A 56,174-nucleotide genomic window follows, 5' to 3' on the forward strand; every position below is an offset into this window, starting at 1 on the left:
GCTCCCATGCCAACAAGTAAATCAGCTGCGCTCGTCCCTGCTCCTGACTCATCTGATGCGCCAACAACGAAAGACCCTTCTCCTACAGCCCAGCCCGTGGAAGAAGTAATTGAAAGTGACTTGGCTGAAGGAGAGCCAGTAAAAAAGAAGAAGAAAGATAAAGAATCGGAGAAGAGAAAAGACAAGCAGCTTTTTGCTTAGTCGTTTTATTTTTGTTGTTTTGTTTTTTTTATATATGTATGGGTGTAAGGGGCGATATAACTGCCACATTTTTGTACTGAATATTTTACAAGAGACTAATATCGGCTTTTCTGTTATGCATTTATTATCATCATGTGTTGCCGTTCAACTATTTCCTTTTACGCATCTAGACAAAGGCTTATATCAACCAAAAATCGTGATATAAATTAAAGGTTGTTCATTATTATACTTGTGATTTAAGAAACATAGAAGGATTAACTCGGGAACCATAACTTAACTACTTAACTTTTTACAACGTTTGGGAGACGAGGCATGAAGCACAATTAACTTGGCGCATCTAAAGATTGCTTACTCTAATACTTAATGGTTTGAGATACGCTAGCACTTATTATTTTTTTTTATTTTTTTTTGAAAAGTTACTATGTTAGACTTATGATTCCATGTTGTATCTGACTCGTTTTTTTAGTTGCTAGGTTTTCCTTAACTTATGATCCGAGGGACCGGATAAGAACTAGGATCAGTTTAACACTTGTGTTTTTACAAGTGATTAATTTCTCTTAGACTTGTGGCCCAAGGATCCAAACAAGAGCTAAGGTCAGTTTAACACTTATGTTTTTACAAGTGGTTAATTTCTCTTAGACTTGTGGCTCGAGAAGCCGAACAAGAGTTAAGGTCAGTTTAACACTTGCGTTTTTACAAGTGGTTAATTTCTCTTAGACTTGTGACCCAAGGAGCCGAACAAGAGCTAAGGTCAGTTTAACACTTGTGTTTTTACAAGTGGTTAATTTCTCTTAGACTTGTGGCCCGAGGAGCTGAACAAGAACTAAGGTCAGTTTAACACTTGTGTTTTGATAACTGCGGGATTGATACAAATGAAAACAAAGCAAAAAAAAAAAAGACAACATTTTTAGTACAAAAGGAAATTCTTTTCTTAATAATAATAACGTCGTAAGCTATTTACATTCCAAGGACGAGGAATCACCCTTCCATCCAGATCTTCCAAACGATAAGCCCCTACACCTGCTAATGAGGTAATTTTATACGGCCCCTCCCAATTAGGTCCCAATTTTCCCCAAGCTAGATTTCTTGCTGTCCCTACTACTTTTCTCAGCACCAAATCACCTGGTACTAAGGGCCTGGACCTGACTCCCTCATCGTATGTCTGTTTGAGTTTCTGCTGATAGCTACCCATCTTCACACTGGCTACTTCTCTTCTTTCCTCAATAGTATTCAAACAATCATGCATCCTGTCACAATTACTCATATCGTCATACTGGTCGGATTTCAGGGTGGGAAAACCCGATTCTAAGGGTATTATAGCTTCCATACCATACGTCATTGAAAAGGGTGTCTCGCCTGTCGATCTTCGGGGCGTAGTGCGATAGGCCCATAATACGTGAGGCAATTCTTCTACCCAGCATCCTTTAGCGTCATCCAAACGCTTCTTCAACCCAGCCAAGATGACCTTATTTGTTGCTTCGGCCTGACCATTTCCTTGAGGATAGGCCGGTGTTGAATATCCATTTCTTATTCCCATCCCTGCACAGTACCGTCGGAAAGCTTTGCTATCAAATTGAAGCCCGTTGTCAGAAATCAAGGTGTGGGGGACTCCAAAGCGAGTTATGATATTCTTCCAAATGAATTTCTTTGCATCCACATCCCTGATGTTAGCTAACGGTTCGGCTTCTACCCACTTCGTGAAATAATCCGTGCCGACAATGAGCCACCTCTTATTACCAATTGCTCGAGGAAAGGGTCCAACGATATCTAAATCCCACTTAGCAAAGGGCCATGGGCTGGACAATGGATTTAAAGTACCTCCTAGTTGATAAATGTTTGGCGCATATCTCTGACACTGATCACATTTCTTGGCATACTCTTGAGAGGTTTTCTGCATGTTCGGCCACCAATACCCTTGAGTCATGGCTCTGTGAGCTAACGATCTTCCTCCGGTATGGCTCCCACATAACCCTTCATGCAATTCTTCCAACAAGGGTTCCACAGCCTCAGGATGTACGCAGAGCAGATACAGCCCTGCGTAGGAGCGCCTATAGAGCTTCTGCTCCTCTGACAGCCAGTAACGGGGAGCACTTCTTTGTACCTTCTCGGCCACTGTTCCATCTTCAGGTAGTACTCCTTGCTGCAAGAAATCTATGATTGGGTCCATCCATCTTGGGCCCACACGAATATTATGAACCCTTACCGTCGAGATGCTTGTCAGGCTAGGGGTCAGTAAATCCTCAACTATGACCATCCGTGGTAATTTTGAGTCCAGTGATGTGGCTAACATTGCTAATGAATCAGCGTGAGCGTTCTGTCCTCTTGGGACTTGTTGTACTTGGAAACTTTCAAACAAACTTAACACCCCTTTGATTCGTTCAAGATAACTCTTCATTCTTCCATCTCTTGCCTCAAACTCTCCATCAACTTGCCCTACCACTAGTCTGGAATCACAATACAACTTCACTATCTTCCCTCCCAAGTGTTTAACCATTTGGGCGCCCACCAAGAGAGCTTTATATTCAGCCTCATTATTAGTGGCTGAGAATCCCAGCCTTAATGATTTTTTGATAACTAACTTTTCGGGTGTAATTAACACAACTCCAACCCCGGCTCCCTTTCAATTTGACGCCCCCTCCGTATAGACTTCCCAAGGAGTGACGTTTCCCATCCTGATGCTCATCACTGTCACCATGGTATCTTCTTGGCTGATCTGACCTTTTGTGAACTCGGCCACGAAATCGGCAAGAATTTGCCCTTTGATAGCTGTCCGAGGCATATATTTGACATCATAGGCTCCAAGCTTGGTTCCCCACTTGGCCACACGACCCGTGTAATCCGATTTCCTCATAATAGCCTGTAGGGGCAACTGGATGAGTACCACTACGGTGTGAGCTTGAAAGTAATGGGGCAATTTCCTCGTTGCATGTACCACGGCAAGAAGAGCTTTCTCTAAAGGTAGGTATCGTTGTTCTGCTTCCTGTAAGGACTTGCTGACATAATATATTGGTTTTTGAACCCCATCATCATTTCGTATCAAGACGAGACTTACAGCGTGATTTGTAACGGCTAGATAAGCATACAACACTTCTTCCTTTTCTGGTCTTGCTAATATCGGGGGTTTAGTCAAGTATTGTTTTAAATCCTCAAAAGCCAAGTTACACTCATTAGTCCACCGGAAATCTTTCCACTTGTGCAAAAGACGATAAAAGGGACAGCACCTGTCTGCGGACCGGGATATGAACCTATTCAATGCTGCAACCATACCAGCTAGTTTCTGCACTTCTTTAGGATTCCGAGGAGGATGCAAGCCTAAGATGGCCTTGATTTGGTCAGGATTAACTTCAATTACCCGATGAGTTATCATATACCCTAGAAACTTTCCCATGCCCACTCCAAAAGAGCACTTTGATGCATTCAAGCGTAACTTGTACTTTCTTAAAACTGAGAAGGTCTCATGTAAATCCTTCAAATGGTCTCCCGTCTTTTTACTTTTAATTACCATATCATCGATATAGGCTTCCATATTATGCCCCAATTGCGAATCAAACATTCTGGTCACCATCCGTTGGAAAGTGGATCCTGCATTCTTAAGACCAAAAGGCATCACTCGGTAATGGTAATTGTCATTAGGGGCACGAAAAGCCGTCTTCTCCTGATCATTTAGTGACAAAGGGATCTGATGATAACCTTGGAATGCATCCAAGAAACTCATTCGGGGATGCCCAACAGTTGCATCCACCAATTGATCGATTTACGGGTATAGGAAGGGTCCTTAGGACATGCCTTATTTAGATCTGTAAAGTCAATACAAACTCTCCATTTGGCATTCTTCTTTTTTACCACTACAGTGTTGGCCAGCCACTCAGGATAAAAAATCTCCTTGATTGCCCCAGCTTGCTTTAGCTTGCTAACCTCCTCCTTAACTGCCTCCGCATGCTCTTATGACGCACGCTGAGAAGGTTGCTTTCGTGGCGTAGCATGGGGATTAACATTCAAATGGTGGCAAATGACTTCTGGATCAATCCCCGAGACGTCATAGGTCGTCCATGCAAAAACATCAATGTTATCCTGCAAGAATTGAACCAGCTCCTCCCTTTCCAGTATTGGTAACTTTGATCCCACTTGAAAATATTTCTCTTTATCTTCCCCTATGAATACTTTGTCTATCTCTTCGGCAGAACCTCCATCCTCAACTTCACCGATTTCCCAAGCAATTACCTTTAATTGCTATGATGTCTCCAAAACCTCCCCAGCCAATGAACCTTGACCTGTTCGAATAGTGGCAGACGTTAGACATTGCCTGGCTACCATCTGGCTACCATGCAGTACTCCCACATTTCCTCGCATAGGATATTTCACCATTACGTGCAAAGTAGATGAAACTGCCTCCATTGCATGGAGCCAAGGCCTGGCCAAAATGGCCGTGTACGGTGAGTATGCCATAACAACTATGAAGTTAACCTGTACTTCGGAACCTTCCACCTGCACAGGTAACTTAATCATTCCTCGTGGAATTACTTGTTTTCCATCAAAGCCTACCAACGGGGAGTCATATTTTTCCAAATCTTCTTCTCTCAACTTTAACCCATTGAATAGATCAGGATACATGAGTTCTACACCACTTTCATCATCCACCAAGACTCGTCTCACATCATACCCCCCGATACGAACCGTTACCACCAATGCGTCATCGTGAGGTTGATACGTGCCCTTTTTATCTTCATCGGAAAATCCCAATGCCGGCGTCGCCGAGAACCTCATTCTTTTAACTATTTGATTGCTTTCCTCCATGACTTCACTTCCAAAACCTTTTCGAACGGTCATGACCCGAGAAGGTTTCCCGAATTCTCCTCTCGGCTGTGCCAGAATGACGTTAATAATGCCTAGAGATGGTTGAGGAGCATGACCCCTATATTTCCGAGTGCCTTGTTGTCCCCCTTTCCCGTCTGGTTTAGCCAATAAGTGATTGATCTTCCCCGTTTTAACCAATTGATTCAGATGATCGCGCAATGTCCGGCAATCCTCCGTGGTGTGTCCCTTGTCCTGATGATAATGGCAATGGAGGTTTTAATTCCTCATGGATGCATCTCCACTCATTTTATTGGGTGGCCTAAAATATGGTTCATGCCGAATTTTCTCCAATATGTGATGCATGGGTTCCTTGAATAATGAATTAATCAGAGGAGTTTCGACGGTCATCGGGTGGCTTGAAAAGTCTCGTTTAGGCTGGCTACCTTGGAACCCCCCCTCCTCGAAGGTCTTTCCTCTCCGGATACACTTTCATTTTTCCTTTGCTTTGCATCTGGTCTTCCTCTACCCGTTTATACTTATCTATTCGGTCCATGAGCTGGCGCATATCTACCGCGGCCTTCATTGTCAAGGATTTCCTTAACCCGTGCTCCATGGGAAGCCCCACCTTGAAGGTCCTCACGGCCACATTCTCCACATCTCCATCAATTTCATTATACATTTCCCAATATCGATCAGAGTAGGTTTTGAGTGTTTCGCCTTCCCTCATAGACATAGACAGTAGAGCATCCAAGGGTTTTGGAATCCTACTACAAGTTATGAACCTTGCTCCAAATGCCCTAGTCAATTCCTCAAAAGACTTCAGGGAACCTTCTGCCAGAGCATCAAACCACCTCATGGCTACGGGCCCCAAACTGGAGGGAAAAACTCTGCACATCAGTGCCTCATTATTCGAGTAAATGGCCATCTTTTGGTTAAAATGACTGACGTGTTCTACAGGGTCAGTCCTCCCATTATACATAGTAAAAATGGGTTGAGAAAACCTACGAGGTAGCTTTGCCCTATTTATCCTAGTCACAAAAGGGGATTTGGCAATTTGCCTCAGGGCCTTACCCATTGCATCACCTCCATCATCATGATATATCCCATCATTACCTGGCATCTCCATCTCCTTCTGCTTCTTTGTCCTAACACCCGAAGACGCGCTGACACGGGTCACACTGCGCAAAGGCTTAAATACTGGGGGCTCATTTCCTCTAAGGTTTGCTTCCAAACTGTCACTGGAAGAACAAGCATAACTCTTCCTTCCCCGTTTTCTACTATCCAAGCACTTGCGTAAGTAAGCTATCTCAGATTGCATTTGTTGCAATACATCATCGCGAGACATCTGCCTTTCAGTTGGTGATCGTTGCTCAGCCCCCTGACCACTATAATGTGCTTCCACCACCCTTGAGGTATGTCCCTTTCCTATTCCTTGCTGGAGACTTACGGTTACTTCCCTGCTTCGTGAACTCACTGATTCCTCTCTTTCTGGATATGCCTCAGCCATCTACTTCTAAACAGAATGTCGCACGTTGTTGTCCCCACAGACGGCGCCAATTGTAAGGACCAAAAAATCATAAACCAACCTTGAATATCTCTGCTAGCTCCTGGACTAAAGATCCGAATACAATATATTTGGTAGAGAGGGTTCAACAACAAAAGTCCCCCCTCCGTATATTCCGGTTCCTATTTATATTCTTGGCTCCTATCATCTCAGCCCTACACCTTGCAATCTATTAAACTTCTTCCCCCGACACCTGTCCGTCGGTAATGGAGCTAAGTCCTAACTTTGCGTTCCGTACTGTTCATGTCACGTCTACATTAATGCAACGGACAAAGTCGATACTTTCTAATTAATGCGGCCAGAAAGGTTGGTGCTGGACATTTAATGCAACCTTCTAAGTTATCCTGCTACATTCAGCTATTCGCAATGCGTCCCCTATGTCATCAAAGCCCATGCTTCTTCATCTTCGGGTATCCTCGGGTAAGTTTCCTTATTCCTATATTCTCCCTTGCTTACTACGTCTCGAGCTTCCCTTCCTCGGGTCCTCAGGTTCTTGGGTCTTCGGCACCTCACAACAGGTTTATCTATATCCCCATAAATAGTTGATATCTATTTAACTCCCTTTTTTTTTTTTAATTCTAGATTTATAGAAACTCGATGGCTAGGAATCACATTAGAAGAATTATTATAACAGTATTGATGGAGTTAATTATCCCCAAACTATTTGAAGTGGAAGTACTGGTATGTCTTCCTCTTTCTATCCTTCTTCACTTCCCATCAGCATTCTTAATCCTTATCAATTTGATAAATTTCATGGCCCATTATACATATGCCTTGAATTTAAATCCGGTGTTTGTAAAAAGAAATATAAGCCTGAGAGCAAAGATTTTGGGAAGTGTATCATCAAAAGTTTGGTCAGGTGCATGTCTAAGCATCGTAAACATCTTAAACATGCTGATATAGAAATTTATTTACTAGCTGAATGGTGCCTAGAATCAAGCTTCCAAATTGCCAAAGTTGTGGATCACCATATGGCAAATTACTTACTTCACTGTTACGAAGAGCACATCAGGGATTATTAAGATGTTGTCTATTTGTGGATCCCATGACATGAGCTACCAGGTTTGTAAAAATTTTAAAAATAAAAATAAAAAATAAAAAAAATTCTAACTTCTCATCACTCTCTTCATGGGCATGAATGCAAACACTCAGTAACAAAAGATCCTTTGTGTCGTAGCTCATTTTTATCATATTTGGTATAATATTTTTTGTAAAAGACTACTTTCCCATAGCAATAGAAGGTCCATTATCATCTTCTCTTGAATAAAATTCTCAATTTTATAGCTTGTCTTATTTCTCTGTTAAGTTATAAAGTATGTATATCAAGAAAAACTATTATTTGAAATTATATATGGCTTAGAGTTGGGTTTTTTTTTTGGGGGGGTGGGGGGGGGGGGGGGGGGGGGGGGGGGGGGTTGGGGATTCGATTAGAGTTGAGTTGTTTGGTTGTTTATGTAATTATTCGACTATGCATGGAGTTATTGAAAGCATTTAGATCTTGGAGATTATGTAATAATTCGATTACATAATTTTTTTGAGAGATTATGTAATAATCTTGATAGTAAGAACCAAGTCTCAATAATTTCATGATACAAATAGAATGTCATGCCATATTTTTGTTAAATTTGTGAAAAAGAGAGACCATGGCTTGTGGGCAAGGGAGTCAATTTCGTACCGTACCGGCCGGTACGGCCGAAATTTCTCTTTCCAGCGAGTAAACCGGTACATGTGACCCCCCTGTTTCGTACCACTTTTTATACCGGGTTGTTTCGGGTTATTTCGGCTATTTCGGGAAGTTCCGGTCATTCCGGCCGAAATATTGATTTTGGTCTGAAATTAGTTCAGAAGAAAATTACCTCTTTGAAATTGATTTTTGCCAGTAGAAACCCATAGCTCCGTGACACTGATAAGTTCTGGCGAAGCCCACCACTGCATCTTGTCCTCCTTTGGTTAATCTGCATCTCTTATTCTTACTGGTTTATCTTCTCTTCTCCGCCCAACACAGACTTCTCGTACCAATCGTTTACAGCTTCTCAATGCATTTTTAAATCGTGTGGCTGTGAAGTTGTGTTTATTATTTTTTTGAAGTAACGTGTGGCTTTGGTAAAAGTTATGTCAGGCATTGAATTCAATTTAGACTTCACGTGGGTTAGGTGGAGTCTATGCCTTCTACACTTTTTTTTTTTTTTTGAGATATATGCCTTTTACACTTGTTCTAATAAGCTTTATTATTATTTTTTTAAGTATAATGATTAGACAATTTAGATTTATATATAAAGTACTGGGCTATTATAGAAAGACAAAATTGATGATAATTTGATTTTTTTTTTTAACTTTAAACTTATAAATTTTCTTTGTTAATATATATATATATATATATATATATATATATATATATATATATATATAAAATAGCGGTAAACTCGAAACGGTAAACTGGTATTGATCGGTATCCGAAATATATCGTACCGCTAGCCAAACCGGTACATCTTTAGGTACGGTATTGACTTCCTTGCTTGTGGGTCACACAATTCCCGATCCTAAATCATATTGGTTGGCCGCTTTAAGGATAAGATTAATGTCAAAATTTCAGTAAAAAAAAAATCATCAAAAAAAGATTAATGTTAAAATTTGTGCATATATAAATATATAATCGGGAGCCTAAAATGGAAGTAGGACAAGTATGATTAAGCCTTTTCTCACCTTAAATACAAATGGGAGTACATTAGGCAATCCAGGTAAGGCTAGCTAGAGGAGGGGGTGTCATTAGACATTGGTATGGTCATTAAGTAATAGGGTTTTTGTTGAATATTTGATATTGCAACAAATAATATTGCTGAATTACGTAATGTTAGACATGGATTAAGCTTCGCATGGAGATTAAGCTATAAACATTAAAACATGTCATATTAGAAGTAGATTCAAAGCTTGTAATTAATTGGCTAACAACCAATGGTGTTTTGGCACCAAATATTTTTGTTTTGGTTTGTGATTGTAGGACTCTGCTAGCACATGACTAGACCGTTCGTCCACGTTGTGTATACCATGATACTAATGGATGTGCAGATAGACTAACAAAAAGGGGAGAATGCAATTGAGCAGCATGAAAGAATTTAATAGTTGTCCATCTTTTGCTTACCACTATTATGTATGGGATTTGATGCAATTGCGGACTCCTAGGGAGTGCCCAATGCACCACTAATTTTGTATGGGCTTTTGTATATATAGAACAAAATGTAGTTACAAAATTAGTTGTAACTTAAAGTTACAACCTTAATAAATTAAACATGAAAAATGTTAACGAATACTCTTAAGGCATTGGTTAATAATTCATTTTAAAAAAAATTATGAGAAAAAAAAAATCAATTAATGTTTTGACAGTTTTTTTCATTTTCCATAAAAATAATGTTAAAACTTTCCTAAAATAGATTATTAACCAATGCCCTAAAGGCACTCATTAGTATAACTCATTAAACATTATTACTTATTTTAAAATTCTAACCATTAAATTAGAAATTTTGTAAGCATAGAGGATATAAGAAGAATATACAATCCAACCGTGGATTTTTAAAATTCATATCTAGTAAAAAGGTATTGAGTAAAGTTGTAGTATTACAACTAATTTTGTAGCTAAACTTTGTCACGTAAATAATACCATTTTTCTAAATAATAATAAATAAATAACTAAAAAGAGGCATGATTATTCAAACAGGACGCTAAATCCACATCACCACACATCAAGGACAACACAATCCTCCCCCCCCCCCCCCCCCCCCCCCCCCAAAAAAAAAAAAATCGGTCCTTGTTCTCTAGCGAATAATTTGGAAATAGTCATTGCATATACACCCAATCTTCCCATTTCCCAAGTCACTTCCTCACATATTGGATCACTTTTGGACCACTTCCTGGAGTAAAAAGAATAAAAATTATGATCGTCTGACCGTGCAGGTGGTTAGCATTTGGACCCTGCAAAAATGTCTTCAACCCGCCCAAAGAATTGAATAGTGTCACGGTTTTGTGTATCTGAAAAGATCCTATGCAGTGGATTGCCCATGGCCTAGTATTGTAATAGCACATCATTTTTTTTTCTCCATGTCCTAACCCCCACATTGTTATATTTGGAGGAAAACTGTCCCAACTCCCAACTATTTGGTATTGAAATTCAAAGCAACTCCAATGCTGACACAGTTGACATCTGCATTTTGCAGATGTACCATATTTTGTATCGATTTGCTACACAAAACCAGATAGCTTACCTTGTATGTCGGCTGTAATAGATACTTTCTAGCAAATGTAATGCCCAACAGAACAATAATGTAAAATCATGATCCAAACAGAGGGTTTATTATTTCTGAGAGACTGCTGCTGTAGATGGATGAGAAAAATGTGGAGGAAACTTGAGCATATTTTCATAGTTGAGCCAATATAACAGAATATGCATTAGAAAATCCCAAAGTTTAAATGCGAACGGTTTTACAGGGAAAATTCTATTACATTGAAATAACATATTACAGTGAAACAAACATTGCCTAAAAAACTTTTATTGGAAGTACTTCCAATGTTCCAGAAGCTCTGGTCAATCAGGGCCTCGGCCTCACACGGCCCAAATGATGATCATAGGAGGGAAATACAAAAAATAAAAAGTGAATCTGCATTTTTATTAGAAAAGCACCATACATTTACTGCTCACTTCTTCAACAGCGTTGCACTGCATTGAGCCATAATCTTTGATGCCCTTGTAATGGAATCAGTCATATAGAAATTATCAATGGCAGGCCGGAAATCAGTCAAACTCATCTTCTGACTGCAGTCAGGCTTCAATGAAGCTGAAAAGGTTGCCGGCTCTCTCTCATCCATGTTTAAGAGGTTTGGTGCCACGGTCCTGATCCGGGCTCGAATGGCACCAACTGAATCATAGGGCACCCTTACTCCTGCCACCTCAGACAGTGCTCGAATAATCTTCCAGTCGTCCCTGGCATCACCAACTGTTGGAACTGCAGGCAATGTTTGTTGTGAGCACCCTTCTGTATTTTCATAGATCCCTTCCTTCTCACTGAATGCTGCTGCCGGAAGAATGATATTGGCCCGATATACACTCTGGTCCCCATGGTGCCCTTGATAAACCACAAAGGCATCAGATGGAACCTTTTCCATGTTCACATCATCTGCACCCATCAGATACACGAACTTGGCAGATTCAATGCTATTTGCAGATTCGGGCACAAGTCCAAGGTCAAGTGCTGCAGCTTGGGCAGCCTTAAGAAGCAATACATTGAAACCATTCCAATCGGGTCTGACAACTTTTGCATTCTTTGCAATTGTTTCAACAACAGAGAAAATTGCATCCTTGTCCTCCCTCTCAAAAAGCCCTGCGCCAACAATTATTGCTGGGTTCTTGGCATTCGCTAGGGCTGAGCAAAAGGGATGGCGACCCTCAGCAAGTTCAATTAGTGTTTTAGGGCCTGTACCAAGATGCTGGTGATCATAATTCAAATCCGTTGCAGGGCCAATGTAACCAACCTTAGCTTGGTTTGCACGAACTGTCTTTCTGATCCTGGCATTTACCATGGCAGCTTCAACCCTTGGCTGGCAAATTTGTTACAGAACATTAGACACCATCATCCAGAATACTCAAAACATGAAACTTACCAAGTTACCCCCACCCATCCACAACCCCAACACATCAAACAACTAGAGAGGACATATTTTACTGAACAATTAAAGAAATAAAAAATAAGGGTTTGACATTTTTTAGAAACATGGACTAAAATGGAAAAAGGGAAAAGAGGGTGAGGGTGCACAGATAGATACTGTAATAGTAGTACATATATGAACGGAACTTCAGTAAATTGAGAATTACTTTGGACCATGTGCACCCTATTCATTGAATTAAAGATGTAAGATATTTACCTGGGTACCGACCAAAAGGAAAACATCTGCTTTTTCAAGACCAGCAATACCACTATTCATTATATATCCTGATCGGAGATCAGCATCAGGGTTCGGGCCATTTCCCTCGCACCATACATTATTTGACCCCATTCTGTTTAAGAAATCTTTCAGTGCCATCATGGATTCTGCATCAGACAGCTGACCAGCAATACCAACAATTTCCTCTGGTTTAACTTGAAGCGCTACCTCAGCAACCACAGCAAGAGCATCACGCCAGCTAACAGTCTTAAACCGCCCATCAGCACCACGAATCATAGGGTCATTTAGCCTCTGTCTCTTCAAACCATCATAACAAAAACGAGTCTTGTCGGAGATCCATTCTTCATTTATGTCCTGCAACAAGTCAGAGCAGCTATCAGGTAGACTGGCACATTAAAAGAAGGTAAAAGACAAGTCTGATACCAGACTACACATACAATAGGGCATTCAGTTAATAATTAAGCCTGGTAAGTTCCTAGAATAAAAAATGTCCAATAAAAATGAAAAATTGAGCATGAAGCTGCATTGCTTATTGAATGGAGAAACTAGTTTGGGAAAGGAACAGTCAGACTTTTAAAGATGATTGTTGTTTCAATGGTCTTAGAATGTTTGGAGATACCAATATGAGTTCTATTGTGGATTTCGTAGACTTACTCATTTTATATTTTATCTTTTGATATGTGACTCTTTTTAATTGTAATTCTTTAGGGGTGGTGTCACATCCTGTCTACATGACATATCTCCTCATTTCAATAAAAGGTTATTACTTATACCCAAAAATAACAAAAAAACACACACCTCAATTTTCAGATAAACTCAACGCAAGAAACATATTATAGTTGAAAGATAAAACGAAATTTAAGTCCTGATTTAAAAAAATGTCAAATATTAATCTTTTTGTTACCCCTAGGGTAAAAGGACAAAAGTACAACTCATAATATTTACTTTAGATACTTAGCCAAAAAATAGATACCTTACATGATAACATAACGGCCAAAATAATTACATATTTAGGAACCCATGTTATCAAAGGACTTCCTAAGATATGTCAATCATCTTCTACTTTTGTATCTTATTGAACACATTTAACTGTTATGCCTTAGAGAACTAGGAAATTGGGGTAACAACCAGAGTAAAATGGCATCCATAACTAGTTAGATTGAGACTTATCAAAATAAAATATTACTTAGATTGATTTGTTAACAAAATCTATGGCAATCAATGCATATGAGACAGTTCATTTTACCAAAGTCCTATCAGGGACTCAAATTTATTGACAATAATATTATATGTGATGAATGAAAAGCTAATTGGCACATGGAAAAACTACTTGCCAGGCCCTCTTATTTCAAAAATCAGAAATGGCATCATATATGTGATGAATGAAAAGCTCAAGTCTTCAGCTGCACAAGACAGTTTTGCAAAATAAAAGAGGGACTATGACGCTTTTGAAATACAATCAAGTAACACTCAAATAAATAACAAACATAACCTACAATGTAGATTAGAGTACCTCATTTAACCGCGGAAGGATGCGCAAGACCTCTGGACCTCTGCTATCAATTCGAATGTTGGATCCAACTGCATCGGTAACATCAATGCTCTCTGTTCCCTTTAACTCCCAATTTCGAGCTTTAAATGCAAAAGGCTTTGAGGTAAGGGCTCCCACAGGACAGATATCTATCACATTTCCAGAAAGCTCACTAGTCATAAGTTTTTCAACATACGTCCCAATTTCCTCTCCACTGCCACGGCCTAACATGCCAAGATCCTGAACCCCAGCAACCTCCGTTGCAAACCTAACACACCTGTTCAACCAAAAAATGTTTACATCAGAAGCTTGTTAAGGCTCATGGAGCTACAACTAAACCGCATACACATTGTTTCTGTAACAAAAGTTCAAGAATTTCTTATTTATTGGATGCTGACTTCAAATCTATATGTGGATAATGTTCAATTACCAAGTCTCATAAGCCAAAAAAATATCAATAGCAACCAAGAAGTTCTACTAAGACTCACAGAACCCATGGCTGAAGCAGTAATCACACTTCAGCAAAGCTGTACAAGCAATCTAATTAATCTATGACTTAGCGGACTCACAAAATAGATAGATTAAAACAAAGCTTCTATGATGTACAAATAGATATGCATTAAATCAAGAGAATTAGAGGTAATTCTCTAACAGAAAACTAACTTTAAAAATTAAAATAATAATAAATAAATAAACTCTGCAATGAAGCCCAAAAGTATTGCTACCAGGAAACCCTAGAAAAATGGTCTAAGCAGGTCAAAATACTAAATACAAGAAATGTCAAAGACTAAAACAAGGCATAAACTATCTTTTAATTGTTAAAGAATGGAACAACGTGATCTTTTGACAAAGAGTTTTCAAGCTGAACTAGCAAAGAAATTAGTAAAACTTCCATAACTTAGTACTGCAATACATTATACAATCTAAATCCAAATTGATGCCTAGTTGCCAATTCAAAGCTGAACTAATTACTTATAGGTTTAACTATAAAATAAAAATAATAAAAAGTCATTGCTTTAGCTTTTAAAATAATATACATAGTTCTACCATAAAAGACCAATACTGACACCTTAAATATAATTTTCCTTGAAGTTGCAATACCTAACGCAAAACTAGCGTCTTCTCTTCAAATCCCCATCAGCAAGGCATTCTATAGCTACAAACATTCCTTGCCTAAGCAGCAAACAAAATGCCGCTGAAATATTATTGTGGAAGTAAGCTAAAAAGCATGAACTTTTATTCATTTAACTCTAGAGGTACCAGGACAACCCAACTCATGTTGCTCCAAGAAAAACAAGTATCTAGATATAATTTCCATCTCCACATCCCTCAGCCCCATTTTCTTCCCTTCCTATTTTTTTGGAGAGGGGGGGGGGGGGGTTGTAAGAAATTGATGCAGCCATGGAAAATTTTTTTTTTTGATAAGTAAGAATGAAATATATACGAAGGTTACTCTATGCCTGAAAAACACATAGCAACCCAGAAATACAAGAAAAAGAAAACAAAGAGAAACAAGAGAGAAAACCAAACAACAGAGAAATTACAAAAAGAGAAGGGAACAAAGAAAAGAAGGGAGGGAATCACTAGACGTGAGTCCCCACGCCCTAGACCAATCAAAAAGAGTTCCACAAAAAGAAGCAAGCAACTGATCCCTAGAGCTATCCAAATCCTCAAAAGTCCTCCGGTTCCGCTCCTTCCAAATACACCAAAGGATGCACAACGGGACTAAATTCCAGATCTGAGACGAATGCTTCCCCAACCAATTCCACCATCCAAAAAGGAAGTCTGGAACCGAACTAGGCATAACCCAAGCCAAGCCAAAAGTTATAAAAACAAAGCTCCATAACCGATAGGCCACCTCACAATGAAGAAGAAGGTGATCAACCGTCTCTCCACCATGACGGCACATAATGCACCAATCCACAAAAACCAATCTCCTCAATCTCAGATTGTCTCCCGTTAGGATCTTATTCCAAGCTACACACCAAACAAAAAAAGAAACTCGCCTAAGGGCCTTAACTCTCCAAATAGCTTTCCAAGGAAAGATAGTTGAAGGAGAATTTCTTAATTTGTAATAGTACGACCGGATGTCAAAAGCCCCATTACGCTTCAATTTCCAGCTCATCCGGTCACCAACATCCATAGGAGGGATTATAGCACCCAACATACGAAGAAACCGCAACCCTTCATCCATCTCCCAATCATTAAAAAATCTACTAAACCGAACATTCCAAGATCTTCTAACCTCCTCCCCCTGCCTATGCAAAGAAGCTTCAACAGAAGCCTCCTTATCAATGGCAATGCCATACAGCCTAGGAAAAGCCAACTGAAAAGGTTGATCCCCATACCACCCATCCTGCCAAAACCTCACCCTATTCCCCAACCCAACCACAAACTGACAATTTTTACTGAAATCCTCCCAACCCATACGGATGCTTCTCCACAAACCACACCCATGAGCTCCCCTACCCAGCTTTGAGGTCCATCCCCCCCCCAATCTTCCCCATATTTTGAAGCTACTACCCGCCTCCATAAACGACCCTCTTCCTTACCAAACCGCCACAACCATTTCCCCAATAAAGCCTTATTAAAGGTAGTGAGTTTCCTTATCCCTAAGCCACCATTGGCTATAGGTGCACAAACTTTGTCCCATCCTACCAAATGAATCTTGCTATCTCCCCACAGGAAATCCCTTTGCATCCTTTCAATTTTATTAGCCACATGAGTAGGAATTGAGGACATAGTGCAATGGAATCGTCGAGAGTTTGGTAATGTAGCGCGTCAAAAGAAGCAATTACTGGAGGAGTTGATAACCCTAGACGCCAAGGAGGGGGATGTAGGTCTCTCTGATGGGGAGAGTGTTCATATGGCTGGTTTGAGATCCCAGGTGGAGCATCTTCTTTCATTAGAAGAAATTTCTTGGAGACAAAAATCTAGGATGTTATGTATCAAGGAGGGGGATAATAACACCAAGTATTTTCACAAAATGGCTAACTCCCATAGACGTTCTAATCATCTAAGGACCTTGGAGGTGGATGGGGTGGTCTTTGAAGAGGCCTCCGAGGTAACTTTTCAAGCTGTACAATTTTATAAAAATTTGTACAAGGAGACTGAGGAGTGGAGGCCTTTTGTGGAGGGTTTGGAGTTTGATCGCATTGAGAACAGGGAAAGGGTTTGGCTTGAAAGGAAGTTTGAGAGAGAGGAGGTTCTTCAAGTTGTTAGGGATCTGGAAGGGGACAAAGCTCCAGGTCCGGTTGGGTTCACTATGGCGTTCTATCATCATTATTGATTTGCTATTACTTTGCAAATTCACCTATTTAAGAATTATATTAGGGGGTCCAGGTGGTCTAATTGAAGTAAACATCGTGTGGTTTTCTAAAGGTTTAGGTATGAGCCTTTTTTTAGGTTTCAAACAAAATTATTTGGGTTAGTTTTGCAGTCAGAAGGTCCTAAGTATCTTATATTTTATTTTCTTTAGATCCAAGTTAGTCTTTTATTAGGTTTTACTTTACTATTGAAAGTAGGAGTCCTAATGCTACTAATACAAGAAAGAGTCCCTATCTTTATTTGCGTTCAATGTGCTTGAAGGAGGATGGAGTTGATAAAAAAAATTAGTAAGTGATTTGAGCATTGAGGCAAGTTAGCTTTTGTGTGTTTTTCACCTTTTATCTTTCTTATAGTGTACAGGGATAATATTTATATGGCCCCTAAAAGCCATAAAATTCTCTCTTTTCCTTCTTCCTTACAACCCCAAATAAGCCATTTATTTTACCTATCAAAACCTAAAACCCCATATACTCTCTCTACGACATAGCCATATAACTCATTAAACCACCTATTAATTCCTAACACAACCACAAAAGTTATTCTGCCACAATTCTAAATCTTAGACCCACAACTTCTCCTAACCCTAAAAACACAACAAGCACGTGTAGACAAGTTCTCCTATTTGCCCTAAGTCAGCAATTCACGCACCCAATGGAAGTTGACCATATGCTAACACATTCTAAAGGGGAATGGAAATGCCATTTGGGCCAAAGGCCATTTGCATTTAGAATAAAAATTTACATATATAGGAGATAGGAGATGAAATGCTGGCTTCTGACCTTGTACATTGAATGCACCGAGTCATCACGGTCTTCACTAGAGGACCAAGATTCTTGTCTACCACTGCTCTCTTCACTTCAGTAAACCGACCACGATCAGATCCAAAAGCCATAGACTGATCCTGGAGATCACATTCTCCACCTTGATCACAGATAGGACAATCCAAGGGATGATTCATCAGCAAAAATTCCATCACTCCTTCTCGAGCCTTCTTTGCCAACGGTGTATCCGTCTTAATTTTCATCCCTATAAACCAAGCACTCTCATGAGTCCAAAAAAAAAAAAAAACATCCAAGTAAAATTAACTATTCACAATTAATCCCTTATCACCCAAAACCATTCAAAATCAAATAGCAGTATTACAGATTACAATATATGAACGGTACAATTGAAGTCTAGATGATAACGAAAAGCAAATGCTTCATACCATGATGTGAACAAAAAGTAACGAAACATAAAACTTCATATATCCATCCTACTCAACTCAAGCGAAGTCAACTCAACTCAACTAAGCCCAAAACCAAAAGTGAATACATTCCAGATTATAGAAATATAAGAGCAAAAAAATCAAAATATAATGAAGACCCAATTGAAATGTAAGAGTCACAAATTCTAGCAACATACCCAATCACCATATAAAGCGAATTTACTGTTATTTGAGCTACAGAGTTCATGAGAGAGAGAGAGAGAGAAACAAACCGGGAAGAGCGGGCATGGCGCAAGAGGCGACGGGTTTGGGCGTTTTCTCGACCTCGACGAGGCACATGCGGCAGTTTCCGGCGATGGAGAGGCGACTGTGGTAGCAGAATCGAGGGATATCGACGCCGGCGATTTCGCAGGCTTGAAGGACCGTCATGCCCTTTGGGACTTTCACGGAGTACCCATCGACGAACACTTCGATCGCGTCTTCCGGGTTGGGGAAATGGACTCGGGCTCCGCCCACAGGGGGGCGGGGCGACGGAGGAGGGGGATCCGGAGTCGGGTCGGGTTGTGGCTGGGATTGGGCGGACGAGGTCTCCGGAGTAGAGACAATGGGTCGGATGAAATGAAGGGACGACGATCGAGAGAGCTTGGCAGCAGTGGGTCTGATGACCCTTGAGGCGAGCATACCCAACCCCATGAATAATGTTGTTGTTGTTGTTTTTTTGAGTCACACTATCTCTGTGTCTCTTTGTGAGAGAGATCTCTCTATCTATGTGACTGAGCTTCAGCTGCTGCTTCTCATATATGAGTTTGGTTTTTGAGGAAATGGGATGGGATGCGTGGATTTCCCAACGCCTTTTCCCAAACACATGTGATTTTTTGATGGGTTGTTTGATTATTTTGTTGGGTTTAACTTTAACCGAATCGACCCGTTTCTGACTTGTGTGCCTACTGCCTAGTCCCTTTTTTTTCTTTTTTTCTTTTTTACAAATAAGGGCCTTATCTTTTAGCCCACATTAAATTCTTTCCTCTACTAAAGCGCCACTTTGCCACGTCTGTAGACATATTCATTAGAATTATTCACAAAAAAATTAGGCTATGTTTGATTTAGCTCATATCACTCGGTTTCTATCGCTCATTTTTAGTTTTATGTGTATTCCACTAATTCTTTTCTGATTTAGTTTGATTTTTGTTCTTCTCAACTTTCATAACTTATTTTTCAAAAAAGTGAGAACGAATTATAAATTATTAGAACAAGATTTTAGAGTTTTTAGATTATAGGAAAATGAGTTCATTTGCAAACTTGTAATAAAACACACCTAATGGGGGTCACACAGAAAACTTCTCTCACTCAAGTCAAAAAAGCAATAATAAGATCCAACAGCTCTTTAGTACTTCACTAGGAACTCATTTGCTAACACACTATAGGCAATAACACAAAACACTTTCCTCATTCTTCATCTCTCTTTGTCTGTCATTCCTCCTAGCCTTAAGGTCTATCATCTTTCTCAATCCAACAAATCCGCGTTAATCTCCACTCAAGTTTGTCTATCTTACCTTCATTTCTTGGTTTTCAGATGGTGTGTGCGCATCAGCTAAGTAAGCATAGAACTACCAAATACAAGAAAAAGAAATCTACAAACACGTAAACTCCAGCCAAAGCGACAACCATTTTATCCTCCCAAAATCCACAAATCTTTTCTCCAAATACAAGACCACAACAATGTAATCTTCTACCCGTTGATGCCCATTTTTTGACAAAGATCCCAAGAGTAGAAGAAACCCAATAATAGAGAAGATGAGAAAGAAATAAGGGGCAAAACAACAAAGAAATAAGGAAGCAAGCCCAGCAGCTGAAGCAGCAAGATTGATGGCAAGCAAGCCCATGAAAATAAAAAGATGTAAAGAGGGAGCAAATGGGCCAAGGAATGCCAAGGAATAAGTCCATAGAAATAATAAGAGCTAAAAAAGAAGTAAATGGGCCGAGAAAGCCTAGTGAATGAATTGGTAAGCTCAATGGGTTGATTTAGTGGCCAATTAGCCCAAAAGGATACTAAAAGGTAAAGATATAGTAAAAAAGGTCAAGGAAGCTCAAGGAATTTAGCAACAAGCCAATGGGAGTAAAAAAAGGTAAAGAATAAGTAAATGGGTCGAGGAAGCCTAAAGAATAAAGCGGTAAAATGAGCTAGCACGGCAAGAATGTTGACCAATAAGCACAAAAAAGGTAAAAGACGTGGTAAGTGGGCTAAGGAAGCCCTAAGCAAAGGATTAACAAAGAAATAGGTTGATACAGCAGGACCATCAGCCCACGAGAAATAAAGAGAAAGGCAAAGTTGTAGCAAACACAACGAAGTAATATAGCAAAATTAGTGACCAAAAAGGCCCACGGCAATAAAGAAGAAAGCGTGGGCTCAGTAGGAAGACAAATGATTTTGCCCAAGTGATACCCAGTCTAAGAAGAGATTAAAGGAAGAAAATATGAGCTCAAAAGCCCATGTGCCCTTCATGCCACAAAAGATAAACATCAACTAGTACTTACAGCAGAATCAAAGGCAACAGCAACGACATAAAGGCCAAAAATAAACAAATTCAAACAGAGTAGAGCATGCACAAAAGGACCAGGGCACCACCTACTTGTACCCAGCCAATACATGAGAGGTGGGCCACAGATCAAAGTATTCAAAGGGTGTGATTTGGTGGTAGAGAGAAAAAATGGTCTATTTTGGGATTACCGCTCAAGCTCCTTTGGGGGAAATATCCTACTAGAATGGCATGTCACCAAAAAGAAGTATAGGTTGGGACCACTTGATGCATGCCATAGAGGTATGTGATGAGGTAGCTTAATCCTTATCCACATGGGTAAGACAAGAGTAGAAAGAGATAAGAAACAAAACAAGAAATTTGTTTAAGAATGAAGAGTGGTGAAACCAATACACTCTGAGCAGAGGTGGTAGGTAGCCGACAAGATAGTGGGCAATCTTAGAGGGATACCCATAAGGAACCAAAAACGGTTAAAGGACAAAAATGGTAAATCCCACAATGACAAATGGTATAAAAAGGGGTAGCCATGAACAGTGAAAATGGATGGAACACAAGAGGTAGAAAAGAAAGAATAGAAAACAAAGGAATACATGAAAAAACCAGAGAAAAAAGAAAGAAAGATTGGAAAGAAAACTAGGGAGGGAGAAAGTAAAAAGTAGGAATATAGGCATGCATCAATAGACCATATTTTCTCTCTCCCTTGACAGACCCACTCTCTAAAGATTGAGAATCAAAGCTCAAACCATTTAGGCTCTTCCTCCAAAGTGTTTAACTTCAATGGCAAAAGCCTCTCTTGAGGTTACGTGCGTTGGATATTGGTTCCCTTCTTGGGTTTGCTTCTACTAAAAAGTTCAATTTATCATCTGACAAACAAGCTTTTCTTTTACTAGTCATGTTTATTGGGTGACTTGCCCACTGTTTGGTTAGAAGTTACTAAGTTATTTACTCTTTTCTGCTGTAGTATTTTTACTTACTGTGTTATTCTGCTATAACTCTGTTAATCTTTTTCATGGTGTTAACTTTATTTAATATGTTTTATTATGATAATTATCCTGCTTTACTGTTTCCTGCTAAAACACTCATAACAGTTATTCTTACTGTGACCATCCCATACGTTTAGCCTACGGCATTCATGCCAAATCGCATCTGCACTGAGTTAGCCTGACTTGCATACAAATTGGCCAGAAGTGTAGCCCCAATAAGGCCAGTTCTAACTCTCTTACCTCAAACTAACGGGCCATAGTGCAACAAAAGGAGTTGAGGCCCAACATTGCGGAAAAGCCCCCACACTCCCAACACACAAAACCCAAAAGCAAGAAACCCACCAAACCCTTAAAAGAGAGAGAGAGAGAGAGAGTACTGATTTGAAGAAATCCACGTCGTAGGAAGAGAGGAATGGTTGTTGTCTGGGAAGAAAGAAACGGTAATTGATATGTGGGTTTGGTATAGAAGACTCACGTGAGCATCATATAGGTTTTACTAGGTCTTAACTTCTTCAGTTCTTGTGGGGTTTGGTTTCTGAGGGGAGAGAGACAACAATTTGTTTTACTAGGTCTCACCTTCTTTGGCTCTTGTGGGGTTTGGTTTTTATGGGGAGAAAGACACACAACAATTGTTTTACATGGGTTTTTAAGAGAATGCATAGTTGCTGCTCTAACTAGTAGGTCCACCAAGTGAGTTAAAGTCGCTTTTTTCAAACTAAAAACCAAGGGGATTTGGGGTGCCACAAAAGGTGTGGAATGTGAGTTTAGTTACAATTTAACTAAAAAAAATGTCATAATTTTGCTTAGTTTGAATTTTCTTTTAACCTACTGTATTTAATCTTTTATTTATGATAATATGGCTTTCTAATATAGGTGTCTTTGGGTTTCTTAGTGAGAGAATAATCTCATGGGCAATTTGAAATTTCTCAATTTGCCTTTATGGTAAAATTGAAGTGTGTCACAATGGACTAGTGTAGACCCCATGAGCACCACGCATTCATGAGTTCAATCATCTGGTGTTGTGTCGTGGAGAGCAAGCATAAAATAATATATTCACTTTTTTTTTAATAATCAAAACCCTTTGCAAAGAACCTTGCCCTCCCTAGTGCCAAGGGCGCCTAAGTACTATATATTTTTTCTAATCCAAGTAATATGGGTACAAATCCCAAATAGACATACAGACTAACTGGCATGAGGGAAATAAGAACCAGTCTAGATAATTTGCTACGTTTAAAGCTGTGTTAAGTTTATCACCTGTTCCGAGTGGATAAAATGTGCTCCGTTTCCAATTAGGCAACCCCATTTACATTTCTAACAATACAAGGTTTGATCTAATTCCAGTGAAGTTCATATGGCACAAGGATGAAGCTCAAATAATGCAACATCCCCTCAACTATCTAAACACTATAACGAGTTAATCAATGGATCAATTCCTGTATTTTACCATCACATTTCCACACATGTATGCTTCAAAATTTATGTTGATTTAAACCTTGTCAGTCCCGCTTCAAGGATTTTGTGATGAATGCTCGCGTAATTACTATTGCAAGGTATGCCAAGACTGTGATGGCAATACCACCAAGCAAAACAAGATTGTCATAGGCACCATTCTGGACTGTGTAGACCCGGAGCCCAATTGCATTCCAGTTGCTCTCCGTCCAAACAGGGTCCACCATTCCCATTGGGTCAGAGGAATTTGGGGGCAAGACAATCCAAGCTTCAGAATCAAACTTTAACCTTGTTGAATACGCTGGAACATACCTGCAATGATAGACCATATGCCTTAAAACTTGAAGAAAATAATTCTTCCGCAGTCTTTAGCAACACATAATTGTGTTAAACATGGATCTATAATGTACACCATCTATCAAATCATCAAGTTGAGTCATTGACAAAACAGAAAGCTAGGCATGCTGCCCACTACACTGGCTATGAGGACAATAAAGCACAGAGCATTTTAGGCGAGCAGAATGTGTTTATGATGTCATCAAGAGATGAAAAATTTTCAGTTTGACCTAGGAGACCCAATTAGCTAAATCTACAGATGATTTGCATCTTAAGGTAATTAAAGTAACAATTATCATTGATAGTCCAAATTCACTAGATAATATTGAAAATATAATCGGAGGCTTAGAGACAGCTATGAATTGACATATTGCACTAAAGTTGTCCAGCACAGTCTTGATTTAAGGTACGATCAGGTTTTCTGTTTCACCATAAACAGATCAGCTAAAGAGAAGAATGTAAGGGCACTCACATCAGTCAATGTGAAATAGCATAAGGGGTAAATTTTGCAAATCCAAGGCCAAAAATCACCCACATCGGTTAAGCTAAAGTTCTGTAAATTTAGATTATTGTTACAATAGCTGTGTAAGTATACACGGTTACTACTTATCAAAAAAAAAAGTATCACATAAAATCTATTTTTGATACTTTCTTTACTCATATATATATATATATATATATATATATATATAGAGAGAGAGAGAGAGAGAGAGAATAAAATAATATTTTAATAAAATGTAATGTAAAATAGATGAACTAATATAGACGTTATTGAAAAGTGGTTATGTAAAAAAGAAATAGTAGGCTTTTATGCTAAAATAGACAAATATTTGCACAAACTGGTGTGAATGCTCTAATAAGGCTACTAGCAATGAGCTGGGCCAATCCAAGATTTGTCATGTTCAAGCTTGGCTTGTTAAAAATTAGATGAGCTCATTTCAAATTCATTTCAAGATTTAAAACTGGAACATGGTTCAACATAGGGTTTGATGAGCTAATGAGCTACTGGACGAACCCAAATTTTTTTAAAATTGGGTATGATATCCACTTAAACATTAAAAAGCATCACCAGAATAACTCAAAAGGTCAAAGACCACTATCATAGCATGCCTAAATGTCAACTTTGAAAAATTGGAAGGCCTTTTTAAAGCCAAAGTTTGACCAAACAAACCAAAAAAGGAAGGTAGGTTACTACTACTAAGAATGAGAACTTAAGAAAGTTAAAAAGAACATTTATTTAATTTTTTTTTTAAAGAAACAAACTCACACACACATAAGGGAGAGGGGATAGGGGTCTAACTTGTAACACAAAGGCACACCACAAACTCCTCTCAAAAGTCATGGTAAATTATTATTATTATTATTATTATTATTATTATTATTATTATTATTATTATTATTATTATTTTGTAAATAAAAAAACTATATAAGGTTATTTGGTAACAACAGGATTTCAATAGATAAAGGATTATTATACAAAAGATACAAAGTGAAAAATATGAATTGAGCACCTTTTTATCTATAAGAAAGACAGATGCTCAATTTTTACCTTTTTTCTGACAAGTAAATCAATTGTTACCCGTATCAACCATTCAAAATTCAAGTAAAGAAATAAATATTAGCCACCAATTTGAACAAAATTTAGAAGATGTCTTCTTTTATTGTATATAGATAAACCACTATCCACCAAAACTAAGTGAGGAATTTATAAGCAATGCCCATAATAGTTTATTCCATTAACGATGATCTTGTGTGTGTCCGTGTGTCTTAATATCCACCTTGTTAATGAGCTAAATGAACTAGTTCACATCTCTAATTAATATTAAGCTTGTTAATTAACATTATTTTCTACCAAGCATTACCGAATGCTAGTGGCACCATTTTGCTGAAGAATGGTAAACTTACCCAGCTACCCATATAAGGGTCATTTCCTTGTCTTGACTTTGGATCACTTTGTTTGAGTATTTACACTAACCACTCAATGCTCCCATTATTTATGCATGAATCTCATCCCTATAGGGTCATAAGCCTTGGTAGGTTGGTAGAATGGACCTAAATTTTAATTAATCATACTTATGCAGGCTCTGCAACATCCATTATAAATTAATAATTACATGCAAGTGAAATACCTGGTTGTGGAGATAACACACACTCCCTTTCCATCTGTTTCAGCTCTCACACAAACCTCACCGTTGTTGCAACCTTTTGAACAAGTAGAGCTAGAATTCTCCCTGGGAATAGATGTTCTGTCAGCCAAAAAATTCCACAAGAATCTGGAGACATCAACTACAGATCCAAGATAAGGTGTGGAGGAAGGCTCATCAGGGATAACACCAACATAATGGCTTGGACAGGTAATAGTGGGTAATATATAGCTCTTCACCAGATTGCAAGAAAGACCCGGATCACAGTCCAATAGGCAACCCATAAGTTCTTCAACGAGTGAGACATTCACACTGATAGCAGTTAAAGCTGAACTGCTTAAAGTTTTATTGTCACTTGCTAGTATGTAAAGGGTACGGGCAACAAGGGAAGCTGCAGCCACTACAGCTGAAGAGTTTATATTTGCTGCACCAAAAACACAAACGAGAAATAAATAGAGATCTGGTATAGCAGTGTAACACAGATTAATTAATCATCGAAGAACATCAAGAAGAAAAAAAAAAAAAAAACCAACTTACATGTATCATCAAGGTGGCTATGGTAATACTTGTTGCTGAAGACACTATTAAAATCTTCCAAAACAACCCCGGAAGTATTAGAATTCTGTTAATGAAAAGGGCAAGGGGGTGGAGGAAGCAGCCAAACCATTAGAGTTACATGAAACTAACTATTTGTTACAACTTTTTTCATAAGTAATAAAATTCTATTAAAAAAATAAAAGAGAATGCAGCCCTAGTACAAGGGACGTGCACAAGAGACATGTAGAAAGATTTCTTTTTTATAAATAAATAAATAAAAAACCCTCAGATACACTGAACTTTCTCTTTGTCATCATTAGTTCATTACTATATATAAATTCTTCACTCTTCCTAATTTCTATTTAGATTTTTTTTTTTTTTTTTTCCATTTACAAAAAGAAAGAAAAATTTTGGAGAGACCTCTGAACAGAACCATTAGAAGAAAGATAAATTGTAAAGAAAATTTGATTTAGGTGAAACTGCCAATCCAATTCCGTCATTTTTGAAGTCTCCAAAGTTAAAAAAGTTTGTTGTATCCAAGAAATTAAAAATACCCTTAGAGATGTGTGACATTCCACATCTCCATTTATAAAACAAGTTTCTCTGCAGATGAAGATAATTTCAAAACCTGATCCACATATTAAAATCCAAGGGGTGTTGTGCATAAACTGAATGATGCATTGTATTTGGAGCATTAATTAATATGCATTATTTTGGAAGAACAGTCCAACCAAAATATTGTACAAAACTCACATGCCTTTTTTCCCCATAAAATATGATATAATGGTGACTATGATCAAGTTTCATTGTTGCTTCTATTAATGTCACTATCACCCTTATCATTATCATCATATAAATTAATTAAACAAACCATTAACGACAACATCAAGGAACCAGATGGCAATGCTGAAAATAAACAGATGCACTTCTTTGTTGATATGATGTGAGGTGCTTGTTTCCAGAAAAATCAAAACAGAGACTTTGTACCATATATGTGCTGGTAACCCCCCCCCCCCCCCCCAACCCAAAAAAAAAAAAAAAAGATAAAAGAAAAACAGTAAAGCTGTTGATGGAAAAAGAAAAACAAGGATTTCAAGTGTACTGTCCAAAACCTTTTGCAGGAATGCCATCAATGACGATGGAGGTATTCCAGGATTTGAAGCATTTGCTGTTGAGCAGATTATGTTTTCAGATTTCAGTGAACCTTGAGCTTGCTCTAGGGCATCCAATGTCTCATTTGTGGCAGATGAAGCCTGCAAGAATCACCAAGGCTGATCTTGGAATCAAAGAAATAATGTAACTTGCATATATAATATGTACAATATGTGGGAGAGCAGGCAAAGGAATCCCTGTAGCTTGGTTGCTAAACTTCATTATATTTTAAAGGCCCCTGAATGTGAAAAATCCTTATTCCCCCATATTTCAAAGGGAGCCATCAAGTAATTTGGACTCAGTTATCCTCAATATAGAAATATATTCATGAAAATTCTCAAGAAAAATTAGGAGCATCAAAATGAAAGTGCAAAACAATAAGATGGTCCCAGATGTGGGCTTCCAAACCAATGCCCAGTTTAACAAGTGAAATTATTTTTTCTACAAATATCAGAATTGTTTATTGAAAGTTTTACATATATCTAGAATATCTAAGAACCCTCCAAAATAAGAATTTCAAAGACAATATCCAACCAAAGCATGACCACAGAAACAAGAAGTTCAACTATGAAGGAAGCTCCACTTTTACAATCACGTGGGAGGTCCTCCAAATACCCCCCAAAGAAAAGCATTTCAAAGACAATATCCAACCAAAGCAAGACCGCAGAAACAAGAAGTTCAACTATGAAGGAAGCTCCACTTTTACAAACACATGGGTGTTCCTCTCACACCATATGCATCACTTTTTCTTTATAGTGAAGCAGACTAGCATCCCAAATAGTGGTGTTTCAAATTCATCTCAAACCTGATATTCACCTTCAAACCTAACCTTAATTGCTACTCCAATGACTAGTTTCAAGGTTTTTGCCATTGTCATTCTACCATAACGGATATCAAAAACACTACACACATGCCACCATTTGTACCATAAAAAAGCATTGGGACTAGAGCATGTATTAACAAAGAGTACTCTTACCAATTTTACCAAAATTAACAATGTCCCCATCCTTCTGCAATATTAGTAAATTGACAGATACATTAATGGTGGGCATCAACAGGCCTGATTAGTAATCTCAAGTAACTAGAAAACATTATTGTGCACAACCTTCACCTTAGTTCTGACATCCCAACTGAACAGCAACTGCACCACTGCCACAACATCACCACTTCCCCATAAAAATGTCTGACAAACCCACTGCTAACCTAACCTTGGGACTTATTAAAAGTCAACACTATACCCACCACTGCCACATCCCCCATTACCTCTACTGTAAACTACACCTATTCAACATAATTGCATATAAAAATGACCAACTGTGCATGATATGTTGGCAGTGATATTTGAGAATGTACATAATAAGAACTTCTAGTATCCAAATGAACTATGCATAAGGGAAGTCACATAAAACTTGTTATATTAAGTGTCCGTTTGGAAACAACTTATCTAGCTTTTTACTGAAAACTTTTTGCTAAAAGTGTGCTAAAATATACCTGTACCTTGAAAAAGTTTTAAAAAGTGAGAAAACGTGGAAAAAAAAAAAAGTGAGGTTTTAAAAAACTGTACATCAAAATTAAAAGCTAAAAGCTAAAGCTGATGCCAAACTGGCTCTAAACTCACGAAATAAGTGAGTTCAAGTTTCTTACCCCTGTTATATGAGCATAAAACTTGTTAACACCTTGATTGAAGCCCTTCCCTATAGATCCAATTTCCATGACCTGTGATAACATAATCCAATGATCCAAAAGTCAGCCTCTAATCCAGATGAATCATTGGTCATCCCATTATCTATTTTAACACAAAACTAAAATATACATTACACAGCAGTTCTTTTTTGTCTTGTCCTTTTTTTCTTTTTCTTTTTTATTCTCTTTAGGGAGAGGGGTTTCTTGAGCATGACACTTTTAAAATGTAAACATTTCTATTTATGTCTTCATTTTATCAATTAATGATTATATTTACAGATGATCTGATGATGAATGCAATTATAAGAGAATATTTCTTCTAAAAGAAAGAGGAAAACATATAATAGTAAAATAAAAATTTATTTTTTGTTTAAATCTGAATATAATAATAAGAGTTGTAGCATTTCCAATTCCAATCTTCTTGTGTAATTGAAAGCAAATGAAACATAATTTTTTATTATTTATTTATTGTTTATTACAAAAGGAGCTCAGTATGGGGTGGGGTTCCACCTGGTTCCACATCCAAGGCAGCAAGCATAATCTGGGGAACAGCGCTGGGACAAAAGCAATGAGTCTCTTACAATTTGTAGAGGAAAGGATGACGAATTCTGGTGGAGATGGGGCCATTGAGGCTGTTCCAATGGGGTGCAACCAGCTGGTTGGTGAGGATCTATCAGGCCCACCAGTAAATAAATGGGTCATCGTGCCCTATGAAGACCCTTTGGAGTTTAGTCCATAAGCCACCTCTAATTTGGGTGACATGAGGTTGAGAGGGGAGACAACCCAGGAAGTGTTGGAGTAGGTTTTGCAGAGAACAAGGTGGATCAGCCGGATGGGATCACTATGGATGATTTTGTGAAGATACCATCAGTTTGTTCTCCCAAATTAGGAAACACGCAAGAACACACTCAAATGTAAGCAGCAAAAAACCATGAAGTGGACCTCAGGGAGTTAGAGAATTGCAAAATCTTGTATTTATAGTTAACTACGACAAAGGAGGAGGAGAGTGACACAGTAAATAGTAGGGCACGGTAGGTGCTGTCACCATCATGCAGCTAAAAAATTATCTTGTGAATGTTTGTGGACTGAATAATGAAGAAAAAGATTTTGAAATTCAGAATTTTTTACAGAGTTGGAAACAAAGGTGGGGTCTATAGAAGTGTCATAAGGAGCATTTGGGGAACACTTTTGCAGACTAGAATACTATGAGAAGAAGTAAAAATACTATGTGATAGATAACAAATTCCCAGATTACATTTTAAGAAGCCAAATTTACTAAGAGAAGAAGAATACCATCTCAATTAATGAATTATCCAGACCCCTAACAGCATCTGACTGCAGATCAAGCTCATGTAAAAATCTCCGGCTACCAAGGTAACCCCAGGCCTCTCCAGTAAAAACTATAAAAACAAGCTGCAACCACATTAAGCAATTATCAAAAAATGAAGGCTTTTTAGTTTTTAGGCAAGCCAGCAGTAAAGAAAGTCACAGAAAAGCATTCTGAAGATAAACCATCACCGCAAGAATTAGAATATACCATGCTTAACATAATCAATCAAATTATAGTTACGACATCATTCACAATGTGTTCCATGAGCCAAGCATTCCAACAAACAATTTCTAGTTGAATCTTTTTATATGAGTTATTTAAAGAGGCCTCTCAAATAGTAGAGTTTGACCGTTGGTCACTTTGTTTATACAACAGACTTGACATAAGGAAATTTACTTTTTTAAGTCTTTCCAAAAAAATTTCCACAATTTGCTTTTAAAATGGGACTATATGAAAAATTTTATGGGTCCATTGGGCTAAGAGAGTAGGCCAGCAATGGATAATCAAAAAAGGCCACAACTGACCATGATATTGCTGCTCCGATAGGCAAAGAACTCTTCAGCTAGGCCATACGAGATTCCTTTTTTATTGACTAGATGGAGGGTGGCAGAAGCAGAGTGAGAATTCACCAGAGGCACCCAATGAGGCATTTTCAGGTGATTCAAACTAATGTAAATGGACGGATTCAAGACAACATGTTTCCAATTTGAACAAAAACATGTCCACATTGACACAATCATTAGCTCTATGAGACCGATAGCTAATATCAGCTGCATAAAAGGTAATGTCTAAGACAGTTCTCCAATGTGAGATATTTGGAGGGAAAGGAATGGGACTTTTGATGCCACTGAGCTAGCTCAGATAAAGCCTAAACTTATGTCCCTCATATCTTTGTTTGACCAAAAGACTATTTTACATAAACCATTATATCTTTATATCTTTTGAACTTTTTTTTTGATAAGTATCTTTATATCTTTTGAACTTTAGATTGTATAGTTTGCAACTTCAAAGCGACCTCCCATATGCTTCTAATCTCCCGAATCCACAAATCTACTCTCTGTAGCGTCTCTTTTTCCCCATCTTATTAGAGCCAATCACCCCTGTTTTTCGGGTCTATCCATCCCAGCTCACACTATTCACCTCATCCTCAGGCATCCTCTCCCTTCCCCTTCCAATCCACCCCCTTTCTTGGGCTCTACGTCCCTATACACCACCCATCCTCTTACTTCCTCTCCCCAGCCTTTTTATTCCTCTTCCTCTGTGTCATTATGGATGGAAGTGTTGTCCCCACCCACGCAAGTGCTGGTGAAAATTATTTTTGATGCAATAATTAAGGAAGGTAAAATATGTTTAGCAGCTGTCTAGAGGAACCATCAGGCCGAAGCTCACTTTATTTGGTCTGAAAAACAAATTGAGGTTGATCCACTAGTTCCAGAAGATTCTGATGCATTCAAGGCATTAGCTAAAGCACTCAAAGCTGGTTTTGACAGATTTCTCTTAGAGGGTGATGCTTGCAATGCAATACAACCTATATTAAGTCCAACTCACCAACTCCATTGGTCCAATGAAACTATGGCTATGGAAATTTTAGATCTTCTATCCTCTCTTTTACCTTCATGTTCTTAGAGAGGCAATGTACTAGCCCACTCCCTTGATAGGTGGTTTTTTAACTGTGATCTAGAGGGATCTAATCCTATGCCCCTTATTTCCAGTTCTGGGTTATGCTGTGAGAGGGCTGATGGCGTCCATGGGGAGGGATCCTCCCATTTTTCTTCAATAAAAATTTCAGCATATTAATTTTAAAAAAAAATCAGCATATATATATATATATATTATAAAAAAAAAGTTGCATGAAAGATTGAAATTGTGGTTGGCAAAATTTAAAAATAAAAAATAAAATAAGAAATTTTGAATAATTATATCCAATAGAGTAAGACTTACCTATTTCCCTCTTTATTTTTTATAAGTCCCGCATGCACCCAATGGGCATGGAACCTATGATCTCACTCTTCACCTTGCCCTTACAATGGAAAGTGGCACCATTGGAGCTAGAGCACATTGTGGGCAGCATAAGGCCATGTAAAATGATATTGAAACCAAGCAACAGATGAACATAATACCAACTTCTAGAAAGGTAAATTAGGCAAGAACATGTTTTCTTCTCTTCAAAGGCTGATATAATTTCTAAAAATGTCAGCTTCTCATATAGAGTACATCCTAGTATCACTTCTTTACTGGAGCTTGACTAAAATTGCACTTGGCTGGTTCTACACAACCCTGTGCTTGGCTCTGTATGGCTAGCCTCAATTAATAAGTACAATCTCATTCTCCTTATTATTATGTGTATTGCGCTTAATCATGTTCTCAGACAGCCAAGTGCCAAGTACACAGGTTTGAATCTTGAAAACATCCAATTCACACAAAAACTGCAGAAGGGTAGGACCATATTCAAGCCACCTCTTCCAAGACCCCACTTAGGTGTGACCAGTATTGGGTAATAATGCTGGTGAGTTGAGAGGAAAAAAGGGATGATCTAGGAGCTGGATTTTCTATTTTTAGCCTCAATCGAAAAATCACTTAAATATACTACAAGAAATTTACCAATAACAATAATAAAATCCCAAACCAAAGTTTCAGACAAAAAATAAATATAACTCCTTTCACAGCTCATTTTGTTCCAAAAAATCACATTTTCAGACATCATATCCGTTCAAGATAGTAGTGGCAGCTTCCTCATGCATTGGAGAAGGACCAGAATGAGAGGAATATGCAAATTAGAAGACAATCATTGTATTCTAAATTACAAACAAAAGTCTATATAGGAATAAACCAGAAAAAATCTACAAGCAGAATAAAGGTCTCCCCCAAAACGAAAAAGGATAAATAACTCTACATATAAGGAATCAAACACAAAAAAATTTTAAAAATTAATAAGAAGAAAACTTTAGCAGGAATGGATCAGCTGCTCCAATGTTCAGAGGCAGATCCAGGATTTTCCATATAAAGGGGAAATCAATGATTATTATATTAATCCTAATTTTGTACAAACTACATACGATTTAACTACACCACAAATTATCATAAAATCAGCTTTTTATATGAATGAAAAGCACAAATATACGTACATAAACTTAAATATTTTAAAAAATCAAACAGAAAAGTCACGAAAACCAAGACAATGAACTAAAAGGAAAGTTAGCAACAATGTATGAAAACATACGCATCTTCCACACCTGTTTTGTAAGGTTGTCTAAACCATCTACACGTGAAAGTGCATCAACTGCTGCCAGCAATGAAATCAGTCCCTAAAAGTGATCCAAACACAATTATATGCGTTGATTTATGGAAGAATAAGCATACCAAATTCTAAACTAAATTTCAAACATTGGGATACAAATAAATAAAATAAAATTTGAACTCACAGATATAGGGGAATCTGCACCAAGGCTTTTGTCACGGAAAAATGAAGCAGAATCCATGGATGCAACCGTCAGTATTACAGGTTTGGATTGTTCAGAGGAAGAAACATTAATTGGAGGAAGGGATGACCAAACACTGCCCTTCACAATTGAGAAACAAATTATTACAATTTAAGGTAAGATAAACAGTCCAGAAAATAGGGAAAAATGAAAAAGAACAACATTGCAATCCACTCAATTTTAGTTGTATATATTCTTTTGCCTTTTTTTTTTTTTAACCATGGTAAGTATACAGGAATAACAAATATTAGCTCATGTATAGCACCTGAATTTGTATAAGACCAGACTCTTCTTTAAACATTACACAAAATAATCCACTTCTCTAAATTACCCTGTATTCACCTATCAGGATTAATATTAACTAGAAAGGAGTTTTTTGTATTTTTATTTATTTATTTATTTTGATAAGATAATATCTCATTAAAAATAAAAAAAACTACATTATTGTGGGGGGGCCTGAGGATCGAGGAGGCCAATCCAATTACGAATTTGTCCAAGCCAAGCAAAGAAAGGTAGGCAAACTCCAAGGACTACGTCTACCCAAGGAGAACAAGAGAGCCAAAGGATGACCAGCATCCCTTAAAAGCCCAAGGATAAGGGAAGGGATAGCAATGGGAGGGTACGAGACCTACAAGGGTGGTGGGAGGAAGTTTCCTGAAGAAGACACCTCCCACCTCCGTATTCAATGCTCTACGCCAACCTAACCAGTTGCATTAATGAGGAAATGACCCCTAAACAGCAATATCACAGCTAACAACTCTCTCTACCATCTCTAGAAGAGTCCTGAAGGGACAATATCCAGATGGATCCCCTGAAATGTACAGATGGAGGGCTGGGATGCAAGGGAAGGAGCTATATAAGGAACGGAACCCCCCAAAAAAAAGGGATGAACATTTTTCAAGAAAAAAAGAACAAGTGGGAGAACAAAGAAATACCCTGTAAAGCAATATCATCCTTACTTATTAATATAAGATCCATCCTCAAACTTGCCTGAGGAAGTATTTTCATCGAATCAACGGTTCATTTACTCCTATTTCTCACTTAGGCTCTGTTAGCTTTAGACTTGGAACAATCTCAGTGTTGCACTTGGTTTAGAATCCCACTCTATTAAAAATTCATTGTTTGGGCTTGGTTTGAAGATCCAGGCAACACTGTTTTAAGTGGGCTTGGGCCTTTACATTTTTAGTTCTTACAATTATATATGGTAAGTGTAGAAGAGAAAAAACTAAAAAACAAAAGAATCTTTTTAGTCAGTTTTAATTAAGCTTTTTTATTGGTAAACTACATAATGCACCTAGTGAGTTTTAAAACCCACGACCTCACCCTCTATAACAGGTGGAAATATCATCCGAGCTAGTGACGGTAGCCATTTGGAATTCACAATTGCCGTTGATCTTGGAAAGAATTCCTTGATCAATTTGCAAAATACCAAAATAATAAATATTGTGACATTCCAAGAAATTTTGAAAGACAAAGAAAATAATATTATGGTGTTTCAAGATGATCAAGTTCAAAGAAAAGATTTCTAAGACAAGCTCTTCTAAATTTACTTTTTAATTTAAGTTCCCAAAGGAATTTACTTGTTGCTTTATAAAGCCTTGTACGTGCAAGATGAGTGGTGGAAAAAGTGATTTATCTTATGGTATAAGCTTTTTGAGCTTCACTGAAAGGGTGAGTAGTCCTATGCTTTTTTTTTTTGATAGGTAAGAAAAAGTATATTCAAAACAACACAATGAAGACAAAAAAAAAAAAGCATATTCTTTATATATGTATGCTAAAACAACCTTGTGAACAAGACAAATGTTCCACTACCAACTTAGGCATAACCCATGAAACTCTAGACAAAGAAAACAACAGCAAACCATAATGCCTATCAACAACACAATGAAGAAAAATATAGTTCATTGTCTCCCCACTCATTTTGCACAAACAGTATAGTGCACTATAATCTGGTTGTGCTTTCTTATTCCACTGTTAAAATTTTACCCTATGCCACAGTTCTAAACAAAGAAAACCAACTTTGCAGGAACTTTGAATGGAACACCAAGGAAAAATCAACCCATAAACCCCTCGAGAAAGCTCAAAAGTAAGATCTTAAATCAAAGTTCTGGCCTTTTGACAATGACCATCCCAGCATAGTTATCCCCATTATAAAATTTATCCACAACTTCAAGCTCTCAATCATGAATGAGACTGGAACCAAGGCTTTTGATGGAATGATTGCCACCAGATAAGAAAAAGCATTTACCAGCAAGAAACCAAGGATCACCATCCATAATTACTTTCAGAATATCATTACATATATAAAGAAGAAGAAAAAAACAGATTCCCAACTTCATTGAATTCACTGTTTCCAACTTAGCTCTTCATAAAATGGGACAGGATGCTAGATGTCAGAACAATGACCAAGCACACAATCAAGCAAGATTAGGCTTATCCCCCTGAATGATATAAGAAGATCACTTAACTCTTTATGATCCTTGGCCAAATATTGGGGAAGGGCAATCTCAGCTTGTGCCACAAAACAGGCCAGACCAGCTTATCCTAATGCTAGGAGAAGAAACCGTTCACAGGACATAAAGCTACTCCAATCCCTAAAAGCTATATGTAATGAACTAATCAACCAATTCACTCACAATCTCTTCTTTCGAAAAAGCAAATAACCCACAGATCAAAATCAGTTTACTGCAGAATCTCCACAATCTATCAATACCATTAACATGTTGCTGAGCATCAATATGATACTGAGATAACATCATCTACATCAATTACATGAAAACATCCTAGTGCGCTTCTGTGGTGGTTAAAGCAATAGATGCTTTAATAGAAACCATATATTACCACTATGATAGTTACACTACAAAACAACTTTAAAATTGTACACCAACTTCCTCACAAATTGAGTTGTTAAATAGCATTATCAAAACATAAAACCTCACCTGTATCCACCTAATGGAAGGCAAGCCCCTTCTTTTAAACAAGATTCTGAATCATGTGTCCCAGCTTTTGTTGTCTAATCCAAGCCAAGTGTATTACAGGTCAATAATAAGTCAATCAAATGAGTTTGCAAACCGTTATTTATTATTATCACTAAACCTCCAAAATTATTACCATTTAAAGAATAAGAATTAGATACCTGCATCACCAGATCAAACTCAGCCACATCAGCAGTATAATCTTTCATGCTCTTCTCATTGTTGGTAGCTGCCTGCATTAACAAATGACAGCATAAAACATAAATTCAGATCAACACTACAATCTCATCCTGCCCACAAAAAGGGAAAAACAATTTTTAAGTAAACAATAATTTCATTAATATAATCAAACATTGCTACCTAGTTCACAGAATGTATACAAGAGTAAAACCCAAGAGTACAAATTAAAATTAAATAAAATTATGTAGAAAAATTATTCAAAACAAAACCAAAAAAAAAAGACTATAATCCATGAAATTTGGAATGGCTTAAAAAAAAATGCACATTATAAGGTAAATTGTTTAGAAACATCTTGTAACTTGTAAGTTGTTAGTTGTTACAGATGCATCAAGTGCCAACACATTCTAAAAAAAAACATCCTCCCAAGCAGGCAAATCAGCTCTTTAGAGAGAGAGAGAGTACAAAGAAGAATCAATTTATGGGTAGACCAACAGCCATAAATAGAATTTTCTTTTTTTATTGATAAGTAATAAGATTTATTGATATAAAAAAAAAGGGACACCCTAGTACACAGGAAGTGTACAGGGGGGTCAACAAATCAAGTACAAAAATTACACAAATCAAGAAAAGAAGAAAATGATTGGTTTTGCAAAGTAGATAACCAATCCACTAAGGTTCTAAAGAAAAATAACTTGAGGTCTGATATGGATTTCTCATTATCTTCAAAGCACCTACTATTTCTTTCCCTCCAAAGAAACCACATTAAACAATGGGGAACAATTGTCCATATATGACCATTTCGATGATGACCAAACTGACCTTGCCAGCAAGCTAGGAGCCTCACAACTGACTTTGACAAAACCCAACTTACTCCAAATAAACTCAAAACCATAGACCACAGATCCATAGCGACCAGAAAATGAAGGAAAAGACGCTTAACCGATTCACCCTTACACTTGCACATATAACACCATAAATAGAATTTTCTTATAAGTAATAAAATTTTATTGATGAGAAGAAACCACCTTCTGTATACAAGATAGTCACATAAGATTGCCTAAATATAGTCACATAAGATTGCCTAAATAGTAAATAACTAAAATATATATATATTACAGTCAAAATGAGAGGGAACCTATGAAATCTACAATCGAAATGATATCATTTGGACCCAATGCATGAGACAATTCAAACAATGATCCAGCAAAAGACATCTTAAGTCTAACCATTGAGGTTTCACATCTTCAAATGAGCATTTAGACATGATATTTTATTAATAGAAAAGATAACACTATACTCATGATGATGAACACAAAGTAACCTAAAAGAATTACAAGACAATTATGCACAAGAGTGAAGTGATTCACAGAAATCTTAGAGGAAAATGCTACTTGTAAGACCACACGCACAAGACCAATCAAATAGAGTTCAAATCAGCAATGATTCCAATTGAGCCTTTGATCTTTCTATATTGTCAAAAATACGACTATTTCTCTCTGTCCACAACAACCACATCAAGCATGATGGGACATAAGTTCCAAATATCTAATATATGCTTTCTGAACCAATTCTTCCATCCAAGAGATAATCTACCCTCCTTGATAACACTCATTGAATCCCAAAGGCTCTAAAGACAACACTCCATAAAGCATATGCAACTTCACAATGGATCAACAAATGCTCCACCATCTCCCCATTACACCAACACTTGCAACACCAACCAGCTATAGAGAAGCCTCTCTTGATAAGATTATTATAATAATCTTCCCACAAGCAACCATGCAAACAAAGAATGAGACCCTCCTTGGGGCCATAACACACCAACTACTCTTCCAAAGGGAAATAGTTAGCTTTAGGACCCCAAATCCTAATAAAAGCAAATATCAAAGCAATCAATCCCTTTCAATCTCCATCTCATCCTATCACCAACATCCCTACTAGAGGTTGTTAAATTACCGATTGTCCCAAAACCATAAGCTTTTTGGGATATAGTAAATTTAATCATTTAACCACACAATTCTAACACTCCCCCTCACGTGTGGGCCGAAACTACCTTTTAATAGGTGAGGCCCAACACGTGGGAATTTAAACGGGAGGTAGAGTGGAGGAGACAATGATCGAATTCAAAATCTCATACTTAGATACCATGTTGTTTAAGGTGAAGGTGTTTAAGGTTTGATAAGTCAACCCTAACACATAAAATATTATTTATATATAAAGAAGTACATGATGTTACTGTTTTTCCCCTAGTACTCATAACAGGGGTATTTGTATAGGAGATCTAAAAGAGAATTCACTCGCTCTAATTTGATTGAGTAACCAAGACTAAATGAAGTTAAGCATTGAACAAGCATATGAGTCAAGGTGCAACTCCTTTAGAGAATGATTCACGCACCAAACATCATGCTAGAACCATACATGGGTGCCATCACCCACCCTAAAACACACAAAGCAACAAAAAATTGCCCCAACTTGTCCTAATGCTTCAACATAGACTACACCCATGTGTCCCTCTAACTAAATTTTAAGTCCACGTCCGACCACCCCTTTCCTCCCCATACTTAATAGCAATAACCCATCTCCATAAATGTGTGGTCTCATTCCCAAACCTCCATAACCATTTCCACAAGAAGGCTAGATTCCAACCACCCCTTTCCTCCCCATACTTAATAGCAATAACCCATCTCCATAAATGCGTGGTCTCATTCCCAAACCTCCATAACCATTTCCACAAGAAGGCTAGATTAAAGCTTCCTATCGAATCCCCAAACCACCCAAAGCCTTAAAAGAACAAACCGTATACCATGCCACCAAGGAGAACTTGAACTCCTCAACGGAGGCACTGCCCAAAAAGTTCATCTGTAATCCTTCCAACCTATTTGCACAGCTTTTCCAAATTTCCCATAACAAACAATATAATCAACACCTCAGGGTAACAAGTGTCTCAATTGAACAGATAAACCATACAGAAATATCTTGAAAGAGTACAGATTTCAAACAATATATTACCTCCTGCAGGGTCAAAGTGCTACTCTCAGAGAGTAAGAATACAGGAAAATCATAGGCGTTCCACATGATACCAGATCCCTGCAAATGCAGAAGTATGAAGCTTCAGCTTGTCAAACAGAAATTGAGAAAAGATATCCCATAGCCAAGTTATACCAATTTTCAGTTCAATCAAAATTCAAAAAGTTCACTGAGTTTTATTTTCATAGGCCTATTTTTTTTTTACTTTCAACTGACCTGACAACGCCTTAATCATTATGTCAATACATGCTAACCAATGCATCATTATCCTCTTTGTTTTTTTTTTTTTTTTTTGGATAACCAATTCATCACTATCCACCAAAGAACTGTGCTCCACATTCCTATAATGTAATGAACAATTAACTTAAGCTCTCAATTTGGTACTAATTACAACCACATACCTATTGCTAATTCATAAATATATTTTCCAACAAGAGTTGGCTCATCATATAGCAGTGCAAATAAAAGCATAAGAAGATGTTCAATTTTTTTTTTTTTTAGAAGGCAACTGAAAAAGAAACTGAATCATTTTGACAAAATAATGTAAAAAAGTAATAAAATATCATCAGACTACAAATTTCAGAGCATACAATTGGGTTCCACTCATAGTTGGTGTTTTGGTAAGGAGCATATTCAGCTTGTGGAAATTTGTGAGCAGGAGAGAATCCTACAAGTGAAAAGAATCCAGTGTCAGCAGCAACAAAAGAACTGTCCTTCAACCACTAGCTTTAAGAGTAAATAAAAGCATTTTACCTTTTAACTTATTTTGAATTTCAGTTCCTGATTCAACTATAACACCAGCAATATTGCTAGCAAAACTTGAATCATTCCATATTCTGAAAAATAAACAGATATCTAATATATAATTAAATTTCCAACAAATAACATTTGAAAACCACAAATATTATCCTCAACAAATAAGTGATAATTCAAGAAAGAAAATAAGCCCAAAAAAAAAGTTAGCATATTTTCAAGTATAAAAAAAAATTTAATTTAAAAATAAAAAACTAGTTTTGTTGCTTATAGTAAAAAGTGAGACCAAAAAAAAAAAAAAAAAAAAAGCTAAAGCTTCCAGCCAAACAGATTAGCATTTGGTTAAATGCAGTATCAGGCTAGTAACTGCATAATAGAACAAGCCCACAACAAATGAATACAAGTAGAGCCATGACTTATTTTGTATAAAACAATTACTGATGCATCCATAAGAAAAATAGTAATGATTGGGCCACATCACCACCAGCAATACCAAATAAGTTGCGTATTAAATTTTAGTGGGTTTAAAAATACACAATTATATTCCCATTGCGTCTGGCTACATAAGTCAAATATAGGATATTACAGAGCAATATTGCAAACCAACACACACAGACTTAAAATTTCTACATAGGTTATTTTTAATGAATTTGATAATTTGCTAGCTGGGGGAAGGGGGGATTTGAACCATGGATGTTTCAAATATCAAAAACACCAAGAGATGCCAATCAATAGAGCTACAAGGCTCTTGGCTCATTTTTAATGTTTATAATAGCACCGTGCATACACGATGCTTTATATAATTTTTATCAATTTTTCTTGATAATTATTGGACAAGGTTGGTTCTTGGAATTACCAAGCATGACAGTATTAAGTTTTTTTTTTTGAAAGGTATAGTGGAGGAGGGCAAGGTGGGGTTCAAAACCAGACATGGGCACCACGAAAGATGCTATTACCGCTAAGCTATCACTTGAACCCCATGCAACAAGGTTTATTTCTTCAGCTAAGTTATTATGTTTAAGTGATGGGCTGTTTGTTATGTCTTTGAGAAACAAGAAACATTTTTTCCAGTTCTTGCTATGTTTTTCAGTAAAAAACTATCATAAGAGTCAGCGCAATAGAAATTTCTATTAAGTTCATTCCACATTGTACTACTTTGAAGTTATAATATTGACAAAAAACAAACTTACTGCATCCATTCAATCATCTCCAACTCATACAGAACCCTCCCCACTAGGCATATTGGAATACAAAATTTTAAAATGAGATTCAGTCAATTCCAACTCCCAATCATGAAAAGCTCTTAAAAAATCTGATGTTCCATGAACCGGTTCCCCCATCATTCAATGACCCCAAACAAGAACTCATGAAGTTTCGTTGTCTATAACAATGGAGAACAACTTAGGATACTCCTATTCCCAGGCATAGTTTCCACACCCTAGGTCATGCCAAAGACTCAATCTTCTCTCATCCCCAGCCACAAACTTGATGTTTGTGGCGAACTACTCCCACCCTACCCTATTCCTTTTCAAAAGTCTACATCCATGGGAACTTCTTACTAGTTTGGACATCCATTGGCCCCATTCTTCCCTATACTTTGTACACACAATTCTCCTCCAAAGATGATCTTTATTGTCCCCACAATGCCACAGCCATCTTCCTAATAATGCTTGACTGAAGGTACCCAATTTTCTCAACTTTAACACCCCATTTCTGACAGGGGAACAAATTATATTCCACTCCACAAGGTGAAATGTGAATTCATCACTATCACTACCCATAGAAAGTTATGTTGTAGTTTTCCATCCTTCTTGCCAAATGCGTAGGAATGTCTAAAAAAAAATTAGTAGGTGGGCAAGCTAGATAGGGCAATTTTTTTAAGAGAGTTTGTAAGTTTGTATTAGTTTTTTGCTAAAAGCTTATTTTCTTATTCGCGGAAAGCTGGCAAAAGTACAGTTGCACCTAAACGAGTGAGGCTTTAAAAACTGTAAATGAGCTAAAAAGCTAAAAGCCAAAAACTAAAAGCTATTCCAAATGCTAACTACCATCCTTTGATAACCTTCCATCCTAATAGTCTCTGCTCCAATTTCTCCACAACAAAATTCTAAGGTATGTGGCATAGGTAGACTACCTATTTTGCAAAACAAGATGATTTTGAAATCTGTGATTCCTTCAACTTCTCCAGTAGAACCATCTCAATCTTTCCCCCAAGTAAGATGTTATACTTTTTTTTTTTTTAAAGAAGATGTTATACATTTTCATCACAAAAGATATTGTCATTAGCAACTAATAAGTGAGATATCTTCAATGTTCTATTGAAAGCACCCTCAACCTGAAATCTTGAAATGTTTGTCCCTCTACCATACATCCTACCAATCCTCCCCCACCCCCCAGCAGCACTGCTTTGTAAATCATCCTACTAAGCACCTCCATTAAGAGAACAAATAGCTAACGTGAGGATGGATCTCCCTAGATCTAAGGAAAATAAGTTCGATATTTACTCTTTCTATGTGGTACTAACTAATATATATCAATGGAAAGGCAATTCCTGGTAGGATTATTTGGTGTAATAAAGTAACAAAGAAAGTTGATTTCTTTGTGTGGACCACAGCTTTTGGAAAGATCTGAACAACTGATAATCTTATTCATAGAAGCATTACCTCAGTGGATTTGTGTTGTATGTGTAAAGGGGATAATAAGACTATGGATCATATGTTACCCAATTGGTGTTTGAGAGGGCCCAAAGGTTTGGCAATATTGATGCATGTTTTGTTGTAGAGTCCATGAATTCAATCTACTTTAGATTGTATTTATTGAGAATTATTTACTTATGAGAACTTTATGTATACATCTCTTCTACATGAGGTTCAGCTCTTATCAACAAATAGCGCATTACTTCTTTTTTATACATAAATAATGAATAGCATATTACTTATAAGATAAATACACAAAAGAAGGCTAGAGCTTTGGTCCTAAATGCAAAGTTCATAGCATGGAGGTATAATGGAACTAGAGAAATATAGAAGCAACAAATGAGCTTGAATGGCTAGATGCTTAGAATAGACTACATCAGCTTATTTCATTGAAGAGTATGCTTCTTGTACTTACTGGATCCACTATAAAAATAGCATTTTAGAGGGAGGGATACAATAATAAATGATAATTTGTACTAAATACTAATAAATGATAATTTTATACGACTTCATATTACAAAATACAGGAAAGTGTTTATAGCTAAACATATAAATGCGTGTATATTCATCAAGTTAATAGTTCAGAAGTAGATTCAAACCTGTCAGAAAACCCCCAAAAAAAAAAAATGTGCTCTTTATCACTACATATTCTCTCCTTTTTTTTTTCTCCAATTAACCAGTACAAAAGATTTTTAATCATATGATATCCTTCCTTCAACAAAAAGGAATTTTTCCCATTGTAAGATTGTTCATTTTAATCCAATCCTTAAAGTTTTACAATTTTAAACTTGAAAACTGTTCAGGTATTATTTAATAGTTCTTTATGTATAAAATCGATACCTTTTACATGGTAGAGTTATGAATATGACTAGGTTTCTAACTAGACGCACACACCTTTTTCGTTTTTTTTGTTTAATGCATGTCCAAAGCTCTTCAAGAGCCTAAATATTCTCCGGGGTGTGTAGTCCCCCAAGCACTTGACATACGCACACAATATGTGTACATCATCATAAAATACTTCTCTTTTTCAATGACAAGGAACCTCTTCAAGGCAGGGCCACTTCGTGCACCTGCCCCTGTGGAGTAAACCCCAGAAACACGACCCCGCCCATAATAACCATCATACAATACTGAGTAAACCCCAGAAACACAACCCCACCCATAATAACCATCATACAATATATTTCAAATTTTGAATGGAAATTTAAGGGAAAGAGACATAATAAGGAAGAAAAAGAAAACATAAACGAGTGCAATACACAAATAAGTAGATAAAAGAAAAAGGCGTGCCTGGTGATGAAACTTTGAAATTCATCCAATGACACCAAAATTGAAGAGGACTGAGACAACTGAGTAGCGTTTTGATATCTTACAATCGGGGCCACAACCACTTGTCTTCCAGGATCTGAGAATTTAGAAAGAGAAGTAAGAATGCACCAATTTGATTTGATTTGATTTGATTTGATTTGAATGCAAAGAAAATAGAGGGTTCTGGGTTAGAAAGATTTAAGTAGAACTTACTTGAACAACCAATTGGACCAGAAAGATTGAGCAATCGGACACAAGGAGACCCATCAATGACCTTGTACATTGACTTTTGAAGATCAGGAACCGACTCCATGGAGTTCGAATCACCTGAAGTTCCCCAAAATTCAACAACAATAAAAAAAAAAAAGGTAATTTCAAGAGCATCGAAGTGATGTAGAAGGAAAACAGAGGAGAGAACTGACCATCGGAGAAAGAGAGGTGGAAATGAAAGTTTAAGAGCAAAAGAAGAAGAAAAAGGAAGTTGCTGATGGTGGCCATGGCGGATTCGCTACTTCTGTTTCGATTAGGTATAGGAAGAATCCTTGTGGAAGCCCTAGACGACCATAGTAGAAGAGCAGCTTCAGCACTCTCTGTCTCTGTGGCTGTAGCTTTGAATTTGAAGGGAGTTTTTGGTTCACCCTGACCCGGCCACACCCACTTGTGACTTGACTGAGAGTGACGGTACCAAATATAAAACTAAACTAATCAAGAGAATTGGAAAAAATGAATTTTTTTTTTTTTTAATGGGCGAATAAAAATGATTTGATCCGATAAAAAATTGGGAAAATTTTAGAAATTATTGTAATTAACTACTCCTTTGAGCATTAGCATTAGGTGTTACTAAAAAAAAAATGTTATTTTCATACATTAAAAATCTTTTTTTTTTTTTAACATACTACCTTATAATATATCTTATATTACAAGTTCTATTTTGCAATTCAACAAATTAAAATAATATTAACAGAGAACTAGTCTAGTGGGCAACTGCCACCATCCAACCACCACCACCACCACCACCTCAACCAGTGGCCACTACCCAAAACTACCAAAATAAAACCCTAAAAATGAACCCACCACCACACATTGTCTGCCAGTAACCCCCACTACCTTCCCCAGCTTCCAAATTAATAAAACCCTAAAATCAACTCACCACAACGGCACCACCCACCAAGCCCACAACCAACCAAAACTTTCAAATTAATAACACCCTAAAATCAACCCACCACCATGGCACCACCCACATCCCACCAGCCATCACCACCACTACTCAAAACTTCCAAATTAATAAAACCCCAAAATCAACCCACCACCACCCACAAACCACTAGCCACCATCACCACCCAAAACTTCCAAATTAAAACCCAAAAATCAACCCAAAACCAAAACAAAAACAAAAATTGAGATAAACTCGTGGCTGGGAAAAAGCCAATTAGGCTAGATTTGCCACAGTTGGAGAGAGGCAGTTGGGCGAGATTAGCCTTGGGGTGAGATCGGAGGTGAGTTACGACATGGCAGCCGAAGGAGTCGAGGCGAGGCAGCAGCAGCGCAGTGAGCTCTACTACTTGGTGAGATCGGTGGTGCACTCTAGAGAAAGGAAGAGGGATGAGAGTGAGAAGTAAAGAGGAAGAGAGATGGTGAGTGACAATGCAAATGGAGAGAGAGAAGATAGGCGAGAGAAAAGTACGAATAAAAAAATATTAAAAAGTTTACACTTTTTTACCGTACCATTCCAAACATAGCGTTTCACTATTCATCAATGCTAAAAAATTTAATATTTCGAACACCTGATATGGAAGGTTTTTTGGTGTTTGGTGTGCCAAATGCCAAATATTGGACATTTGACACACCTGATACTAGTGCTCTTAGCTTATTTACCATTTTAACCGTTTAAAGGAAATAAAGAGGACTGTATTCTCCATTAAAAAAAAGGACTATTTTAAAATATTTTTTTAGGGTAAACAGTAACTTTACACTAGCATCGCCTCACCACGTGCGTGCATATGCATAGGGCTTTTTTTTTTGGGTTTAGTATCTTAATTTTCTATTCATCTCATTGTAAGTTACGCATGGGTATAAGAATTCAAAATATTTTCATAGTCAACCTACATAGAGGCTTCAAAAAAAAATCTATTTACAAAATAAGTAATTCGGATGGCAGATGATGTTCAAACTTGAAGGAAGTGGCTAATACACTAGGGGATTTTTATAGAGAGCTTTTCACTTTAGTACCCTTAGCTAGCCTAATGGTTCAATCAATTCCATCCAGCATATCATTATTGATGAGATAAATGCTCAATTATCTTCTCCGTTCATGATTTGGGAAGTCAAGAAGCAATTAAACAAATGGCTCTGCTCAAAGCTTTAGGGCTGGATGGTATGTCCCTTCTTTTCTATCAAACTTATTGGAATTTACTAGGTGATGATGCATCTCAATCTGTCCTTTATTTCTTAATTATGCTCCCAGCCCAACTTAACCACACTTTTATTACTCTTATCCCTAAGGTTAAAAACCCAAAACTTGTGTCTGAATTTAGACCTTTTAGCCTATACAATGTTCTCTACAAAATCTTTTCGAAAGTTTTAGCAAATAGACTCAAAAAGTTTTACCAAAAATAATCACTGAGCCCCAAAATGCATTCACTAAGAGTAGACTTATTTCTGAGAATATTTTGATAGCTTTTGAGTCTCTTCACAATATGCAGAAGCACAAGGGGAAAGATGATTACATGGGTATAAAGCTTGACATAAGCAAAACCTATAACAAAGTTGAAAGGTTTTACTCGAAGATGGTAATGAGAAAGTTGGGCTTTAATAGACAAGGAGAACCTATATCTCCTTTCCTCTTCTTATTATGCACATATGGTTTACATGGTCTTACTTCCTAAGCTGTTGTCTGTAAAAATAGCACAAGACTAACCCACCTTCTCTTTGCAGATGATAGTATATTATTTTGCAAAGCTTTTATGCAAGAATGTCAAAAAATTCTTGATATACTGGATATTTATGGCAGATGCTCCAGTCAACAAAAGTAAAATGACAATTTTTTTCAGGATATCTACTACAAAAGGGATGAAAGAACACATTAAGAATGCTTTAAAAGTAGCAGAAATAAAGCAATATGAGAAGTATTTGGTTTTACCCTCCTTCATGGGTAGGAGGGAGAAGACTAGTTTCAATTATATCAAGGAAAAGGTGTGGAGGAAATTATAAGGTTGGGAAGAAAAGCTATTATTTCAAGCAAAAAGGGAGATCCTAATGAAAGTTGTTGTCAAGATATCCCCCACTTACACAATGAGCTGTTTCAAAATTCCTTCGAGTCTTTACAATGAAATTGAGAGCCTCATAAGAAAGTTTTGGTGGGGCCAAAGAGATAACTAGCAAAAAATTCACTAGGTTAAATGGGAAACCCTTTGTCAAACAAAAGAAGAAGGAGGTATGGGTTTCAAGGATTTAGCTCTCTTTAATGACGCACTCCTAGCTAAACAAGCTTGGGGACTTTTGCATGACAAGCATTCTCTTTTCTACCGTACTTTCAAGCCCAAGTTTTTCCCAATTTGCTCTATTATGGAAGCTTCAAGTTCAATATCTAGATCTTATGACTCGCAAAGCATCTTAAAAGGTGGGGATGTGTTGATGAGAGGAGCTAAATGGAGAGTAGGGTGTGGAAATTCTATTAGTGTTTAGGTTGATGCATGGCTCCCTTTAGTGGAGCACCCACAGATTTTGTCTACAATAACTGAGGCCTTTCAAGACGTTCGCGGATGTGATCTCAGAAACCAAAACCCTATGTCTGGGAACTCTGAGCTAGTGTGTGGTTTATTTTCCCCTCAGGAAGCTAATTTAATTCTGAGTATCTCTCTAAGCAGTAGACATATAGAGTACAAAGGATAAATTGATTTGGATTTTTAACTCTTCTGGATTGTATTTTGTGAAATCCGATTACAATTTTCTTGTAAAAGAGAATATTTCTCCTAACCTGTCCATTAGAAGTCCAACCCCTCAGCAAGATCTTTATAGGAAAATTTGGGGAGCTATGGTTCCAAACAAAGTCAGAAACTTCATGCGGCGTTCATGCATGCAATCACTACGAAGCTGAATTTGGTTCATAAAAGAGTCCTATCAAAGGACGTTTGTGAGCATTGTTGAAATTGTTCTAGGACAGTCCTACACACTATGGGAATGCCAAGAACTCAATGCCATGTGGGAATTAGACTCCTAGTGGCTGTTTTATCAGACCATGCACTTCTCAACCTTCATGGAATTAGTGCAACATATCGTGAAGGAAGGAAAGAACCTAGAATTGTTCATCACAATAGCTTGGACCATTTGGTATCGCAGAAACATGATCCGAACCAGCAACAAGGAATTCCCAGTAGCTCAAGTTTTGGTCCATGCATCCCAAGAGTTGCAAGATTTTCTTCGAGTTCTTCCTGCATCCTCGAGACAGAATGCAACCCATAATCCCCGGTTGATCAGATAGCTTCCTCCTTCAGACTCTTGGTTTAAGGTGAATTTCGATGGGGTTGTCTTAAGTGATATCAACAAAGTTGGGATAGGAGTGGTTATTCGCAACCATGATGGCCAAGTTTTGGCCTCCATGTCCAAATCTACCCATCTCCCCCTTCATTAGATGTTGTAGAAGCTTTAGCTACAGTCAAAGCCATTACTTTTGCTTCTAAACTGGGTTTTTCTAATATTATGGTTGAGGGGGACTTCGAGACAGTTATCAAAACATTGACAAGTGAGGAGGAATCTTTTGCTTCTTTTAGTCATTTAATTTCCGCTGTTAGGCCAATTATTGATTCTTTTACTCAAATTTCTTTTTCCCATATTCGTAGAGCAATTAATGTTGTAATTCAAAACCTTGCTAGACATGTTAGTAGTTATTCTGTATGGATGGAAAATGTTCCACCGTACCTTCTTAATGTTCTATTGGCTGACTTTGGCTAATTTTTTAATGAAAGTTTGAGGTATTCATTCTAAAAAAAAAAAAAATAGTATGTTTGATCATATTATGCATTTGATAAATATTGATACAGTCATAAGTGTCATTAGGCTAGCCAAAAATATAAACACTGAAATCATATGTTAATGTGTTCATTTTTTGGAGTTAGCCTAATGACACTCTTGACTGTATCAATGTTTCTCAAATGCATAATAGGATTAAATATACACTTACACCTCAAATTAAGATGAATAGAAAATTAGAAAACTAAAAAAAAAAAAAGTGTCTCATGCACACATAGAGCGCTCGCGATGGGACTAATTTTTATAAATAACATTCTACCATTTCCATTTGAGATTTTGATTTATACAACAAATAACCTCTTTTGAACATTTATGTCTACTAGTGTGAGCTACAAATGCACGTGCTTGCCAATACATTGGGTATTTGTAAATATATCCTGAACTTTAAAATTTAAAGTTAACACCTTATTTTGGTGTTAAATTTTCAATTGCCATCACATTGTCTAATGTCTACGTTAGTGTAAAAATTTAAAAGCGTAATGGGCAAATAACCAATCCAAAATAGTAATTTGATCCATTTGTATTAGAAATATATGTAGTAAAAACAAGTCCTTAAAATCCCATAATAATCTATGTTGTAAACCCAAAGACCCCATAAAAGAAGAAGAAGAAATAATTCTAGCTGATTATTGATGAAATTTAAACACCTTAATTGAGACATCCACTACCAAGCACTGTCTACCTTTTAATCATAATTGACTTTAGCCAATGGTTCTTTACAATATCAAACAAGGCATGTTTTCTAGCTAAATTCAACCAATGTAGAAACTAAGCTTTCAAATATAGCTCTTTGCTAGAAGGTGATAGTATGTAATACACGTTCATATTCTAACGAGTTTATTTATATCTCTAGCCTTTAATAGCACAATACTAAGATTTTCTATCATTGTGAACCACTTGATTTTATTACACTTCATCTTCCCACTCTTGTAAAAAACCAAAGCTTAGTATCAAGCCAAGGAAGGGTACTTCCACATCTACTGTTAGAGGAATCTCCTTAATGGGGTCTTTTAGTGGGCCCCACTCATGTAACAAACTTTTCTCATAGACTGAACTCTCTCTGCCTCTCCCCCATATTTTACTGACCTTTCTCTTTACCTCACATTTGATCTCATAGACTGAACTCTCTCTGCCTCTCCCCCATATTTTACTGACCTTTCTCTTTACCTCACATTTGATCATTGCTCATTCCTCTCAGACCTCTCTCTCTCTCTCTCTCTCTCAAACACACAAACAATCCCAGACTCATTCCTCATTCCCTTCAAAGCTCTCTTTCTCTGCCTTACACTTTGTTTTTCTCAGCTCAACATCATCAGATATCTTTCTGCTATCTAAATCTTGTTTGGTAATTATTCATCTTCTTCTTCTCCTTCTCCTTCTTATTGTTGTTTTTTTTTTTTTTTGTTATTGATCCTTACAACTTTTACTATTGTCTATATATGTTAGTTTATATAGTTAAAAGTTACTCTGTTACATGTGTTATATAAAATTTTGTTTGGCAGCCTAAAATTTTTTGAAAGAACTATAATTCCTTAAATTAGTTTCTTTAAAAGTATATTTCGTTTTATGTGTAGATATTTCTGAAGACTTTTGGAACTTCACTTTGATTTTCTAACGTTCTCCCCGTAAGGTAAAATCTCTTTTCTTCATTCAGCCAACAGGTTTTGATATTCTTCTTCTTGTCGTGTTGTTTTTGTTATTCTTGTTGTTTCATTTTTCCTTCTCTCTCTTAATTCCTTAAAATCTAGTCTGACCTTAGCACCTTGTAATGTATTGCAGCAAATTTACTAATTTCAATTCTTTTTGTTAATATTATTCTTCTTCTTAAGTTGTGATCTAAATCTTGTTTGTTAACCAAGAAAATTTTAAAAGAAATATAATTATGCTCAAAACTTGATCTAGATTTTGTTTGTTAACCAATAAAATTTTGAAAGAATTATAATTTTGCTCTCGAAAGTTTAAATAATATCTATATATGTCAGTTTTGTTTTGTTTGTTATTATTATGATTAGTAGAGATGAATAAGTACTGTGATATTGATATTCAATTTTATTTTTTTTTTACCACAGAAGCAATATGACTAGAAATTTTTTATTACTTAAGTTCAAGATTTACTGGATGTGATTCATCCTATAGATTGGCCTTAAACCATTCATATTTCTGATCTGAATTTAGTTAAATGCTATTTGCTATACGAACATAAGGTTCAATTTTCACCATTCTTAGAGATAGATCAAACTGAAATCCTAAACCCTACCACCTTAGGTAGACCACTCTTAGAGTTTTTTGGTAAATTCGAAGTCGTGTACTTTTTAGTTTCTGATTTCATAGATCTTCCCACCTATGGTGCCAACTTAGAGTGGCACGTTTGTGTGGTTGATGATTACGTACATGAGAATGACAAAGTATTGGCTTAAAAAATCGTAATACTTTCTGTTTGACCACATACTGCAAACAAACATGAATTGAATGCTTGAGCTAGTAATAGATCCGTCCGCTCCTAATTCTAATATTAGGTTGATGAAAATATATAGAAAAACTGATCCGCATCCGCAAGAAGGATTGGAAGTTTTGGAAGGCAATGCCTAGGGTGAGATGCATTTGAAAGGGTTGAGAAATAGGTTAGTTGTCGATAACATTCAACCTAGATGGGGAATGGGAGATGAGGTTACCTGTTTAGCAACATTCTTATATATTATGACTACGGGTGAATATAGTCCAGTTTGGAGGTCCTCATCCTATACAAGATTCTCCCATTGTGTTAGTTCATCCACAGGATTTTCTGAGGGACCCTAGACAGTTCAAACGACGTTTGAGGGACATCTATTATCAATTGGGCATCCTATATTTTTGAATGAGGGGTAGTCTGCAGTTACAATATGCCAACTTCCATTGGCATAAGTGTGTACATGAGTACAAAATTACGGATGACAATGTGATTGACTTACACATGAACCAATACTATCAAAATTATATGTTGTCATATGTGCAGATATTTCTAAAGACTTTTGGAATCCCACTTTGATTTTCTAACTTTCTCCTCCTAAGGTAAAATCTCTCTTCCTCATTCAGCCAATATGATTTGATATTCTTCTTCTTGTCGTGTTGTTTTGTTATTCTTGTTGTTTCCTTTTTCCGTCACTCTCGTAATGACATAAAATTTGGTTTGATCTTAGCACCTTGTAATTTGTTGCAGCAAATTTATTGAGTTCAATTCTTTTTCTTTATATTGTTCTTCTTCTTATGTTTTGATCTAAATCTTGTTTGTTAACCAAGAAAATTTTATAAGAAATATAATTCTGCTCAAAACTTGATCTAAATCTTGTTTGTTAACCAAGAAAATTTTGAAAGAATTATAATTTTGCTCTCAAAAGTTTAACTAATGTCTATATATGTTTAGTTTTGTTTGTTATTATTATGACCAGTAGAGATGAATAAGTATTGTAATATTGATATTCAATTTTTTTAACCATAGAATCAATATAGGCGTAAATGCACTTTTAGTCCATACATTTTGGCGTTTTCTCATTTTAGTCCCTACATTTTATTTTTACCACTTTTAGTCCCTAAACCAATTAACGTGTCTCATTTTAGTCATTTCCGTCAGCCAACTAGCGAAAAAGGCTAACGTAGCTGACGGAGCGAATAAAAAAATAATATAAATGCCACATCAGCATTTAATTTAATTTTTTAATAATTTATCAATTTTAACTAAATAAAAAAAAATAAAAACTGAATTAAAAACAATAAATTCATCAATTTAGATCTAACTCATCCTAAACAAGAACACATTAAACGTTAACACAAGAACTTAAGATTACAAACCCAAAACCAAACACAAACTCAAATTTAAAAACAAAAGAACACATCAACACAAACATTACCTATTTCCTCTCAAAACACTAACTTGCTGATTATACCAGAAGTCTCAGACTCACAACCATGTGCATTTAGAGAAACACGACAACCTCTTCATCCTAACACTCATCGGCGACGATCACGAGCCCACACCTCATCGACTCTCTCCACTCCGCTCTCTCCCAAGTCAACACCCAATCCATCAATGGCGGCTTCACTCTCATCACCGTCGCTCGCAGCAAGTTCTTTTGCAACGGCGACTCGTCCTCGCTCTCGTCACAGGTGGTGGGTAGATCTAAGTTTTCTGGGTTTGGATCGGCTAGGTCCATTGACGTGAAACCCATAGACCAAGCCCATAAAGGACTCACTGCCATTCGTGGCTGTCGTGGTCAACAACGGAGGATTGAAGCTTGAGGAGCTTTGGCCTGGGTTCCTTGCAATGAAACAAAGGTAGAGATCAGAGGTGGTGGATCTGGTGGGTTTGGAGGTTTCAAATCGGTGGTTTGAGTTGAGTTTCAGATTGGTGGGTCGTTGATCATTAGGTTTCAAATCGTTGATTTTGTGTTGGTTTCTCGGAAAGATCAGAGAATCATACTCTTTTTTTTCTTCTATTTTCTTTGGTGCCGGAAATTTTGGGTTTAGAGTTTAGTGTTTTTGTGTTTAGGGTTCAACAATTCTAGGTTTGAGTTTTGTGTTTGATGCTTTGGTGGTGTGGAGGTTTAATTTTTCAGATTTGTTCTTGTTTAACTTTGTGTTGATGTGGATCCAATGCTAATTTTTTGGGTTTTAAATTTTCTGGGTCTGGGTTTGTCTTCTTGTTCAAATGTTTAATGTGTTCATGTTTAATATGATGTGGATCTGATTTTTTCGTGTTTGATTTCTGGGTTTTGAGTTTGTGTTTGGTTTTGGGCTTGTGTTCTTACGTTCTTGTGTTCGTGTTTAATGTGTTCTTGTTCCGGATGAATTAGATCTAAATTGATGAATTTATTGTTTTTAATTTTTTTTTTTAGTTAAAATTGATAAATTATTAAAAAAATTAAATTAAATGCTAATGTGGCATTTATATTATTTTTTTATTCGCTCCATCAGCCACGTCAGCCTTTTCCGCTAGTTGGCTGACGGAAAGGACTAAAATGAGACATGCTAATTGGTTTAGGGACTAAAAGTGATAAAAATAAAATGTAGGGACTAAAATAAAAAAACGCCAAAATATAGGGACTAAAAGTGCATTTACGACATCAATATAACTAGAAATTTTTTATTACTCAAAACATTATTATACAATTCTTGCAGATAATCCATTATATCATCAATAATTTTATTATTCTTTTCTTTTGCCATTTTTAGATGGATGATAATCAAGTTCAAGATTTACTGGATGTGATTCATCCTGTAGATTGGCCTTAAACCATCCATATTTCTGATATGAATTTAGTTAAATGCTATTTGCTACACGAACATGAGGTTCAATTTTCACTATTTTTCAGAGATATATCAAACTGAAATCCCAAATCTCATCACCTTAGGTGGACCACTCTTAGAATTTTTTGGTAAATTCAAAGCTGTGTACTTTTTGGTTTCTAATTTCACAGATCTTCCCTCCTATGACGCCAACTTAGAGTGGCACGTTTGTTTGGTTGATGATTACGTACATGAGAATGTCAAAGTATTGGTTTATAAAATCCTATACTTTCTGTTGGACCACATACTGCCAACATACATGAATTGGATGCTTGAGCTCTTTGCAGATCAATTTGCAAGAAAGATTGGAAGTGTTGGAAGGCAATGCCCAGGGTGATCGAGATACATTTGGAAGAGTTGAGAAATAGTTTAGTTGCCGATGATTTTCAACTTAGATGGGGAATGGGAGATGAGGTTACCTGTTTAGCGTCATTCTTATGTATCATGACTATGGGGGAGGATCTTAATGGTATAGTCTAGTTTGGAGGTCTTCATCCTATACAAGATTCTCCCATTATGTTAGTTAATCCATAGGATTTTCTGAGGGACTCTAGACAGTTGGAAGCAAGGGAGTCAATTTTGTACCAGAGGTCGTTTTGGTTTAATCAAAGGAACGATATATTTCGATACCAGTCAATACCGGTGTACCGTTTCGAAATTATCATTATATATATAAACTAAATATTTTTTGGAAAATAATAAAAAA

General features: G+C 37.0%; 4 protein-coding genes across 4 annotated transcripts; all 4 read right to left on the reverse strand.

Annotated features, from left to right (window-relative positions):
* Positions 1-349: 349 nt before the first annotated feature.
* Positions 350-2,695, reverse strand: LOC142629669 (uncharacterized). The gene is made up of 3 exons (XM_075803700.1): positions 1,752-2,695; positions 1,184-1,448; positions 350-367 (listed from the first exon to the last, which is right to left on the reverse strand). Exons 1-3 carry the CDS (start codon positions 2,693-2,695, stop codon positions 350-352), a joined length of 1,227 nt encoding a protein of 408 aa, XP_075659815.1.
* A 1,736-nt stretch (positions 2,696-4,431) lies between these two features.
* On the reverse strand, positions 4,432-6,502 carry LOC142629682 (uncharacterized). Its single transcript, XM_075803725.1, has 2 exons — positions 5,447-6,502; positions 4,432-5,247 (listed from the first exon to the last, which is right to left on the reverse strand). Exons 1-2 carry the CDS (start codon positions 6,500-6,502, stop codon positions 4,432-4,434), a joined length of 1,872 nt encoding a protein of 623 aa, XP_075659840.1.
* Positions 6,503-10,974: 4,472 nt separating this feature from the next.
* On the reverse strand, positions 10,975-19,440 carry LOC142611891 (NADH dehydrogenase [ubiquinone] iron-sulfur protein 1, mitochondrial). Its single transcript, XM_075784044.1, has 5 exons — positions 18,828-19,440; positions 18,128-18,374; positions 14,004-14,298; positions 12,470-12,844; positions 10,975-12,145 (listed from the first exon to the last, which is right to left on the reverse strand). The coding sequence occupies exons 1-5, from the start codon at positions 19,246-19,248 to the stop codon at positions 11,246-11,248; spliced, it is 2,238 nt and encodes a 745-aa protein (XP_075640159.1). The 5' UTR covers positions 19,249-19,440; the 3' UTR covers positions 10,975-11,245.
* Positions 19,441-23,339: 3,899 nt separating this feature from the next.
* LOC142619158 (nicastrin) lies at positions 23,340-45,775 on the reverse strand. The gene is made up of 16 exons (XM_075792240.1): positions 45,544-45,775; positions 45,335-45,448; positions 45,104-45,218; positions 41,121-41,203; positions 40,958-41,034; positions 40,350-40,427; positions 37,322-37,393; positions 37,125-37,198; positions 34,129-34,261; positions 33,940-34,011; positions 30,670-30,789; positions 29,338-29,409; positions 27,654-27,794; positions 26,542-26,626; positions 25,990-26,428; positions 23,340-23,836 (listed from the first exon to the last, which is right to left on the reverse strand). Exons 1-16 carry the CDS (start codon positions 45,617-45,619, stop codon positions 23,572-23,574), a joined length of 2,016 nt encoding a protein of 671 aa, XP_075648355.1. The 5' UTR covers positions 45,620-45,775; the 3' UTR covers positions 23,340-23,571.
* Positions 45,776-56,174: the final 10,399 nt, after the last annotated feature.

The sequence above is a fragment of the Castanea sativa genome, chromosome 1 (assembly GCF_040712315.1).
Source record: "Castanea sativa cultivar Marrone di Chiusa Pesio chromosome 1, ASM4071231v1".
NCBI classification, from domain to species: Eukaryota; Viridiplantae; Streptophyta; class Magnoliopsida; order Fagales; family Fagaceae; genus Castanea; species Castanea sativa.

Coding starts and splice junctions, on each gene's coding strand:
- LOC142629669 (XM_075803700.1), bottom strand. CDS start 2,695: ATGGTTAAACACTTGGGAGGGAAGATAGTGAAGTTGTATTGTGATTCC. Junction 1,449..1,751: donor GATAGCAAAGCTTTCCGACG/GTACTGTGCAGG, acceptor TAATTGTGACAG/GATGCATGATTGTTTGAATA.
- LOC142629682 (XM_075803725.1), bottom strand. CDS start 6,502: ATGGCTGAGGCATATCCAGAAAGAGAGGAATCAGTGAGTTCACGAAGC. Junction 5,248..5,446: donor AAGACCTTCGAGGAGGGGGG/GTTCCAAGGTAG, acceptor CATTATCATCAG/GACAAGGGACACACCACGGA.
- LOC142611891 (XM_075784044.1), bottom strand. CDS start 19,248: ATGGGGTTGGGTATGCTCGCCTCAAGGGTCATCAGACCCACTGCTGCC. Junction 18,375..18,827: donor CGCCATGCCCGCTCTTCCCG/GTTTGTTTCTCT, acceptor CTTGGTTTATAG/GGATGAAAATTAAGACGGAT. Junction 12,845..14,003: donor TCCTTCCGCGGTTAAATGAG/GTACTCTAATCT, acceptor GACTTGTTGCAG/GACATAAATGAAGAATGGAT.
- LOC142619158 (XM_075792240.1), bottom strand. CDS start 45,619: ATGGCCACCATCAGCAACTTCCTTTTTCTTCTTCTTTTGCTCTTAAAC. Junction 41,204..45,103: donor TTTCAAAGTTTCATCACCAG/GCACGCCTTTTT, acceptor TTTATTTTTCAG/AATATGGAATGATTCAAGTT. Junction 34,262..37,124: donor CTTCCATTAGGTGGATACAG/GTGAGGTTTTAT, acceptor TGTGAAGGGCAG/TGTTTGGTCATCCCTTCCTC.